This window comes from Thermobia domestica, chromosome 5 (genome assembly GCF_964235325.1).
Source record: "Thermobia domestica chromosome 5, izTheDome1.hap1.1, whole genome shotgun sequence".
In the NCBI taxonomy this organism is placed as follows: domain Eukaryota; kingdom Metazoa; phylum Arthropoda; class Insecta; order Zygentoma; family Lepismatidae; genus Thermobia; species Thermobia domestica.
The window spans coordinates 27,328,678-27,400,766 of record NC_137458.1 but is presented as its reverse complement, the minus strand read 5'-3'; the positions used below and the strand labels follow the sequence as shown (position 1 = coordinate 27,400,766).

Below are 72,089 nucleotides of genomic sequence, written 5' to 3'. Positions count from 1 at the left end.
CGGTATCATTGCACTCCTAGTTCACTCACTGAATGTATTGATTTGGAGCTGTCAAAATCTACGACAAAATGTTCCAGGTGCTTGCAATCAGTACACGTGATTTCCCTAAGGCTGTCCTCATCTTCCAAAAGCAGCAAATGGCACTACGAACTTAGCTGTTTCACAGTGTGTCGGTGACTGTTGGTCACTGACATACGTAGTTCATGCTCGAGTGTTTCATTCTGAAATATTCACTTACAAGGAAGAAACATTTGTTTCCGAAAAAAAGAATACATATATTGTAGTTACTCATCCGAAATGTAACGCGAAAAAAGTAACGCAAACTAGGTACGTTACTTAAAAATTTGTAGCGCGTTACCGTTACAGTTACTTTGGAAAAAATGTAACGCGTTACTAGGAAACGTTACTTGCGTTACGTTACTTCCTAAGACGGGGAAAAACTAATTTAAATCTTTTTGTACCACAATAATTATTTTAACTCCTTTGTTAAACACCTACTGGCAACATTGGCCCTGGAATTTCTAATCACGAGAAATATTGGAGTTTCGAGAAAGAAGATATTTCAAGATCTTTTGATTTCGCTTCGGTTGGATGAACACCTATGATAGACATACAGCAGATTACGAGTGATTCGAATTGTTAATCTTGTCGTGATATAGTTTCTAGATTTGTGTCGTGTTCTTCAACTTTTATTTCCTTCGTGTGTTGTGCACTATTGCAAGGGTTTTCTAAAAGTTTTTTTTTCCTCTCTTCGCTGCCTAACGTGGTAGCCTCATCTGACGGTCACGTACTTAGGCCAAATAATATCGATAATCTCCGGCTTCAAATTCTTCAATTTGCCATCCATCTAATGTGCCCTATGCACATACTTAGGCTAGTTTTAGACGGAAGTATTTATCGTATTAGATGTACTGTCAAAAATCTCGTATAACATTCTATGGCATCAAAAGTATATGGTGCTTTATACGGTAGCATTTTGATAAGCATCTTGCCGTCATGTAGCAAACAAATCAGTGGAGAAGAAAACAATTATGGCTGCGAAACTAAAGCATGAGGTAGCTAAAGCTATAGTGTTTGTAACAACATTTCTCAGCAGTTATATTAAAAAACGAAAACCACCGAAGACGGACGCGCTCCAGTGTACTCTTCAGTGCCACGTTGCAACATGGGGCAAGACATTGTACAGTATAGAGCGGCAATCGGACTTTTCAACATATCGAAAGCAAGGTCAAAAAACTACGTAAGAAAGGGAAGTGCTGTGTCACGTGCGAATAAAGATAACAAAAATGGGAAGTGTGCATTTATCAGTGCTACGCTTATATTGATACTCCTATTAGTCCAAGCAGTTGAACCGAATCCCGGACCTACTACCGCGAACATCGAAGAACTCCTGAAAGAATTAAAAGTTCGACAAAACAACCGTATATCGAAAACAAGAGCATTCCGAACAGAGGAGCATCAACGCGAGAGACCCTAGAGGAAAAGCCACCTACAAGCAAAGAAGAGGAGCGAATGGAGGAAGTGAAGTGTTAGTGAGCAACAGTGACAAGTGAGTTGGGGGGTGGAAGAACAGATGGAACGAATGCAGACCAGACAGGACAGGACATCGATCCTCATATCCAGGTGAGGAGAAACACGTAGAAACCCATTGTGACATTAATGCACCTGAATATCCAAGGGCTGGCATCAAAAATAACTGGCCGTGAAGCATTCTAGCATACTACAGACAAACAACCGCAAATCGTGTGTCTGAACGAACACTGGTTAACGAAAGAAAATATTGAACAAATAAAAATACAAAACTATGAAGTAGTTATTCACTTCTGTACGGAAATAAACAGCAGGGGAGGATCATTAATCCTAGTTGTAGAAAACTTGACACAAGATGTTATATAAAAGACATGCAAATTACCGGGTTTAGTTATCAATGTGTAGTCATTACTATAGAAAAATTAAATTTAATAATTGCTGTAGCATATCTTATCCAACAGGGATCTCTTGACACCTTCTTTAATTCACTCAAAATGTGTCTAGAGGGTATACGGAACATACATAACAAAAGAATTATAATATGCGGAGATTTCAACATAGATGTCCTTAAAATCCGCCTAGAAAAAGAACGCGCAGTTACACTAATAAACACGTATAACATAACATGCATAATAAATAAACCCACTAGAATAACCACGCACTCAAAAACGGCTATTGACAATGGATTTACTAATATAAAATATGACATCAAATATGATATAATTGATGGTCTATCTGATCACACATGCCAGATGATGTACATAGAAACACCACAAAAAATTGAAAATACACATGAAACACGCAAAATCAGAAACTACAGCCTAAGACATAAAGAGAAGTTTATGAGATTAGTAACAAACGAAGCATGGGTGGACGTGCATAACAAATCCACAACTCACCAAAAATATAACACCTTTTTTGATCGTATTGACTGTATTTTTGACGCATCCTTCCCGAAAATATTAATAAAAAATAATAAAAAAACACTAAAAATGTTGGGTGACACCAGAAGTTGGGGAACTCAGTAAAATAAAAAGACGCTTACTGAAAAACTCTCAACAAACAGGAAATAAAACACTACATAAAGCTTTTATAAATCAATGCAAAAAAATTACGTAATATTAGACAAGTTTACTATACAAAATAATGACAGCAAATAACAACAAAAACGCTGTGGAATGTAGTTAATCAAAATACACGAATCAGAAACTACAGCCTAAGACATAAAGAGAAGTTTATGAGATTAGTAACAAACGAAGCATGGGTGGACGTGCATAACAAATCCACAACTCACCAAAAATATAACACCTTTTTTGATCGTATTGACTGTATTTTTGACGCATCCTTCCCGAAAATATTAATAAAAAATAATAATAAAACACTAAAAATGTTGGGTGACACAAGAAGTTGGGGAACTCAGTAAAATAAAAAGACGCTTACTGAAAAACTCTCAACAAACAGGAAATAAAACACTACATAAAGCTTTTATAAATCAATGCAAAAAAATTACGTAATATTAGACAAGTTTACTATACAAAATAATGACAGCAAATAACAACAAAAACGCTGTGGAATGTAGTTAATCAAAATACACGAAGGAAAAATAAACGTACACAAAACAGTATTAATCTTTGTGTCAATCAGACACAGACCACGGATCCTCACCAAAATATCAGAAATATTTAACGACTACTTTATCGATATTGCAGATAAATTAAAGAATAAGATTCAAGATAGCGAAAACGCTATTGAACTATTAACAAATCTTAAACCTAGGACATGCAAAATTATGTTTTTCCTGCCGATAATAGAGCATGAGGTATTTTATAAAATAAATAGATAAACCCAAATAACTCTACAAGCGACGAAATTCCAATTGAAATATTCAAGCAGAACAGCCGGAATTTAGTACCTGTACTCACATAACTATTCAAGGAAAGTCTCAATACAAGAAAATATCCAACAAAATTAAAGGGAGCTAAAATAAAACCAATCTTAAAACATGGAGACAGAACATTGATAAAAATTACAGACCGATATCACTCTTACACCCAATGAATAAAATATTTAAGAAACTAACTAAAAAGAGACTAATAAATTTCTTGAACAAACAACAGATACTATGCCATCAGCACCATGGTTTTGTGACTGGGAAAACACAACTACGGCATCAAATGCGCTTATAAAAAACGTACTAAAAGGGCTAAATGATAAAATACTAATTTTAGGCATTTTCTATGATGTTTTAAACAAAGCTTTCGATCTCGTAAACCACAAAACAATCTTTCGAAACCTTGAACATTATGGCATAAAGGGGAAGTGTTACAGATGATGTTTACCTATTTACAGGGTAGGACGCAAACAGTTGATGTGTCTCATATACAAAATGGGAATGTAAAACATATTTATTAAACCCAAGAGAAGTCCGCAAAGGCGTGCCTCAGGGCTCAATATTAGGTCCAATTCTATTCCTATTGTATATAAATGATTTCCCTGGAATATTAAAGAATTTTGAACTGATTTCATTTGCAGATGACACAAGCGAAATTGTAGAAGGCGAAAAAATAAGTTAGCTAAGGAACAATACATATAGAGTGTTGCATCAAGCCAAAAAAATGGTTCGAAAGTAACTGCTTATGCATATACAACACAATAACAAAATACCTAATTTTTCACACAGCACAGAACACAAAATAAAAGAAACCCAAAATAAATTGGCTGGTCTAAAACTAGATTTCACACAAAATTAAATTTTTAGGACTAAATATAAATGAAAATCTAACTTGGGAAACTCATGTAAAATAAATAATTGTATAACAAAATTCCAGCCTTTATGCACTCAGGATACTAAACAAGCGTTAAACACCAAGCTTTGATCCAAGTATACTACGGACTTATACACCTTATACTAAATTACGACATCATTTTCTGGTGCAAATCTTCAAGCAACAAAGTTTTCATGAAACAGAAGCAAGTAATACGGATAATATTTGGTCTACACATGAGAACATTGTGCAAAGATAAATTTAAACAGCACCACATCCTTACCCTACCATCTATGTATGTATACGAAACAGCAATATATGCAGCAAAATTGAAAGACGAAACCCACATAAGTCACGTTCATAATCCCAGACAGCAAAATGAAAGAAGACAATATTTTTCAAAACTAACATTAGTACAGGAAGGCCCAAGCCATGTGGAAGTACAAATTTACAATAAGCTGCCCAGAGAAATAAAGAATGAATAAAATATAAATGCCTTTAAAAAGAAACTCGAGATTCCTGGTGGATAATGTATACTACAGCATAGCAGATTATCTTTGCAATAATGTGTATTAAATAGTGTAAAATGTTTCCTTTTTAAGTGCATTTGAAACAAGAAAGAGGACTGTAGAAACCCTCCAAATACCAAATGTATCTTGGTTTCAAATGGAGTAAATAAATACAATACAATACAATATGTGGGCAAAGAGCATGGATACTTGGCACAAAATCTTTTCTTCCTTTTAACATAACACGGCGCTGCAATCGGACCATAAATGATGGGTAAAATGCTACGAAATAAAGCAGGTTCTATTGACAAGAAATGACATAGGATATGCCATGGCATGGGAAATGCTATAGCATTTGCTACTTTACACGGTAGGATATCGATGATACGATTTTTGCTACGAGAAATCTTACGTTAAATGCTTCCATCTAAAACTTGCCTAACACATATGCATACAAAGACCACCACCTTGGACCTTTTGTCGTCCACGTTGCATCTACTTCTCTGGGCAAACAATATCCCATGAAACTTGGTAGGATTCTGTACAATAATTATCTAAGTGATGTCACTGACATTCGTATTCTTGGCCCTTGGGGTTTAAAGAATTTTTTCGTAACGGCAAAGCCGCCAACGATTTCCTTCACGCCCATTATTGATGGCACATAATTCGCGAGCTTACATTCCCAACTATGCCGTTTCTTGTCAGGGCATGTTACGTGCAGTCGAAGCGTCCTTGAGGAATGATGAACTCATTACTGAGTTGCGATGTGGTGCTCCTATTTTACATGTTCGCCGCATATTTCGTAAATGTTCTTCCTCTGATGATTTTCTGCTAACCATTGATCTGACTATTCTTTATCACCTAACTCCCACCTTAACCCTTCTGTTACGGATTCTACATCCTCTTTAATCCCCACAGGAGCAATCGTTGTTACTTTTGATCCCGACGCTCTTCCCTTCCATTGTATCTTCTTTTATTTTCACCTTCCCGTTGAAACGTATATCCTAGGCCTAAAACAATGTACTAAAAACGGCCATTTCAAGCAAGTCTGTCGTGGTAAGCAATCTTGTGTCACATGCAGCCAACCTGGCTACCCTTCTACCTCCTGCTCTGCACCTCCCCAGTGCAAGCACTGTGCTGGTGCCCAAGTGGCTACATTCACTCAATGTCCCGAACGCCTCATACAAATTCAAATTAACACCCTCATGGTTACTGAATATCTATCCTATACCGATGATAAACGACGATATTTGACTACGACCTCTGCTCAATGCTGCTTAAGGGGATTTCAACCCCCACTCTCATTCGTCCTCTCCTGCCACTTTTAGCTTTACTCCGTCCTCTATCCCTACCTCTGCTTTTTCATACTCAGCCGCTATCTCTCGGCCGTCCTCTTCTCATTCTCCTTCCTCTCCTTCAGGTGTTAGAAAAATCGCATTCTTAGTCCTCACTCTTCGCCTTCTGTTTCTCCGCGGTCACCATCTCTTCCAACAGAACGATCCCCACTAGCATTTTCTCCCTTTCCCAGCACCGTCTCAGCTTTTCAGAAACCGTCACATACGGTAGATCCTATGCCTTCTTTTTTCTCCGCTGTTTCTTCTATCCTTTCTATTTTGAAACAATCTCAACATAAATTTTCTCCTCCCGCCTATAAATCATGCATCACAATACTCAAGCTTTTACAATCACATTCGCTATAACATCATCTTTCACTCTTTTCCAATCTATTACAATGCAACATGAGCAGTTCTCGCAGTAACTGTAAGCCTTATATCTCCTAATATATCTTTGTTCCATCCGTCTTTTCTGCTACTCCAAGAAACCTGGCTAACAGATTCCTACCGCTTTAACATCCCTTCCTATCATTGGCTTCACGATGTTCGCCTATATGGTCGAGGGTAACAGTCTCTCTCGTGATTCATAACACTCTAGCTTACGTTCTACACCCTCCTCCCATCCAATACCCAGCCGTTCAATGTCAAATGGTCACTGTTCATTCTCTCACCCTGCCTAATCTTTATATTCCTCCTCACGTTCACCCCCTGATCGTCTCTGGCTCTATCTTTTTAATTTCCTTTCCCCTCCCTGGATTTTAGGTGGTGACGTAAATTATAACCACTCGTTCTGGGGAGCTCTCTTTCCCAAAACAGCTGGCTTTGCCCTTTATCGCCTACTTTGTACCTTACAATATACTCTTCTGAATAATGGCACTCCTACACGTCTTCTCCGTCCCGACGAACTCCCCACTGCTCCTGATCATACCTTTTGTTCTCTTGCTTACTCTAGCTACCTGGCATGGCCGTTTCTTCCGACCCACATGGCACTATTCACTTCCTCATTATTTTACATAATACTTCTCCCCTTTTTCCTTATCTCGTACAGGTCACCCATATTCTACTAACCTCGATTGGTCCATTTATTCTTCCTGTTTTGACCATTTATCACCCCTCCCTCGTTACGCGATCCTTTACATCTTCACACTGCTTTACTTTCTCGACTTTCCCAGGCTTTATTTTCTCGACTTTCCCACTCCCACTCTGATCCCTCCTACTCAATTCGTTCCTCTATTGTCCATTCCCATTAATCTAAATGGTGGACTAGGGAATGCCAGCAATAGATTTTCTGTAGGTGTCAAGTCATTACAACATACCTCGCCATTAACTCTTGTTCAAACTTCCTAGTATATCAACAAACGCAAGCAACCACGGCCCGTATTATTCAACAAACCCGTCGTAATGAATGGCGACAATTTTGTTCAAACCTTCGTTCTGGTTGTTCTCTGTCCTCCATTTAGAAATTTTACGGGTCCCTACGTAATAAGACTGTCATCCTGCCTCTGGTGAATCTATTTCTTCTCCCTAGCTCCATCAATTCCATTCACAATTACCCCCATCCACGTGTCTCTTCCCTCTTTTCTGGCTTTCTCCTCTTTATTCCCCAGAACCAACCAGCCCTTTCCATCTTCCTTTCAGCATGTCTGAACTCACTCTCATCTTATCCCGTCTACCCCACTCTTCACTTGTCAAAGACGGCATACATTACAGTTACCTACAACTTTCTCCAATGTACCTCCTTACCCACCTTATATAAAACTGTATGGTCTTCTGAACGAATTCCCCTCCGTCGAAAGACTATTTTATCAATCCTATACTCAAACCTACAAAACAACCTTGTATCGCTGACCATTATTGCCGTATCGCCCTTTTCTGATGTCTCTTAAAGGTATTCGAACATCTCCTGAAACCGCATCCAGTGGTTCTCGGAACACCACCTTTTATTTTACGAACAACAATAAGGTTGTAGATTTGGTTCCAGTATTTCCGACTGCCTTTCCGTTCTTATCTCCGATATTTGGCTTGCTTTTTCCCGTCTCCATTTTATTTTGCCGTATTCATGACCTCTCTCAGGCTTATGGCTCTATTCCCCTTTATGACCTCATAGATTGTAATCATATGGTTCAGCTCATTGAATATTAATGAAGAAAAATTTTAATTTTTAAGTGAACCTCGTATAAAAGCACTCATAGAAGCTTTTCTCTCAGCAAACAGTCGAATATGCATATATGTGTGTGTGCGTCGCGTCTGCGACGGAAATCTTGGTGATCTTCTCGTCTCCTCAAATAAGGTGCTAAAATTCAGCACAGAGAACGAACTTCGTCTCTAAAATTCCTGCCTATGGGTTGTTATAGCTAGTTTTAGCTTTGACATCACCAGGCTGCATCGACAGCTTGTCCACTGCGTAGAAACGCGAGGAGACGGGGAGAAAAACTAAGTTAGTCTGACAATTGTGCCTGGCGTGACAACAGCTAATAGTTACCATGGAGGCTGTTCTGGACGAGTAAAAACACATAACACTGCGTGTATTATTATATCTTAGTTACGTTATAAAATACAGTGTTGCAACACGTTAAAAGTACGTTGATATTTATAAAAATGTTGTCTTAAGAAGATAATTTGAAACGTTAAAACATTTGCACATGATTGTTAATTTTAACGTCATCTTGACGACGAGGAGCAGTAGAATTCACCCTGCAAACTTCAGGACGTCTCCCCTGGAACCACCAAAAATGATTTTCCTTCAGCATCTAAGTGAGTGAAAAGTGACAGCTTGAAATTGTGGAAAATAATAATGTAGCGAAATACAACCAGTAACCCGCGACTACCGCGTCTTCCGCGCTTACAGCAATAATTAATGGGCCGAGTGTGACATTCTATTATCATATTCAATCATTCAAATTAAAGTGCGTAAATGTAATGTAATATATGTTCGTGAAGTTTTAGTGTTGATAATTAAAGTGAAAAGTGAAATCTTGCATATCCCTTACCAAAATAATCATCATGGCATAAATTTACATTTGCTAGTTTTAATAAATAATCTATTCTACTTTTCTTTTCAGCACACGTAACCAATGCCCATGCAACGTAACAATTTTCATATTATTAAGTCGCATCAGCATTGAGAGCACAATTAGAGTCAACTTTTATGTCGATTTCCCAGAACGTTCTGACCCGAACTCTGATCGTGTTTTCCAGTGGCTATATGGTCGGCTTTGGCTAAAGATCCAAATTGTTATCAAAGTCTAAAGAAGACATATAAATCGTAGAGGATCGAATCCCGAACCATAGTAAATGCCAAACCCACCTAGGGATCTGTAGGACACGAACCACTTACTGTAATAAAATGGCGCCCGATAGCACAGAACCGTTTGTAAAATTGCATAAAGGCGACGCTAATTGTATTTTTATTAAGATAAATTGTAGTGTGTTTTTAGTGTTGTTTAATTTTGTTGTTTTGGTATTATTAAATTAATCATCATGACGGTAAACAGAGAAATAATACCTGTCTTACATGAAATGTAAAAAATTTGGAAAGAAACTGAATATTTAATAGTAGAGAGTCAATTCAGATATAGAAAAGAACCATTTACATTGTCAGAAGTCGTGAATGCTTTAAAGGTAAATCAGGAAGTATGTGGAGTTCGTAAAAGAACCAAGCAGGAGATTGCGAAACATTAGATTTAGAAAGGAACATAGAATACAGGGCTGAAATTGAAGATAAAATTGTTGCTAAAATGCGTGAATTACGTAAATCTGATTTCTATCGAAAAGTCAAAGATGAATGTGTTTTTGAATTAGAATGTGTTTCTTTGTCATACATTAAATATAAGTTGAAAGTCCATTACGAAAATTGAGACATAGTACGCACTGCGAAAAAGGGTTAGCTAAAAGGATATATAAAATCCATTTAAAATATCGCAATGTTAGTTTTAATAAGGATTCCAGTGATGACCGGAATTGTAAAACTGTACCACCAAAACGGGTTAGGTTTACTGGTTCTCCTGAAATTGTAACATTTGCGCATCCTTCTGTAAAAGTTAGTAATTTAGAAAATATTCAAAATCGCGAGAATTTCAAAAGCAAAACAGTACCACTGGAAATAAAATTTGCTAAAAATAATTTAGAATTTGTTAGACCTGAGTTTGAAGGAATTTTGTGGGACATTGCCCCCGTAGCCCAAAAATTATACGCACGAACAGTGAAAAATGAATGTGTTCAAAGTTGTACTATTTTACCATGTGTTAGTATTCAACTACCAGCCGTTATTTTATATCAAGCCAACATCGAATTTCTTGACAATAAATTTGAACAAGTTGAAGAGATAGCTGATTGTGAATTAAATGTAGGTAAAGAAATAATTCCTGTTTTTAGTCACGTTAGTGTTGAGTTAATCAAGGCCAAAGAATTTGTTGTCTCTCTTTCGAATAGTGTTGTAGAAAGGAGTATAGCATAAAATGAATTAAGTAACGAGCGAAACCCAGCTGTTAAAAAGGTTTCTCGATCGCAACCCTCAACCATCGAGTTGGTCTCGTCTACCGCAGCTGCTCGTGTAGTGTTGCCACGGGACGAGACATTTCTCGTGTCTCGTCTCGTCTCGTAAATGAGACGAGACACGAGACGAGCCAGAACCCTTTTAGACGACACACGAGACGAGGCAGACTACTTGTCTCGTGTCGAAAACGAGACGAGACGGGACGTCTCGTGAACTGTCTCGTCTCGTCTCGCGTCTCGAAAATGCGAAACGCTGGCGGGAAAAGCGAAGATTGAAGCTGCCAGCGGTCATATAGATTACAAAAGGAAAATCACCTTTGTGAGAAAACATGTTGAAAAGCCATCATAGAAAAGTGCGGCGGTATTCAGGCTGTAGGGTGGCGGTATTCTTTTTGCTAAATGAACCGAAAACGGCAATTGAAGTACGTCATCTTGGAACTAAAATTTTGTCTCCTCTTTCTCTCTCTCTCACACACACACACAAACACAAATAAAAACACACTTCTACCAATCGCTCGCTTACAACAGTCATGTTGTAAAATTCACCTCTTCGTTTAGAAGGCGGGCCAAGGACAAAGAAAACAAAGGTATTGTCGACTAACCCTTCAAATTGTTTGTTTTCAGCAAATATATGATACTAACAATAACACTGGAGGTGAAAAGGTTTTACAGGGGGGCCTTCGTTTTTTAACGCGGAAATGTTTGATCTGACCAGAGTGCGAAATTGCCCTCTGCTTCCATGTTGAAAGGAGGGGAATACTTCCCATTCCTAATGAATAATATTCATTAGGACCTGAATTATCTTCAGAAATGGTTTCTTACAGGCGCATAAAACCTCTCGAACTTGATAAGTTTAAAGAACATTTGGTATAATATTCATGGAACTCCGTTGAAAGCAGAAAATATCACGAGAATGATAAAAATTCGAACATTGAAGAACATAATTAACAGAAAAGGAATAGGTTACCCAAACCATATTTTTAACCCTGCTATAAAATGTATATCCTATATTTTTACTAATTCCATGAAAGTAAACTGGGGAAGATATTCTTTCCAAATTTTTCAGACTGAAATCCTTTTATCCCGTACGATTTCTCCCCCTGACACAATACGAAAAAACAAATGCTGTTAAAATCCATACACATGACCTTTTCGGGACACAACCCGGGGCTTTCAAGCCAATGGTCTATCGCCCCAGACCGCTCGGCTTGGTATGAAGATGTACGTTGTATGATTACGAATAAATCACGACAATATAAGAAACTTAAATCCAAAATGGCCACCCAAAAACCATTTTTTTAGGCCACTAGCTAATCTGAATGTACTGTCATGAGTTTGTTACACAAACGGGGCAACTACCATATAGAGGCACACATCCCGCGGGTATGGGAACAGATTTGTACCATGGAGGTGAATACTGGCCCCAAGCATTCTTTGGTCCGATGTGTCGTTCAGCTCCCATTACTATGGCATTTTAAGTAGAGCTTACTGTGCAGTAACGTATAGAATTTCAATCAAATACTTTCCATTAGTCAATACAATTATTTGGTTCCAAGCTTTAAAAAAATAATTGCAACAAATCTAAACATGCTAAAATGGAATGTTTTTGGATTGGTATGGGTTAACACTGTGAAACCTAAAGGCTGGAATATATGAAATTAAAGTGTACACACACATCTATCTATCTATCTATCTATCTATCTATCTATCTATCTATCTATCTATCTATCTATCTATCTATCTATCTATCTATCTATCTATCTATCTATCTATCTATCTATTTATCTCTCTCTCTCTCTCTCTCTCTCTCTCTATGTATATATATATATATATATATATATATATATATATATATATACCGACACTATAAAGCAAGTGGGCTGTTAGTATACGGTAGTGTCAGGGATGGTGACACCTTTACATCGAACTTTGCTTGTCATGTAAACATTATTTGACATTAGTGTCTTCATCTTCGACGTACCTATGAGCACTTTACTGTATATTCGTGTATTGAAACTGGTGAAACAAATTTCAATGTTTCAGAATGTAAAAAAAAAAAGCCAGGGTCGAGAAGCCTTAGACAACAAAGAGCAGACATATATCATCTTGTAAATTATTTGTCCTTGCATTGTGAGCTTATTGGAATTTATTTTTTAAGACCTTTAGGAAACTTTGGCCCACTCCGAATAGATGATGATGGGAAAATTAGTGGAATGAAGAAAGTGGTAGGAGACAATTCAACTTAGAGAAAACACACACACTCGATGTTTGTCTACCACAAAGCTCACATGGCACTGACCGAGATCGAACCGACTACCACACACCAGAGGTAAATGCTTCACGGTGTAACTACCGTGACATTTCTTGTCTTTGTGTTCTGGGTAATAACTTAGTTGTATCTTGATTAGCATGGTGCAGACTGCTACATTTTACTTTCGTTCCCATGATATGCTGCTATATTTTTACGAGACAAACGAGACGGGACAGAACCTCTCGAGACGAGACGAGCACATTTTTGCGAGACGAGACATGAGACGAGTCTCGTGGCAACACTATGCTCGTATGAGTCAGCAGACAGCTGTTTCCGCTATTGTTTGTTTGTTTTGTAAAGGAACGAAATCATTCTAGGCTGCATTGCGTGCTTCACTACGAAAAGGTTTACGAAAGTGGTAATAAATAGCGTTGAAAATGAAGGCAAGAGTACCCCATTCACGCATCCTTGTATGTTTGTTAAAGCAAAATTGCTTCCCTGGCACCTTGCTAACCAGTAAATTAGAATGGGTTCCATTTCAGAAAACTGGTTTATTTTTTGTGTCTGTTAAGGTTGTTGAGATGCGTCAAGGGAACTGTAATTTTTTAAGTTGTGAGTTGAAAGTTAAAGAAATACAGATAAGAAAAATGAGATGCGTTACTTTCTGCGTAGTTATTTGCACTCGAATTGTGTATTTAGAAGATAGTAAAAATGGCTTTATGTTTTGTAGGCCTTATGATAGTAACCATAACTCAGTAACGTGGGAAAAGGAATTAAAAACCTGTCAAGAAAACTTCAGTAGGTTACGAAATGTTGTTCGTCATATTGTAAAGAAACATAATTTGCAAGTTCGTTGTAGCAAAAGGCACCGGCAACATAAAAAGAAAGTACATAATGTCACACGGAAATTAAAGAGTTAAACGTATGTTGTATTTTTTTCTAAATTTTCCAAGTTTGTTCGTAAATGTTCTTTGAAAAATAAATGTCATACTCAATACAATGCACCAACAAGTAGTCGTAAACGTAAAGTTGTTTTGTCGCACCATGATAACCAATACTCTACACGTATTCTTGAAAGAGGTGACCAAAATCTTAAATCGAATCATACTAGCAACTTAGCAATTAATGGCAAAACTGGCAAATCTACTGATTCTGCAATTTTCGATTTTCTTAGTACTGTTATGCATGCAATAAATAATAAAAAATGGGCAATTGGACTCTTTGTTGATCTTACTAAAGCATTTGATACTGTAAATCATGATCTCTTACTCAAAAAATTAAGCTTTTATGGTATAAGAGGAACTGCCAATAAATGGATCGAGTCTTAGTTGAAGGATAGGTATCAGATAGTTCAAATTACGAACGAAAATAATGGCAAAATGCATAAGTTTAGTAGTTATAAAGGTACAATACTAACTGGCGTACCTCAAGGATCAGTGCTTGGTCCATTGCTCTTTCTTATTTACATCAATGATTTGACACATGAAATGTTGCCTAATAAATGTGTTTTGTTTGCTGATGACACCAATGTTATTATTACAGGTATACTATTGGAAATTTCATGACGGCCTTAGGGTGAGGTCCAGAAACTTGACCTATTACCCTTCTCCGCCCATTACATGGTAGTGAAACAGATATTTTTTCCGAAATCCGATGTTGCCAACAAATTCGAACTCCATGACAGCTCTCAGCTAAAATAGGAGGGGGTGAGTAAAAGCTGATCTCCGTTACTTGAGTAAGGAATGGAATGTTTTAAATGTTTTGGCGAAGAAAAAAGTAGCCTGGAAGCTGCGAGTCCTTCGTGTTGTTTTGTTATTTGACACTTCCAACAGAATATCTTTCTTCTTCCGTTAAGGAGCGAATCATATTTCCTGCCAGTTGGTCAATGTTTGTTCATCTCCCTGTTCTCTGTATAGAAAGAATGAAATAAACAAAGAAGGCAAGAAACACATTTTGGACTGTGCATTTTTTTAAAAGATAAACATGAATGCATCTATTGAAAAAAAAAACACGAGGAAGATTTTAATCTATATAAAAGTATCTTCAATTCTAGTCGAATAATAATATCTGAAATGCATGATGAATTAACTTTCTCATTTACATAATAGATAAGGCAACAAGATATCAAAAATTTACAAACAGTGTATTTCAATTATATTTTACATTTTATTAAATTACATTATTTTTAATTATTTTATTACATAATTACACTATATTTTACATCGATTATTTTTATAGAATTCTTCACTAGAGCATAGGCCGTCTAAATTAATTTTCTTTTACTGAGTTTTCCTCATGACACCGGAAGAACATAGGCATAATATTAAATTTTCTTCTTTCTCTTCGGTATTTGATAGTGTTATGTATAGGCCACGGGGTTTAGATCGAGTTACACAGGATGACCATGGTTAGTTATTAGCGGAACAACTATTCTCATCTATTATATTATTATTATTGCTGAGAGGTATTTACGTATTTAATAGTGATCTAGGTATAGTTTGAATGAATTTTAACATTATAATGAGAAATGGGGAAATATTTTGGAAAGGATGCTGACAAATAATAAGTAAAAGGTAGTATCTCACAATTCGTTTGAGAGGAAAACGAAAATCGTGGACAATTCTGTCAAGATTTCTCGTTGCATAATTCTGTAAACTTTCCAATTGTAGTGTGAAATTTAGCACCAGGAAATATTTATTATTTTACTATTATAGTTAATTTAATATGCTTTGTTTCGGATTGATTCCCGATCAAACAGAATTTTCAGTTTTTAATCTACATCTTTAGATAATTGAATTAAGAAAGAGGGAACCTTGGCCTAGAACAACAATAAAGAAAGCAATGTGATCACCACACATGACACAACTTGCCTTCGTTGTAACATTAAATTATTATTTTTATTACCACTAATCATAAAATTATTTATTAACTGGCTGAAGAACCGGCGTTCACGGGAAGAGTAGATTTATGGAGAATATTTGAAATGTTAATCATATTTGAACCCTTTTTTCGCATTTAGAACAGGTATTTAAATGGAAATTAAATTATAAAAGGTTAGGCCACCCAAGTGCTATTTTCAAAAATTGATTTTAAACTGTTTAACAGCTTTTGACATATTTTATATTTGAACCCTTTCCCCCTAGGATACGCCTTTAATGAAAGTGACATGAAAGAAATCCGACTCCAGTCAACTGTTACCTACATTGCAAAATCCATTTGAAACAATCTATCCGTTTTTCTCATGATGATGACAAATAACATCATTTTGAGTGTGGAGGACACATACCTCTTAGGAAACTCATTATAATGAAAGAGATCTGGAAAGCCCAGTTTGAGCCAAGTGCTAATGTTCCAAAATTCTTTCCAAACGGCTCAGCAGTTTTCTCGTGATGATGAGAAGATAGTCTCGATGTCTTCTTTACAAAATTTTCTTTTTACTTTCGAGTGACGATAGGAAATAAGAAAGTATAGCAATCATGAAAAAAAAAAAAAGATTTAAACGGATTTGTACGTTAGATGATCCCTACATGTCTCAAAACGGAGTTCTGTTCGTCCCAGTGAAAATATGTTCGGTTGCCTAGAGGGCATATCTACGGATCAGCGTATCGAGACATAATTTTAAACTTAAGGTTTTTTACAAGATTCTCTAGCGTCATTTTCCAATTTTCTTAACACCTCTAAAACTACGAGTAGTTTACTGAAAGATGAAAATCAAAATTTGTGATATTCTCAAAAACTACTCTAACGAATTTCTTTTCGTGTTTCATAAATCATTTGGTAGAGCGTTCACCTCCGGTGCTCGGGATCCCTGGTTCGATCCCAGCTCGCGCCGTATGGACTTTGTGGTGAACAAACGCCGTGCTCGTGGGTTTTCTCGGGGTTCTCCCGTTTCCTCCCACTTTCTTCATTCCACCATTTCATGCATTTCTCATCTTCACCGTCTCCTTTAGCCTAACCGGCTTATGCGTGGGACGTAAAACTTAAAACATCAGTAGCGTAGCCAGGATGTGTCTTTGGGGGGGACAAGTGCTGTTATAGGTACATATAGAGGAATTACAAACAAAAATATATAAACATAAAATATATAAAAAATTACAAACATCAAAGTACCAAAGTACATTGTCGGACCTCTTTGGGGGGGGGCTGCCCCCCTTCCCTACGCCACTGGGCAACATGAGATCAGAAATTTATGAATAATGTATTTTAATTATATTTTGCATTTTATTACATTATATTCAATTACTTTATTACATAATTACATTATACGCGTATTACATCGATTATTTTTATAAAATTCTACACCAAAGCATAGGTCGTCCTAATTAATTTTCTTGCATTATATGCGATGTGGCCGTGTACTTAAAAATCTTTTATTTCTTTTTTTTTTTTTTTTAACTAGCATTAACACAAAATAGAGCATGTACCTTTCGTTTGCGAGGGGGAGAAAAGAGCAAAATGGAATCCCAAATCCACGGCAAGGGGGAAAAAGAAAGAGAGGAAAGTGACCTCTTAAACCCACATGTGTAAGTCATAAATCAGAGTATAACAGAGACCCAAAACTATGGCAACGTTGGTGGATACACATTTACTTACAATGTCACTAGTAATGGGATACGAGTGTTCGGACATTGCCGAAACCACCCACGGAGAGTTTTCTTGTTCTTGCGACGAGATTAACTTGCGACATGATATTGAATATAATCTAAACACTGCGTTTTCACAATTAAGTAACTGATTAAGTAACAATAAATTAGTTCTAAACAATGATAAAACTTCATTGCTAAATTTTTATTATCCTCTTCAAAATAAATTTATTCCTTACGTAATGGTAAATAACAAAAAAGTTGACTTTTCTATTTCAACTAAATTTCTTGGTGTCACCATAAGTTCGAAACTAACTTGGAATGAGCATATTTCTCAACACAACAAAAAGTTAAGTAGTATTTGTTTCGGCCTCCGTAGACTAAGAGGTAATGTCACAACAGAGGCCTTAGTTTCGGTGTACTATGCAAAATTCCATTCTTTAATAACTTACGGTATTATTTCTTGGGGTTATTCTACTGAATGTATTAGCACGTTTCGCTTACAAAAGAAAGCACTGAGGGTTGTGTTTGGATTGTCACCAAAGTCTTCTTGCAAGTGCATCTTTCGAGGACAAAAAATATTACCATTACCTTGTGCGTATCTATATAAAATTATCTTGTTTACCGTAAGTAACAAACACTTATTTATTGAAAACAGTAACGTCCATATATACAATACTCGATTCGTTAATAATTTGCATGTTATCCCCCAAAATTTCTCGTTTTTTTCAAAAAAGCGTATATATTAACTGTACAAAAATTTTCAATAAGTTACCTGACTTTCTAAAGCAAAACAAATCATATTCTGTGTTTAAATCGGATCTTCACGAGTTCTTAGTAGATAAATGTTACTACTCGGTAAATGAGTTTTTTGAAGATAATGTATAAATGTTTTTTTCTTTGTTAATTATATTATGATTGTATAAGCTTATAAAAGTCATAGTTATGTAAGTACTACTTTATCTGTAAGTTTTTTTATACCATATATGTAATTATTTTGTAATTTTGACAACTGTATGCGTGCTCGAGAATACTATCACTTGTATGCAAAACAGGCAAATAAATAAATAAATAAATAAATAAATGATTTAGTAAAGGGGTCTGGTGCATCACCTGCAGTTATCAAAAATCACAAACCTTTTCAGGAAGAATGTGGTAATTGGGTGAATAAACCCCTTACGTCTAAGCGATTTGAAAATAAATGTAACAATAAAATGAAATGTCAATCACCAACTACTATCAGTAATGTGCTGTCAGCTGATCGTGATGTAGTAACAAAGGTAAAGCATACAGGTAAATGGAAAAACCTAGTGAAACGAGAAAGGCAATCTAATGTTCTATCTGAATACAGTGAAATTGATATGCGTAGAGAAACACAAAAGAAAAGTAATCGTAAGTCAAGCAGTAAAAAGTTAGTAAATTTCTTGTGTAATGCAGTTATCATAATCATTGAGGAACGAACTCTCTGTGTTCTTAAAGCAACCAGAATTGGTGAAAACCACATAGTAGTTTATACATTTACATTAGTTGTTTGTTGGCAAATTAAACCCTTCAAAATTGCTTTTGTGTTAAAAATGCCTCGAGTAGGTGTAGGGTAAACAAAAATCTCGTTTGAGCCGGACTGCTTGTATTTTATGAAATTGACACTTGCAATGATTTTTGGTATTTCAAAAAAAATTATGTAGCAATATAATTACTCTGCCATGATTTGTAGTACTTGCATGGTATGTATCGGCGTCAGTAGGCGTCCGTGACCCACTATGTGACCTCCGGACGTCCGAAGCCTTTTTATTGAAGGAGGAAAAATATGCCAAAAGTGGCTCACCAAGGCATGAGATGAGGTTCCCTCCCACTTTTGGGTAACATAATATTTATGTAACATCCGGCGTAGGCAATTTTTGTATTATTCCCTTCTTTATTCTTTTAAATTTCAACCTTTTTACTTTATTATTAACCCACATCTCATGGTTGGAAACGGATAACAATAATAATAATGTGGGGAGTATCTTCTAAATTTAGGAAGGCATACACTATAAAAAGTGTAACGGTCTGACAAACAATCCACTGCTCAGTCCATTCTTGGTCAATTCTTAACCAGAATGAAATAAATTATCATGGTTAATCACTGTTGTTGTAGATTTAAGTAAAATTTTTGATATTGCAACTAATATTTTAAATTTTTTTACGTTTACTTTTACTTGAATTTAACTTGTGTGTTATATATTTGTTTCATAGTAGTAATGATAATTAAAATAATACTGCTACTAATAAGAAAATGATGAAAACAAATATACATTTATTTTGTTAGTTTTCCAATCTATTGGAAGTTGTTTTTAATGAAAGTAAATATTGAATATGAACGCTTTCTTAAGATAGGAGGAATACAAATAATTAATGCGAAACTTAAAGAGTACAAGACACTACACTAGTAAATATTTTAGGTTACAATATTTAGTATACTTATAAACATAATATATGTTTAATGCTAAACAACGCCAGTAATTAGTTACTTAAATCCTCAAATATACTATTTTGAAAGAAAATGATAATAATTTTGTTTATATTTTGATGTGCTTCCAATTGTGGCACCTAACTATTTTAAAACGACAAATATTAATATAATAAGACATTAATAAACTTTATTAAAATTATGGCCCAACCGTAATCCGAAATTCATCTTGTATGGCCCACGTGTTCGTTACCGTATTTTCGAATGGACTTTAAAAAATTTTCACCGTTCCATGGCAAGAAGACTGAACTAATGTTAACCCTTTGAAGACCAGTAGAAGAAATTTGGTGACAATAGTGATCAGTGTTGCAGGGTTATGTTTGTCTTTCAGTCCCCTCAAAACAAAGACTTGTCGAGCTCCTATGTAACCATATGGTTCAGCACATTGAATATTAATGAAGAAAAATTTAATTTTTAAGTGAACCTTGTATAAAAGCACTCGTAGAAGTTTTTCTCTCAGCAAACAGACGAATATGCATATATGTATGTTTGCGTCGCGTCTGCGCTGGAAATCTTAGTGATTTTCTCATCTCTCCAAATAAGGTGCTAATATTCAGCACAGAGAACAAACTTCGTCTCTAAAAATTCCTGTCTATTGGTTGTCATAGCTATTTTTAGCTTTGACATCACCAGGCTGCATCGACAGCTTGTCCACTGCGTAGAAACGCGACGAGACGGGGAGAAAAACTAAGTTTTTAGTTTTTGTATAGCATTGGTGTCCCGTTGTACACATTTGTGTACATTAAATATTTCTACGTACTTGATTCGCTCCAATACGCTTTATTGTCCGATCATCTAAACTTTCTACAAGCGGTGAATCTTCCTTGGTTTCATCTTCAGATAAATCGAAATCAGAAATGTCACCAACATATCTAAAATTTTCTCCGTGGAGAGAGATCGGCTGCTACCAGATGGTTTATCCATGATTCTAATTCGTGTACTATTACACACTTACTCAATGTACCATATAATTTATAAGAAAATTTTGGTCTAATGTCGTTAATATAAGTCCGATCGCAGCTAAAACAAACCAATTCTTACTAATATTGTCACCCAAAAACACATACTCAATGAGCTTTCATTGATAATGCACTTGTTCATTACGATCCTCTTGGGCACAATTGTTACATTATATTTCAACAACAAATAAAGTTATAACGAATTGCTTGTCATATTTGTAATTTTACCACAAAAAATAACAGATATTCACAAACACACGCAAGCACTTCATAAAGATAGTTCAGCAACGAGAAACTTCTAATTATTGTAATAAAATCGACGAGGTAGTACCTGTTGATAAAACTGCAACACCACAGACTATTTACAATACTTTTAACACATACTACTCACTAGAACGCAGCAGCTACTTGTATAACAGTGAAGCAAAGCTACACAAATGTAAACAATCGGCCTATATGCCCACAACAATGCTTTAAGTAGAATTAATGCAATAAAAATTTAATGTACACAATTGTGACCGCCAGGTCTGAATGGGTTAAGAAGATAATTTGAAACCTTAAAACATTTGCACATGATTGTTAATTTTAACGTCATCTTGACGACGAGGAGCAGTACAGCAGCGTATAGTTTCCCATCTACCAAAGAAGGCGAAATGGGATAAAAAGGGAATACACCCCGCAACCTTCAGGACATCTCCCCTGGAACCACCAAAAATAATTTTCCTTCAGCATCAAAGTGAGTGAAAAGTGACAGCGTGAAATTGTGGAAAATAATAATGTAGCGAAATACAACCAGTAACCCGCGACTACCACGTCTTCCGCGCTTACAGCAATAATTAATGGGCCGAGTGTTAAATTCTATTATCATATTCAATCATTCAAATTAAAGTGCGTAAATGTAATGTAATATATGTTCGTGATGTTTCAGTGTTGTTAATTAAAGTTAAATCTTACATATCCCTTACCAAAATAATCATCATGGCATAAATTTACATTTGCTAGTTTTAATAAATAATCTATTCTACTTTTCTTTTCAGCACACGTAACCAATGCCCATGCAACGTAACAATTTTCATATTATTAAGTCGCATCAGCATTGAGAGTACAATTAGAGTCAACTTTTATGTCAATTTCCCAGAACGTTCTGACCCGAACTCTGATCGTGTTTTCCAGTGGCTATATGGTCGGCTTTGACTAAAGATCCAAATTGTTATCAAAGTCTAAAGGAGACGTCTAAATCGTAGAGGATCGAATCGCGAACCACAGTAAATGCCCAAGCCGACCTAGAGATCTGTAGGACACGAAACACTTACTGTAATAAGATGTGCTTTGGCAACAATGCATCCCTTGGAAATATCTGCGTATTATATTCAATTTTCTGGTCCAACGTACTTTGTATCTTCGCCTCGGTTCTGAACTCTCTGATGGTCGTACCACTTCTCAATGTTCTGTATTATCTCCTCTTATTTAATCTCTTTTTGGCTTTTATTCTTCGCCAAACCAGTAACACAGTGCGGGTTCTTTCTTATTGTAATGATTTAGCCTACGATATTCCTTCTTCCTCCCTTCACTTATTTCTGCGTTCACTACCTTTTCCACCTGGTGTTCTTATCACGGCTTAAAAATAAATTGGAACAAAACATCCTTTTTCGTTTATACCCACACACACACTCCCGCCCTACCCCCCTTACCTTTACTGGTATTACCCTTCCTCGTCTTCCCTCTGCCGAATATCTCGGATGGTCTTAGACTCTTCTTTACGTTTGATTTATTTTATTTATTTACTTCAATTTCCGCCGTAAGAACTTAGCGTTCATGGCTTCGTCGACAGATACAGTTACTATTACAATTAATAATAATCATAATTACAAGAGAAAACGCTACAATTAATAATACAATTATTTAAAAATATATATATATAATAATAATACAAAATATATACGTAACAATAAAACTAAAAGTGTATTTTTAGAGAAAATAGAAATTGTATGTTGTTTTATATATTTCAAAATTCAAATAAATCTTAATATTTACATTACAAAGAAAGATCACACTGAAGATATTCATCCAAACCATAGAAAAGATGTTTAAGTAACAGTAACTTGAGGTGCCTTTTAAACTGCAAGTTTGGCATTCGTTTGACACGATCTGGTAATTTATTATAAAGTTTTATTCCTATGTGGTGTAACGAATTTTGAGTTCTTGTTAGACGGAAATTTTGTATATGAATATGATTCGTTGTTCTTGTGTTGTATTGGTGTAGGTCCGAATTGAGTTGAAAGTCACTTTTATTCATATGTATGAATGATGTTTCGAGAATGCATATACACGGCAATGGTAATATTTTAAGTTTCTGAAACAGTGGTCTACTTGGTCTATGAAACGGAACTGATAACATTATTCGTAACATTTTCTTTTGCATTGTAAATACTTTCTTCGCATAACAGGTATTACCCCAGAAAATGATTCCATATGATAGAACTGACTGGATCAATCCGAAATAAATTGTTTTCAAGGTTTCTGTAGTTAGAATCTTACTAACTTTACGTATAAGATATATTTTCGCACTTAGTTTCTTCAACAAATCATTCACGTGATCATCTCATGTTAACTTAGAGTCTAATTTTAACCCTAAAAATTTACAAGTGTCAGATACCTGTATGAGTTCCCCGTCTATACGTATTTGATGTCTATTTAGAGAGTTCAGTTTTCCTTCATTGAAACTCATTATAGTTGTTTTCGCTGTATTTAAGTTAAGTTGGTTTGCTTTTATCCATTCTGTAATTTTAGCTGTCGTGTTCTTAAATATGAAATCCTCGGTGCAAATGTTATTTGGAATTTCAACTAAAATGTTTGTATCATCCGCAAAAAGTACGCTTTTGTTTGGAACTATATAATCGGGAAGATCGTTAATGTATATAAGGAAAAGTATAGGACCTAATATTGATCCTTGTGGAACTCCGTGCCTAATGTGTCTTACCTCTGACTTGGTTGCAGCTATTTCTACATATTGCATGCGGTTAGTCAAATAGGACTGGAACCATAAATTAGCATGACCTCTAATACCATAACTACGCAATTTATTCAATAAAATTTTGTGATTAACAAGGTCAAAGGCTTTTGTGAGATCCAGAAAAATTCCATATATTTTATTTCTTCTTTCTCTCGCTTTATGTATATCACTTAGAAAAGCAACTACAACATTGTTAATTGATTTGTACTTCCTAAACCCGAATTGGCTCTTCGTGAAGATATTATTCTTTTCCAAAAAGGGCACCAATCTGTTATACATAACTTTTTCTAAAATTTTGGAGAAAACAGATAGAATAGAGATAGGACGATAATTTCCTGGGTCAGCAGTTGATCTCCCATTATCAACATTTACATAAAAAAAACATCATCCTTCTTACGCTTATTTCACTCCATTTCCATTTCTACTTTGTTTAAAGGTATACATGAAGAAGAAGAAAAAGAAGAAGGATCGACTAAGTACATAGAAAGTACGGGTGGTGAGTGCAATTACAGAAACCGCTAGCGCGTGGAGAATATAGTTTTAATTTCAATATCTTTTTATGAAGCATATATAAAACAATTTTACGTCTGTGAGCTATATGATGTATGCCTGACCACTTATTTTTTTTTTAAACAGTTATTGTTTTTATAGAAGAAAATATAAAAACGTGAATTCCGCTTCAGCTGGTAAATTTACTCAGAAACAAACAAAAAGAACCTATTAAGTTTAAGAAAATCGGTCAAAACTTTCCTAACCTTAAGCTATCCCGTTCGTACCCCTACCCAATTATCTCTATGTTACACTTCTATATATACGTGGTCTTACTTATCGATGCGAGGGTGAAACGTGCATTGTCCTCCAGAATTTATCGCTCTCATCACAAAATCCGAACTTAGCCTAGATAGAGTTCACGAGTTCCACCAGAGCTAATTAGGTGCAACTTTACTGTAGGAATCTACAAATCCTAAAATGTACAGAAAATTTAGGCAAGTCTTAAATTTATCCATTTTATGTCGAGAAGAGAACCCAACCAATCTCTACGGAGCTTCTAGCATGTTCTTACACTACTACACCTATTATTACTTATACTATGGGTGCATATAATGAAATTGCACGAAGACTTGTTTACAGGATAAATTCTTTCATGCTTTGTATAGAGAAAAAAACATACAATTAAAAACAAACCAATTTCTGCTAGGTCACCACCAAACAGCAAGACTGCCGTGTATGTGATTCAGGCAGTGCGAAACTGGTGCTGGAATGTAAGTCCTGAGATCAGACTAGTAATTGCATAACGTGGAAAAGATTCCTTCTGCGGTCCCCTCCTTTTTACAATCACTTGCAAATTTCAAAAATCAAAAGAGAGTAATTTCTGTCTGGTAATGTTGTTGTACAGTATTCAAAATTTGACGAAAACAATTGATACGTGTGAACTACCTCTGCAGGAAAAAGATTGTCGGTACGTTCACTAAATTCGTTTTCCCAAATTTATACATATGACATTATCAGATATATTTTCTCGCCAGTTTTGTTCTAAGACAAGATACACATCGCTATCGGGTAAGAACACCAATATAAGAGTAAGTCTACTAATGAAATTACGATCTATGGAATCCAGGGTGTAATTTAAGATTACCAACTTCGTGCAAGTACGAAGGAGAACAAAAATTTTGATTCCAACCACGTCTTTATGTGAGAGCAGTCTCAGTATGTTTTGTATTTACTGATAGTTTCGAGAATTTGTTGTATTTTCTTTCGAGAATTAGTTGTAGTAGTGATGAGTTAGAAGATTTCTCACAGATTGAAAGAAATATTGCAGAAGCACTTGTAACCGTACTTCAGTTCGATCGTAAGAATCCTTCGGGGGAAATTTGTAGCTCCGGGAGGAGCTATTCACTGTCGTAGAAAAATAAACTTTAGAAGAAGATTACGTGGTGACTATCATATACAGTAGTCGAAGTTACGGCTTAAGTTTAGAGTTGCCCCTCCAGTTTCCACTCTACAAAAATTCAGTTAAAACATTAAAAATTGGGTAAATGTTTAGCAGACGGGGTCAGAAGTACTTAAAAATACAAAATTTACAGAAGAAATAGAAGATGCAAGTATTAGACCTAACATAATCTAACCTAAACTATACTAACTTATACTAACCTGAACTAACTAGAAATAAGCGAAATCTTATCATTTTTTTCGGAAATTGTGCTGAATCCTTAGTAATATAATCTAATATAAAGTAACCTAAACTAACCTAGTATGAACGGATAGTACCGAAATTGTAACATTTGTCAGAAAAAATAGCTGGACTACTTCTGCTAAATATTGTCCAAAAATTGTTAGGTTATATTAGGTTAGCTAGGTTATGTTAGACAAGGTTAGTTTAAGTCAGGTTTGGTTAATTTAGGTAACGTGATAAGAGTTTACTTAGACTAGAACAGTGATTGGAGCAGGTTCTTATATGCCTCAAGTAGAATTTAAATTCAATAATCCGTGCTTCTCATGAAAATCTAATAGATTTTCTTTATTATTCTTATATAATACTGTAAAACTCAATGCGGAAATATCATATTCAACGCACCGATTCCCCATCCTATACGAGTACCATGCTGTTCAGTCATCGAAACCTTCCGCGTCTTGCAAATAGTACCCACTTCTACATATCTTTTCTCGTATTAAACATAACTTTACTGGCAAACTTTGATACTTAAACATCACGTAAGAACTCCAGATCATCATTTGTTATCCCATTTCTCCTGAAAATTTCCCTAATTTTTATAAAAAAACTGAGGGGCAACTCTAAACTTAACCCGGAGTCACGTTTGACTCAAACCAATATTTGTAAAACGAGAAAGGTAATATAAGATTGTTTGTTTGTAACTAGAGAAAATCGTGCAGGTTTACTTTAGGCGCTCTACTCGAAATAGTTGTTGAAAACATAAAATTCTTTCATTAATTTCCTTCTTATTGTCTCCTGAAGGATTTGCTATTGCCAAGATGAAAATATGTCACTAGGCCTAGATTAAATTCAATGGGGCCACGAAAAGTGGTTGCTGAAAAATTAAAATTCTACGATTTGCGTACAACTGCTGCTTCTGGATGTATAACGTAACAACTACAGCGTAGAAAATCACCAACCTGTGCTAAGCGGCCACTAAAAACACAAATTGTATCTATTCGATTCAGGGCAGTTAGAGCTCAGGGCTGTGTCAAAAGGGAGCAGGCGTGTCAGCGTAGGTGGTTATAAGCGTAAGGAGAGTTAGTAAAAGAAGTGGGTTAATATATGTTTCAATAGTACTTCGAATGATTTGATACTATTAACGCTACACTTGTAAAGATAGAATATAGCTTCTGTACACTCTACAGAAATACACCGATGGTGGAAAGCAGCATTTAATTCAGCCATTTTCAATAACCATTTACTTATTTTATCCGTCGCAAGGCACTTGTAGTGATTACGGTAGTACCCCTACATTTGTAAACCTAATATACAGCTGTATTAAATTTTGGCGCATACAGAAATTTGTTCCTTAAAATTTATCTTTTCATGCCTTTCTATGCAAAGTATTCAATTTTACCTGTAAATCTTCAAGATGTGCTCGAAAACTATACCGCAGGGAGAAAATGACCTTTTTCTATATCCTAGAACAAGCAAATCTGTACAAAATATTACAGTACGTCTTGAAAATATTATCCATTTTCAAGTGGAAAATTTGCATATCATTGCTGTCGTGTTTCATTTAACAAATATAATTAAAATATCTTCTACCATATTGCTAAATATAGTTTTGGCGTTTTCTGTACTCATACAACACTGATCGTACGTTGAGTATTGGTAAATTTATTTGTAGGAAAAGAGAAAAAAATCAAGTACCTTCACGATAAAATGTGATAATGTATAAGAAAATTATAATGATATTGAGGAAAGAAAATATAGGCGTATAGCCCAGTAAATTTAGGCCAAAAATGGGATGGATATGTAACAAATTCATAATTAAGTGAAATTTGCAGAGTTAGCTCCTACATATATATTGAACAAATCGTGAGAAGTTTCCTAATTTTCAACGTCCACTTCCATCCAAAATGGCGGATCAAAGATGGCCGCCAAGCTCTACACGTCCCAGGAGATGTTTTCCTTCATATCTCAGTCAAAAAACATTTTTCGATTGTGTAAAACGTTGTGTACTCCTGAAGAGTGACTATTGTGATTTAAACCTAGATTTATTGAATAAAAGAATTGTAGCTAGTAGATGTAAGTCTAGTTTAGATTGATATTTAAGGTGAAAATGCGAATTTTTTTCTGGTTTACAACTTAATACTAATCTGTTTAGCCTTATAACTTTGAAACAACTTTCGATTCGTGAGAAGTGATCCGAAAGTTCTCTGTGTTTTTGTTTTCACACGAGATGTTGGAAAGTGAAGCTCGGGAGATAAATGGCTGACATATTTAAATCTTAGCGCAAAACGGTCATTGTGACCTCAAAGTTGAACCTTTAGTGTACAATTAAGTACTTGATAGATAACTGTGAATGTTTCTACGTTACATTTCCATGTGTCAATTCTGATTGAAGTGGCTTCCTAAACAACATAAATAAAATTCTATAAATATTGCAACCTCCTCCCGCCCACATTGCAGTTCCGTCAGTTTACATCGTGTTATCTATTCTAGTGAAACAGGCGCCATTATGTAGTCGTTCAAAAAGTGCTCCGCGACAATAAGAATTTTAGGTGCTTTCGAAGCATTCTGTGTGTCTGTAATGTGGGAATTACATTTATGAATGTTCCGTGTATATTCCAGTGAAAATTTCAAGTTTGATCAAACTGTGACTGAACAATAAGCAAAAATTTATTTTAATTCCTTATAATAATAACATTAGTTGTAAACAGTGTATAATTATTAGTTTATACTGAAGTGAAAATTGGGCGATAAATTGTAGTGTATTTTAATATTTATATTGCACGAGCCAGGGAAGATCTGTCAAAAATTGTTCAGTTTGCTGGGTTTCACTTGGTAATGACTTACCTAGGCACTATTGGGCACCTAATGTTAGGCAGTGGAATCGATGAGCTGTGTATGCGTGTTTGTTTGGTGGCCGGCGGAAGAGGGGATGTTGTATTCGAATAATACAGTTGGGAAAAATGTCGAATGGTCATTCTTACTCCAAAGCACTAAGAGTTCATTTTCTGATATTTATTATTCTGTATGTGACATCCTGTACATTCTCTAATAGAGTTTAATGGAGAAAGCAAAAATGCTATTTGAGAAACTATTCGTGAACTCATGGCTACAAATTCAATAAATATTGAATATTTTGAAGGGAACATCAGCATCAAACAAGTAATCGACATTATTGAAAAGTCTGTAGAAAATGGAAACTTCTCGAAAACTGCTAGATTGTGGTTACGGTATATGGAACAGGTCAAATTTATCCTTCGCTACATTTAAGCAGATCGAGTTAGGGATTGGAAACTACATTTGTATTGTATTAGATCCATGATGCCTTATTTTCACGCAGCAGGTTCACATTTTTAAATCAAATGTGCCCATTTATATGTACAGTAAGTGGAAGAGTTGAATGAATATATGGACAACGCTGAATTCAGAAAATTTTACAATTTGAAGAAAAGATAAAGTATGGAGTGGAGATTGCCTGATATAATAATAGAACAGTGTCTGATGAAATCCATGAAAGTAAGTGGGGGAGTAACACAAGGTCGAGGAGGGGGTGATTCTACTTTATCAAGATGGGTTTCCTCATGCTCTTAAACAGAAAGTATCAGAAGTTTTGGAAGGCTTGTGGAAAACGTTCTGCATCCTGAAAACGCTGAATATCGGCCATTTAGACAGTCACGAGATGACTGTGATCTGAGAAAGCTACCCTATTCGCTACGCTTCACAATCTTTTCAACAATTGTCCTAAGCATTTATTGATAATTATAGCTACCTGGTTGGTTGCTGACGATAAAACGAATTGTGACAGTGCAAATGAAGTTGCTGAAAAACTACTATCTTCTATTGCAGAAGATTCCTTTTAAAAAGTTAAATTTGAGAGGAAGGACAGAGTTATGAAAATATCTACCACGAGCAATGCATTGCTGACCAGAAATGAAAGTGTAGTATTCAATCAGCATGAGTTGTTTATCAGGATTACTGCTGTGCTAAAATCAAATGAAAATTTACGAGATTATCTCAAATATGAACTAGCTGCTCTATCACCCTCGCTCTTTGATGATGTTTTCCTGAGGAAGAATGTAAAATCAGCTTTAGCAGCTATTATTGAGTCAGTTCAGCCATGTGTAAAGGCTCCATCAACCTACTCGTCCATTGTAGGGGGAGGATTTATTCCCCACGCATTGGCTTAGAATGAGATATATGCCCGAAATATGTTAGATTTGTGCAGAGACGTTTCTCTTCATGTGAGGGAGTGGTTTATGATGGATATACCTGCGCTTTGTCAACTAAAATTGTGGAAAGGCAAAGAAGGGTGATGGCAAAAATGTTTGCGACTATTGCCTGTGACGAAAACATGGTGACAAAGACTAAACAAGCTATTCCTTTGCGAAATGCTTAGAACAAATCAAGGCTTATTCAATGATGATGGGTTATTTCCAGTCTGAAAGAATAATTGTGAAGCAATTGGATCGAGATGCAAAATCATTAATCTGCTCACCTCCGATAAATGGAAGTCTGATCAATGCCAGATCACTTGCAGTAATAGGTACTAATACAAATATGCTTACAATTGTAATTGTACGAGGTATCCTGGAATATTACCTTTTAAAATCCTACCCAACTATGGCATAACAAAATCACTTATAGCTTGGGGCCGATGAAGGACATTTTTCTCTTCCTGCACACAGCCACTGGATGTGACACTAGTCCGCAAATACAGAAACGGGAATCTACATCTTTCAAGTTGATGAAGCAAAAGGACGAATTGCGTTCTTTCATTTGACTTTTCAACGTTCCTCAACTTGATCACCAAAAGGTATTTGAAATTGGAGAAACATTTCTGAAACATTGGCTTGGGAGACCTAGGTTCGATTCGCTGTGGGAGCTTATGTGGTTCGGATTCCACGTTAATCAGTAGGTCCCGTCTCATGTAGCATCGCTGCTAAAATGGGTGTTAAACTCAAAACCAACTCATTTCTGATCCAGAAAGTGCATCAGCTTCACAACATTCACTTCGGATTTATCATCAAGTCCAGCAATGGCCAGGGAACAACGTGAACCCTTGTGAATGGGAACGTCTCATAATATTAGATTGATCTCAGTATCTTTAAACCTTTTCGCAGCTTCAGAAACAACTTTTAGAACTAATATCTTGAGACTGCAAAATAACATGAAGAACGGACTGTGACGAATCATACCGATGCAAAAGGCAGACATTCAGTGTTCCAATTCTGTACCTCGTGGTTATGAGAGATCTATAAAAATTCAGCTTTTCCCTCTTACGGTTTCGATGACAGTGATAATGGTATTAAATGATTGGCCAATATATTTCGTGTATAATCTAGAAAAGCCCTACAAGAAACATTTAATAACGTTTTTCTTGATTTATCAATGTATCCAAATTATAAGTTCAGGTAAAAATGAACAGCTCAAAAATGTTGCTTTTCGACATAAATGAAATAAATACGTACATACATGGAATTGTTTTATTGGTCATTTTATGGAATACATTGAAGTAGTAATTCGTGTAGAATATATAGCTTTTTCAAAATTGAAATGTGTTTAACTTAGATACGTGGAAAAATATCATACAAGGCAAAAGTGCTTGGCGGCCATCTTGAATCCGCCATTTTGGATGGAAGCGGACACGGAAAATTAGGTGACTTTTCAGGATTCGTTCTGCAGCTAAAGAGGAACTGTGCCTGAAATTTTAAGGTAATTATGAATTAATTTTACATAAAATCCTAAATTTACTGGTTTACTATATTATCTCGTATGTAAGTAGAAGAAAAATTATTTTTTTTCTTTGAGAAGAGAGAAGATTGTAGAAAATCGGATATTGGTCAGTAGTTATATATTTCTGTATTTTCGGTATTTAGGTATATCAATATCTTAGTATGAGATGTTGCAAAATTTCGAATTTTTAAAGTGCTGCTTTCATTACTTTTTACCTCCCTAGTATGATCCCAAACCATTCCATCCAGTATCTACATTTCACCTGTAGCTGCAATTATCATAGTCCTCTTCTTGCTCGCTCATAAATTTTGTTAAAACGAATAATATTTTTCTTATTGCTTTCAGATCTGTTGGTTTGTTTTGAACATCAACTGCTGAAGGTTTCAAATTTCGAACTTGAACAGTTTTGTGTGATCGAAATGCCTTTACATTATTTCAACTTTGCTTGTAATAAAGTTGAAATGAAAACAGAAAATGCTCCTATTAAAGTCGAAATGAAAACAGAACACGAGTCCTTTGAAGAATGTAATTACAAACTATGTACTTGTAACATTAATGATCGTAAAGATCCTCTTGCTATAGCTTTGGAATACAAGGAAAGAGAATTTGCAACGAAAGTAGTGAATATCGATTTAGAAAGGAATGAGGATGAATCAATATCAGATAGGAAACTAACTTCGAAAGCAGTATGTTTGGTGGAGCGTTTACCAATAGGTGTACTTGTGAAGACCGAACGTTTTCTTAGTAACATCAGGCCAAGATCATCCGATCTTAGAAACATCACCAAAGGGTCAAGGAGTGACATGTGTTCCACTATTGGAGACAAGAACGATGACGGAGAGGATGTTCAAGAAAATAATAATCGAGAAGTTGTTAGCAATGCGCAAGCCCTGAGGTACGTCTAAATACATTTGTATGTTTTGTATAAATATTTCTTTGCAACACTTGCAATACTTCGTTAAATATTCTTTTTTTCTTTCACCTTAAACTGTGCTATTGGAATCATCAACATTTGAACACATAAAAAATATAACCTAATGCGTAGCGTTGCAAGAGGTGAGACAGTTTGGCAGTTTAATAAGTATCGGATCGGAAAGGTGACGTAAATTGTTATAAACATCTTCGTTACAGCGGGCCTTGAGTGTTAGGATTGAATACTGACGCGCTTTTAAGTAATGTCAATATCTGGTAACATGTTTCTTAGTGTAGGAAACTGTGTCCGGTCAAATTATTTATATCTTTCCCCTCTCACTCAAAACATTTTCATAATATAAAAATGATATTTAGTATTCACTTATTTATCGGTTCTGAAACTGTAACATGATTTTGTATACAAAACACCTTAGTAATTAAAAATGGCAAATACGGATATGACAAACGAATTATCAAGTTGTTTTTTTTTTTTTAAAAAAAAAAGGTTGTTAACGTTATGGAACCCTTTCCCATATTGTGATTGCTCTAATATTGATGTGTGTCGCATCACGAACGAACTCTTAGTACACTAAAGAGAAATTAATCTTCTCCTCATTTGCAAGTAGCCTATTTTATTATATGGATTCATTAAATTTCTTCGGTAGAAGTTCACGTCTCAGAAAATTATATCTTAAGATAAAGTGTCTTATCATATCCACTTCTACCACGGGCAAAGCTTATTTATAATAGGTTTTTCTTTCTACTTTTGTATGACATTTCCAGGCAAAATAATGTGTTCTCTTGAAGAACGCTTTCATGTGTTCTTTGAACACTAACCATGTTATGGGGTCAAGGTTACTCACTGGAAGGGTGAATACCTGTGCCATTGGGGCTACTGGTTCTGTCCCAAATCACGATAGTTTCCTTGGGTTTCTTGGAAATCTCACATGCTTCCCACTGTTCTCATTCCACTATTCTCATGCGCTACTTCTCCCTTAGCCTGGATTCTTAAATATTGGACATTAAACTTAAGCATTCTACAAATAAATGTTGACAGCTAATTTGCTCAAGGTAAGAGAATCTAAGAGGATTAAAATTCATATATAATCTATATAATTTGTTAACATTACTAACAGAAGGAAATTATGAATAATTAACAATTCTCTTTCGATGTTTTCAAACGAATAGATTGTTTGATACTTCATTTTACTTAGGTATGGAGAGCAATACCTGTTAAATAACGAAATATTAAGTTATAACTTTAGATTTTTTCTTTGCTCTTATTGATAGGTAGCAGTGCTTTCCCAGATAATTCTGGAAATAAGCAATGCAATTTTAAGTATTTTTGCAATGCAGTTTTATGTGTTTTTGAATGAATAGTTTTTCGTGTTTCTTTTTTTTTCCATAGAGGGAAGTATGAATTCTTAGATAAGAGTATAGTTGATAGGCTAAGGATATTCTAAGATTCTAACTCCCCATCTTACAAGGAACGAACATGCACGTGACATCCGGGCACCCAAATCAAACCTAGTCCATTCGATAACCATAACAAAGATATATTCATGCACAAAAAATTGGGTGTCACGGAGAAAGGAATAATGCCCTGGGGCTGATTAACGCTATAACTATAAAGTAAATCGTAGACTCGTAGTGAAATACCTATTGCATCAACACTATTTGTTTGCACACGTTAGTTAGTAAGGCAATGATTATGTAAGGGAAATATATACTGAATATACTAAGAGGTGATATTATAGTAACAAGCATTAAAGTATAGTAAATTATAGTAAATTTCCTTTATGATGAAGGTAGAAAAAAGTCCAGAGATCGTATTATAAAATGTACATTGTAAAAAATATCCCGATCGACAGGATTTAGCTGGATTATATATAATCAGGATATATATATATATATATTTTTGCCGTTGTTTCTAAAGTTTTAGACTGTAGCTAACTCTTATGGGTTTAACTTCAGTATATGTCTAATTGCCTCGAAATGCTAGGTTAACGAAAAAAATTCTGTAACTCATACTGAGAATCTAAGTTACAGTTACGCTTACGTAAGACAGACTACAGAAGACAATAATGTAATAGGCTATGCGTAAAACCAAGTAACAGCGTCAAGTGTATATCTCGTGAACAAGTTTGTTTATATTGAGTTATGTATTTTCTCAATTAATATTCAAACCGGAAATGGTGCTAGATTTTTAAATTTTCCGGTTTTAGTAGAGAGGTTAGTGATCTTAAGTTATGAGTAGCTACTGTAGTTACAAAAGCATATTTCATTTATGTTTATACTCGCCATCACTTCTCGCTTGCTTCCTACGGGACCAGGCCCGCAAGTTTCGTCCAGCTTTAAGGGTGTAGACTACTAAATATTTTTGAAAAGCTATCAATTATTCTTTTGTCCGTTTTTCATAAATGAAAAGACATAATGAAATGTAACTTACCACAATAATAGATAATGTTATTCTACACCGGAAATATGACTCGGTAGAATTATCAGTTTTGACATCCATAGATTTTATAGTGCGTCCAAGATTTGAATTAATGAAAAATATACGTTAAGGCAGCGACTAGAAAAACGAACTCAACGGTAGTTGATTACTTATTGTGTTGTTTTGGTTTATAGTTAACTACTTTTCAAATAATGTTTGTATTTGTTTTGTAATAACTTATTTTCTTTGTAATAACTTATTTGAGTTATTACAAAAAAATACAATTATTATTTAAAAAGTAGTTAACAAAGAATCAAGACAAGACGCTAAGTTATCAACTGCCTTTGAGTTCACTTTTTTAGTCGCTGCCTTAAGATAGATTTTTGAGTAGTTCAAATTTTGGACACACTGTAACTTCAATGGATGGAAACACTTATAATTATTCTGATTCGTATTTTCAGGTGTAGAATAACATTATCTATTATTGTGTTAAGTTACATTTCATTATCTTTTTTCACTTAGGAGATTTGGACAAAAGAAAAATTGTACACTTTTCAAAAATATTTAGTAATCTGCCCCCTTAAAGAGAATATATATACACAAATATTGTACAGTTTGTGCATGTTTTGCGCATCAATATTGTTTCCAAAGTGTATCAGTTGGCAAGCATACTGGTTTGTATATTTATTTAGACATAAACCAAGATACTAACACTAGACTTGATTAAGGTATTATTTTAGGAAAGGAATATGAAATGCAACAATATCCTAAAGTAGATAGCAGCTCGTAAAACTGTACACCATGGAACTTAAACAGTGATCAAGAACGAATAAATAGATACAAGTTGAAATTTAGTGTTAGTTTCCTACACTTAACAATAAAAATTGCGTGTTATTCTTTCACAAAACGTACCCCACAATAAATGTTACCTATTGTCAATGCATTAGGTCATAAATTATGGGGATTATAGTTTCGAAACAAGGTAGTGTTATCTAAAAAAAAAAAAAAAAAAAAAAAAAAAAAAAAAAAACTCATTTACTTTTATAAATTTTAAAGTATGTTTCAACTGCGCCAAAAAGATTACACTACTTCATAGTTTGGAATGTCAAATTTTTTGTTATTACATAAAATGTTTAAATTTTTTTCGAAATATTATTTTATTTTTGGTGACAGAGAACAAAATAATACTTTGGTTACGAAATTCAGTCTGAAGATAGTGGTATAGTTTATGTAGAATATTTGTAACAACATCAGATTTTGCAGTTGGCTCGGTAGGCGAGCTTGCTAAGGCATATCTCTTTGACAATTATTTTGTAAATTTGAGAGATTTATTTTTACCTGGTTCAAATCCCACTGTGCTGCACTTTTTGTTTTTCCTCCTAGGATCTAATTGTATAATTAATGTATTAATTTCAATTATCTATACCATTTAATTGTGCTTTTTTTTAGAAAGAATATTAAAAGCTTATTTATAAAACTAGAGTTTGAGATCTCATGAGATTACGGTGATGCATTATAAAAACATCTAAACAATGAAGCAGAACTTATTTGAATTTACCAAGTATTTAGATCTTAGTCATTCTCTTTTTAAACAATTGATTATTATCGATTCATTTCAAACAATAAAATTAAAGCGATTTAGCACGAATATAGGTATTTTTGTAGAAACAATTTGGCTTAACTTGGTATTTGCTCTTTTGTTTGCAAGTGAATTGTGCTTATTTGTGTACCGACGCTAATAGATTGTGCTGATACCAACGTCTATCGGCTTTAGCTGCTATCTGGAAAGAATCGATGTAGTTATTAGATGGAATGGTAGATTAACTGTGTGTTCCTTTATGTGCAATGCGATGTAGCCACATAGTGGAAATCGCGTCATCAGAGACCAACATATTTTTTTTATTTGTCCTGGAAAATGTTGCTGTTGTCCGTTGGCGACATTTTTAGAGTACCCGATCTATCTATCTATCTATCCATATATATATATATACCTAGTTATCCTGAAGTTAGAATATGATAGTCACGTATATATCTGCGGATTCTGAATTTACTAATATTGCTCTACAGTCTTGAGTATGTACTCAGTTTTTCAGACATCTATGTGATATTACAATGAACAAGTGCAGAAATGTAAATAAAACAAATATTTCAACACTTGTATGAAAATTCGGTAGTTATAACAGCCAGTAAAGAACATAAAGATAAGGTCATTACATATTTTTGTATTGTTCATATTAAATGCATAAGAAGTAGTCATTCATAGACATAATCTTTACTTCAGTCATATGAGATTAGTAACAAACGCGTCATTACCTACTGCTTATCAAGGCGTGACATTATTCACGTTTAAGGTTCACCATAAGATAAGTGATTACTCATAATAGAGTACATACACTGTATTATAAACGGTTGGTCACATGCTGCATAATAGTTCATCAGTAATTGGCATACTGTCAAGAATAAAGTGTGGATGTATGTTGGAATATTGGCAAAAATTCAATTTGTGATGCATTTATCTTCCATTGCTGTTTCATTTGTGATTCTCTACGTGAATTCCAGGCTTTTACATGTAGTAATCTCAGAACATCCTTCACATAAAACGGAAATCTACATAATTTTAAATTATTACTAAAGGACGCATTTTCACTTTTAAAGAATTCCTAATCTGTTTTCGAGGAGGTCAGAAGTGCTTTGCAGATATTCGTGCTTAATATACGGACAAACAATGCGATAATTTTAATGAAACGTGTTTGATCATCTGTTGGGTGTACTTGTCTGCATATAAATGTAAAGTATTCGAGAACAAAAGCAGCTGAAGTACTGTTATTTCTATAATATGAAGAGGCTATAAGAGACGTTGATCTATAGTCTAACCTGGTATCCGAACCACATAACCTTCCGCTGGAAATTGAAGCACGGTCTTCCAAGCCAATGCCGCGTACGTAGTGTAAGTGGGGGCTCGAAAGGCAAATGATAATTAACGTGTTCAATATAACTCTTATTCAAATGAATCAGTAATATAATAAAGTGATATGCTTTAGAGATCTGAAACCAATGGCTTGTGGTTTACGTCTTTCGTTCAGTTTTACGATCAGCATTCAGGTGTAATTTTCGTCTATGCTAAGCAGTGCTTGTGTGCGTTATTGTAGTCGTAAGTATGTGTATCTTTTCGACAAGTCAATTCATTCAGTGGTAATACTTTTTCACACCATCTGAATTCGTTCCGTAGTGACTTGAATCACATTTTCAAATATACCTTTTCCGACATTAGCCAAAAATACAAACATCACACCTCCCTGAGAGAAATAACAGTCAGTTAATCTATAGTACTATATAACCTCTTGGTTTCCTTTGGATAAGATTCGTACAAAAAAGAAATGATTGTGTGAAAAGAATGTTACAAGTTGTAATTTTCTGTTTGCTTCTATTTCGATACCACGATCATTTTCTTAAGGAGTAGTGTATATATCTGGTAAGAATTTCTATATTTTAGTTTTCGTTTCACTTCGTTGTAACAGCTCTATTAATACACTAGTAAAGTTTGTTTAGTATCACAAGTTCCAATACCTATAATTATCTACTAATGTCCATGCGTGAGTAGTGAACATGTTTGGCGTGATTTGTTATGGATGAATTTAATAGTTATATGTGTTTAAGAATAACTTTAGTTCAGCATCTGGCGTACACCAAAAAGTAATTTAAACATCATACATACCAATTGTGGTACTGTTCATTTTATGCCAACTGTACACTGAAACGAAACATATTCGTACAAATTTTACTGGAGTAAATTTCTCTCATATTCTTATATGTTAATGCTTATATTTGGAATAATTAATTTTCAAAGACGCACATTTGAGAGTCTACCGTTCTTTCCTCTGTTCTTGAATAGCACTGTTCGTTACACTTAGTTCTTAACGAAAAACAAATCCTATATGGTACGTACAGACGAATTCTCATAGGTTATCTTTATTCCTTGTGTATTTTCACACATCTTCCTATTTCTCTCTTATTACTGGTATTGTATCATTACAGACAATAGAACATTTCATCTGCAGGCTGGTCTATATATTGCAGATAAATTTTAGTCAAATTTAGTGAGATGTTCGCCTCTTACTCAGATATGCCTCCGATTATCTTATATTATTCGTTACTGCAGCAATTAGTAACAATTCTTGGCTCTAATTACATAAATCTAGTCATATATCTTATGATATAACTTTTTGCAGTTGGAATCCAAGTCACCACTTAATTGATTAAAGCTTCCTGTTTAATCAATAAGACAATGTTTATTCTTTCTTAATCTCGGTTATCCGCGTACTGCTGGATACCCGAATTTTTATTATACTTAGTTGTTAGAAATTTCGTACTAATTTCTGCTTTATATATATATATCCTCCATTAGAGCACTAAGCCATTTGTGTTTTATCATGTAATTGACTACTTTTGCTTATACATCAACAAGGTACTGAACTCTACTATTGTTGTGGGCTTCGAACCACACTGTAATTGAGTAGTACTGAAGGATTTTTGTGAAACTACTATTCGGCTTACATACCATGTGACGGATGGTTTCTAATAATTTATGTCAGTGATATTTCTTGCTGTAATCATGGCAATAAATGTGTATATTGAAATAGGCCTCTCACGCACCTACAGTTGTATTTTCTCACGTAAGATCTTTCAATAATCGTTGCCATCGGGTATGAAAGAGAAACTCTTCGTTAAGATCACAAGATATCTTCTCAAATGCAAACAATTCACATTGAACACTACCATTGTGAAAATGATGATTTTTCTATCTATCTCGCCTTGAATTATGTTAAATTACAAAATATTGTAATAAATCCAGACTATCGTATTATATAATTAGTTATTAACTTGGAGAAAATAATACTCACGAATTTTGAGAACAAAACTTTGGGCGAGTGAAGTGAATCACAGTAGTGTGAGCTGAATTGAAAGGAAATTTACGTCGCTCCAAGTATAGTTGATAGAAAGAATTCATATATTATTACACGAACAATGAAATCAAAATGCCTAAGATAGGTAGGTCATGTCGCTTGAATCAGTAATGTACAGCGGTTACGTAGGATTCCTGTTAAAGAAAATGCTATACAGCCGGTTATGTAAGTCGAAAAACGATATGACAGTATACAACGAGATGGAAGTGAGTGATATGAATCGAGGTTGTGTTGGTTTAATCCAAGATGACATCCAGTGAAAAAGTTTTATTTCTGGCTCTATAAGCGTTCCGTTTAGGTGAATCACAAAGCGAATTGTTTTCGTATATTACCGAACGTGTACTGAAGTTTAATGATGAAGGGTATATTCTATTATCTTCTGGGTTTAACATTTGTTGCTAAAGTTTAATAGAATACTATTAATTATTATCAAAACTTCAAATGAAGGTCAGGTCTGTTGCAAATATTAAACTCTTTTCGGTCTTCATTCATACTTTCCAAAACGTGATCACAATAAATACTAGTGTGATCACAGAGTGTCTAGAAAACCAAAGCATTACTTCAACTTTTCAATTTTACAAATTGTTCAGTAAAAACAACCAGGGTAAGCTATGCACGTTATCCCCGGTTCCGGACTTGTACAGGTTCTCGGTCTTTAAACTCGAGTGAAAATTGACCACTTTCAGGAAGCATTTTTGCGAAGAAATGGAGCTTTAGGTGAGATGATATGAATGAAATGTGTACTGTTTTTTTTAGAATGCATTGATTATGACCCGACGGGGTTCGATTCTCATCTATTTCTGTTCGGGATGCCATTTTTCCGATGGGATGGTGAGGTTCAAAGTTTATCTATTCCAGTTCACGAGACCACCTATGACATTATCGGGATCCCAACCTTGGATCTATTTAGAAATCTTCTTTATAGCATCATTCAATTGCAAAAAAAATTAATGGGATCCAGTAAGGAACTGGTAACAAAACAAATAACTCCACTATCACGGTCTTAGGATTCGGGTGTTATGAATACCAGAGGCATATGTCGTGTACCCATCGCCACTGTTGCGTCAACCTAAATGTAAACTACTTATTACCAGTAAGAGAATACAAGGTGGAACAGACATGCATAATTAACACCGGACGAGTAGCTGGAGACGAATGTAAACATTTGCACTTCACTGCCCCAAAAATACCTTACCTCGTGACGTCTTACTTTAAGCTGCACACATATTTAGAATTTACTATCCTTCATTCACTAAGAAAGAAAAAATGTAAAATCACACACTTCGATGCTATTAAATATTACTTTCAACGAATATTAGAAAAGAAAAGGAAATATTTAGCATAACACTTATATTTTGAATTTAGCTTTCATGAAAATAAAACATTTACAAATAAGCATCAACACAAGAACATCTTTAAATTATTATGTAAATTTTCACTTTTAATTACACTGGCCCATTTATCTTATGAAACGATATCGTTGACGCGCACGATATTCGCCATCGGCGGATGCGGTAATTCGCACGAAGATAAAAGTACACTCTAGATATTTCACTTCCATTAGGAAGCGTAGAACGATAAGAAATATCGTATTTTTCCCTCACATTTCCTTGCTGTTTAACATCATTTACTGATAGATAAAATTTGTTTTATATTTTAAACACTAAAATCCTATGCACTTCGATTGTTTTGTTGAGAGGGTATGCTTTATACGCCGAACTCACAAGAAGGATATAAACACACTCTGACGCCCTCTTAATGCGTCACACAGTTGCCAGTTGAGCAGCGTAAGAATACACTACCAAACTGAAATATAGTTCACATAGAACATTAAGGTTTGCTTCATTGTTTTACTCATATTACATAATGGATGATCCATAAGTTAACTAAAATCATATTGAAGACACTGATAATCCCAATAAAATATGAAATCAATGATTATAGGTAAATTTTGCATTATCACGTAAAATCTGTTGTCACTGCATGAGTCTATACTGCGTGGGCGTTCAGCATGAGAGTTGCGGAATTCCTCACCTAATTTGGTCTGACGGGAGGACGGAGTACTGTCTGGAAAGTGAAGCACCTTTTTGGTGATTAAATTCCTGCGCTTCTTTCTTCTCCAAATGTTAGCTGGTTGCGTTTTACTTCTAAAAATTGACGTTGGGAAATAGGAGGGTTGATTTAAATTTTTATGTCTATCCATATTGTTATATGATAAAGACGAGAAAAGAATATATTTTCTAAAACATTATTTTAAATATCAATTCCTTTTCTATATTCGTCGTTATAACTCTTTGTATTCATCACAACATTAGGTATATAGTGTCATATATGCTTCAGTGCCTCAAGCAATTATTTAAATGTCATAAAATGTACGAACCCCTTAAAATTACGTAAATATAATTGGTGAAGAGAGTTGACAATGTGTTGTCCCGTCAAGATTTTTGTCTAACTCCTGAATGGAATACGTAATATGTCTGTGAGTAATGCAGAAAGAAAGTGTGATTATTAAACATGGTTTTCTCAAATATAAGTAAAGCGATACGTTAGGAACTGGAAAATTGCGTAATTTAGAAGATAAATTTTGATAATACTTCGTTTGCTTGAAGAAATTTCTGAAGTGTTATGCCACAAGAACCTCTGCAGTGTAAGGCGTTGCAAATATTAAAATTTCAAAAGAAGAATATACATTGTTTTTAAGATGTATGGGTTCGCATCTTAATAATATTTGATGACATCCACTTGGAAACCTAGTTTTCCTAAAATTTCCTCTGTGCTGACAAAACTGTGGCCAGTGAACTGTATTAGATGATGTGCGATAGATGTATGTACGTAATATAATAATTTTATATCATACTCCAAATTGGCAATGTCGTATATATAATTGAAAATCACACAAATAGTCCTGTCAGCGCTTAAAACGTAGAATACTAGCTCATTCGTTTCTATTAAAGATTTAATACAGCAAATTTCATCATCCTGACATAAGCCACTTGTAAAAATCCCTAGTTTAGACTATATTTACATACGTTCATTTACATATAGAATCTTATTTGAGACGGAGACAGTTGCAACTTCTGTACAAAATTTAATTTCAAACGGTTTTCTCCTTTCCTGAGCTAATAAGAGAAAGTAGATTTGAAATATTCGAACTAAGAAGTAACACAGAAATATTTTTCTCTTTTTTTTGGGGGGGGGGGGGTGCAATATTTTCCTTAACACTTGTGCGCGACTCATTTATTTTGATTGATAATCATGTGTACCAAGTTCTGTGTATGTAAGAAGAGATACTTACTCTTTATAATGTAATGTATAACACGTTTCTTTCATTTTTTTTTAAATGTAGAGTGACTATTTATCTGGTCCTGCTCTTTTAGCTTTTAAAGTAACAACAATAAACACTGAAGTTTTTCGCAATTCAAATAATACCCAGGAGACGTTATTTGACATACCTTGCAATATGAGTGTTGCAAATCAAATATAGTTTTGTTTCGTCATTACATGAGGCTATTAGAAATTGTAAATCTACGTGTTACTTGGAATTTAGAAGAATAGCACACTTGTCTTTCTGGGTTGCAAGATAAGGACGTTGCAGTTTTATAACCTACGAGCTAAAAGCTTCTAATACAGTAACCCCATTGACAGGACCGGGGCACAGTTTATACTTTACCCTAGCTTCAAATTCTACAATTACAATCACATTTCTTATGAATAGGTTAAAAGGTACCAGAAATTGAAAGGTCGATGTTTCATGAAAGGTTTTATGCGAAAAAAGCATCTAGATATGTATCAAATTTATCACGTAGATATATATTAATGGCCATGAAGATTGTAATTTTGATTAAAATTTAATATATCAAAGCAATCCGAGGATATTAAAAAGAGCACCAGTTATTGTTATAGTGCTTCAATCCACATTCTGTGCAAAATCTTTAAAATTTGGTTTATCATTCCTCTTTTTCCTAATCGTTATTGTAACAGTATCTGGTATTTGTAATTGTAGCAAGTTTCGCATTTACTAAATTTTCTGATATATATTAACAATATATATCGTAAACATATTGATTTGACTTCCTGCCTCCATATTCACCAATAATATCGTGTTCGTTCATTACTACAACAAATGTTCCTTGACATATAGTTGTAATAGTCATGCAATAGTTCAATACTATGAAACTTCATTTTCTCACGAAATATAACGTCCGATTGCCTGGGAACCCCTCATATTTTAAATAGTACAAATAAGTATCGATTTATTAGTGTATGTTTTATACAAGCGGTCGCATTTTCCTAGAGTTTCATTATATGTACTTCCAATTCTTGTTCGTTTTTTTTTTTTTTAATTATTAAACGTTCTTTCCAGAAGAGAAAATGGATTTATTAAAAGAAAGCAAAAAAATTCCTATTCAGCTACGAAACCTCATACGTGCAGAGAATATGGAAACGGATTTACTTGCAGTTCATATTTAGCAACTCACATTTTAAAACAATCAAGTGAAAAAAATTATATGTGCCAAGTGTGTGGCAAGCAATTTACTCGGAGTTCATATTTGACAAGACACACATTAATACATACTGATGAAAAACCACATATCTGTCGAGTGTGTGGAAAAGGATATATTGATAAACCAATGTTGGCAAGACACATGATTACGCACTTACGTGAAAAAACTCACAAGTGCCATGACTGTGGTAAGGGATTCACTAATAAAAGAAGTTTGGCAAGACACATGTTCACACATACAGGTGAAAAACCACACCAGTGCCATGTGTGTGGAAAAGCATTTATTAGCAAGCCAGATTTGGCAAGACACATGTTCACACATACAGGTGAAAAACCTTATAGGTGCTCTGAGTGTGAAAAAGGATTTGTTAATAAATCAGATTTGGTAAGTCACATGTTCACACATTCAGGTGTAAAACCTCACAAATGCCAAGAATGCGGAAAAGCTATCAGCAACAAATCAGGATTGGCAAAGCACATGCTCACACATACAGGTGAGAAACCTCACAAGTGCTATTTGTGCGGAAAAGGTTTTTCACGCAGTTCATCTTTGACAAGACACATTTTAATACATACAGATAAAAAATCTCACACGTGCCACGAGTGTGGTAAGGGATTTACTGTAAAACCAGGTTTGGCAAGACACATGTTCACACATACAGGTGAAAAACATCACAGATGCCTAGAGTGTGGTAAGGGATTCAGTGGGAAATCAGATTTGGCATGTCACATTTTCACACATACAGGTGAAAAACCTCACAAATGCGTAGAGTGTGGTACAGGATTCATTAGAAAATCAGGTTTGGCAAACCACATGCTCAAACACACAGGTAATAAATCTCACCAGTGCCATGTGTGTGGAAAAGCTATCAGTAACAAATCAGGATTGGCAAAACACATGTTCACACATACAGGAGATAAACCTCACAAATGCTCGGAGTGTGGAAACGGATTTGTTAATAAATTGTATTTAGCAAGTCATATGTTCTCACATTCAGGTGTCAAACCTTACAAATGCCAAGAGTGCGGAAAAGCTATTAGTAAGAAATCAGGATTGCAAAAACACATGCTCACACACACAGGTGAAGAACCTCACAAATGCCATGAGTGTGGAAAGGGATTTATTCGCAAGCCAGATTTTGCAAGACACATGTTCACACACACAGGTGAAAAACCTCACAAATGTTCTGAGTGTGGAAAAGGATTCATTGGAAAATCAGATTTAGCACGTCACATATTCAAACATGCAGATGTAAAACCTCACAAATTCCAGCAGTGCGGCGCATCTGTTATTAGCAAATCAGGATTGGAAAAAACACATGCACACACATACAGGTGAAAAATCTAACAAGTGCCATGTGTCTTCAAAGGGATTCCTTCGCAAATCAGATTTGGCAAGACACATGTTCACGCATACGGATGTAAAGCCTCACAGGTAATATGAAGGTGGAAAGGGATTTATCAGAAATTCATATTTGACAAGACACATGTTCTCACATACAGATGAGAAACTTGAGAATGCCAAGAGTGTGGAAAGGAATTTATTGGGAAAACAGGATTAGCAAAACTCATGTTCCATATAAGTGAAAAATATCATAGGTGTCAAGAGTGTGGAAAGGAATTTATTAAAATTAGGATTTGAGACCACATATGGGTTCACATACAGGTGAAAAATCCCACAACTGCGAAGAGTATTGGAAGGGACAAATTAGGAAATCAAGATTATCAAAACATGTTCACACATACTGGTAAAAATTTCACAGCTACCAAGAGTGTGGAAATGAATTTATTAAAAGTCTGATTTGGAACGAGAAATGTTTTCACAAAGGTGAAAAGCCTTTCAAGTGTCAAGAGTGTGAAAGTGGATTTAATTAATAGATTTACAGTCATATATTGTCTCATACAGGTGAAAGTATTCAATAGTGCTAAGAGTGGAAGGGAATTTATTGGGAAGTCAGGATTGGCAAGACATGCTCACACATAGAGGTGAGAAAGCTCAGAAGTGTTATTACTGTGGTGAGACACTTATTGAAGAATCAGATTTGGCAAAACATGTTCACACATATCGGAAAAATGCTACATATGCCAAGAGTGTGAAAAAGAATTAAGTAGAAAATCTAGTTTGGCAAGGCATGTTCACACATACTGGTGTAAAACCTTACAATTTCCAATATTGCCAGATGATTCATTGAAAAACTCATTTATCAGGACACGTCGTACAGGGAAAATTTAAAACCTTGTACTAAAAGAATACAAAGAATTTTATTCGAAGGCCAACGTTGGTAGCATGCATATTGACATGCACATGCTATCTCACAATAGACAAAATCGAACCTACCGTTGGATAATGTAATTTTAAATAAGCACTTTATATGTATATAATATGTGCAAGGTATATATTTTGTACGGATAAATCTTTAATTCAATTACTAGAAAAATGTGTTAAAATTTATTGACCGAAATGCTGGTTGCTCGTTAGTAGTTCGTAACCCCGTCAACTATTTATTTCTTGATTTATAACATACGATTTTACGCAAGTTCATACTCAGTCCTGTAAATTTTGGACGGAAACATAGAAATGGAAAAATCTCTTCTCATACTTGAAGGGAAGAGATATTACTCGAAAATATGCATTTATAGTAAAAGGTAAGAAATTTATTCAACGTATTTAGCGTGGTGCGCTCATAGTAATGCAAGCTTAAGTAGAAACAAGGCTTTTAATCTTCGATGCTTTTATAGTCCCATATCTATATAATAACATTATCATTTTTTAAATATAGTAGTTTATAACTGGTTAGAACAAGCAATGTAACAAGTAAAAAGTGAGAGAAGTTTGAAAATGCATAACAGTTTCGTACCTACTGAATCCCTACATGATTCACGTCCCCTTTTCAATGCAGTAGAAATAAAAGTATTCTGCTTACATTGCAATCCTAATTCTATGCCAGTTCTTTAGCTTCCGGCATAAGTACACGTGAGGCGTGTGACTCGAGTGTGTGTGTGTGTGTGTGTGTGTATTATCTGAGTTATTTGTGTGGACGGCTAACCCTACCGGCGTCTGCTATGTGCATTGTGTATGTGTGTTTCCTTGTAAACGTGAGTGTGTTGATGTGTTTGTGTGACGTCCTGTCTCACTTCAACGTGTGATAGAAACCAGTCAGTATGAAGCCGTGTTATGAGTGACCGTACTGTTCCGCTTAGAACAGGATATTGTAGTAAACTCTCCTATAGGGTAACTCCCAATAATTGACAGTATAAGACAAGTATTTGACAAATTACATGTTTTTTCACCCTTTAAATAAGCTTGATCTACTGTTCTCTCGTATGGTTACGAAGGCATTCTTCCTTCATACACACCATCATAAAAATATACACTGATAATTATGGTATTATTTTTAAATATGTGTACATAAGATTGATCATTGTCCCAGAAATTGACACTATGATATGAGATAATCACCAGTAATAGACACATCGTGACTCAGTAATTGACGTATCTTAATATCATTCCAATGAACAATATAATTTTCTACTAACTTTACAAGCTGATTTATAAGTATTTACTTACATTAACATATGTTTATTTCTTTCTCAAATGGAGCTTTTACAGTATTTTTGTATACAAAGGATGCTAATACTGATATTACACAAATATTCACAGTAAAGTAAAAGAATGTTCAGTGGTAAATTCACTTTATGACTAAGAAGCCATGGGTAAAATACAGGGTGAGCCAAAGTCTAGATACACTCTATAAAAGTCAAACGGTGTGGGGAATCACAATGTCGTTTGGTATAGGGTGTCTTTAGATGGGGCCAATACATATAGGGGCTGTGCCGACAGCGGCGGCCATCTTGGACATAGATTAGTGTTTCGAAATAGAAAGGGGGTTATGTCGCATATCATTTTACACTCATTTTCTGGGGAATACAACTGTCCCATCCATTTCAAGATGTTTTTGTTTGTGTAGGAGTTATGACTTAAAATTTGGGACACTCGTCAAAGTCGACATTACAGCTTATGCTCAATATGACCTCTATTGCGCTGGATATACAATTGGCGTCTATTTTGCAAGTCCAGCTACACACGTCGCAGGGTTTGTGGGTCAATAGAGGAACATTGGTTATATATTCATAAAAGGGTTCTCCAGTCATTCATCCCTACGAAGCTTTTTTTATTCACCAGTCAGTCACATTTTGCACAACCTCACCTGGAATGCGAGCATACGGGAACACAATAAATGGCAGAGTACCATGGCACACACAGTCAAAGATACGGTGATGGATTCTTTATCTGAACCTTAAATTATGTTATAAATGTTTCTTTCTCTCATCGTGGTCCAATCACTTTATTATTAATTTTTGGATTCAACTGGAATGCGGTCTCGTCGCAGTTAAAAACACAACAGGAACCCTGAAGAACTTCAATAAGCATTTTGTGTTCTGTTTATGATTGTATTTCATTAAACCAGTTACGAATTCGCCGTTAGGTAACATTCGCAAGCTGGCTTGTGAGCTGCTCAGGTTTTTAATCAGCTAATTCGGGGTGACGCCCATGAATGATTCATGCCAATGACAGCCAGGTATCGGTGAATGGATTTTGACGGTTAGAGTTCAAGAAAATTATCTGAGCTGTAACTAGAACATCATCTGTCATTAATAGGAAACCACGCTTTGCAACCGAGAGTACTCAATCAACAATACGGTATTCTTCGGTCTCAGTAAATACTGTTTGTTGCCTCATCTTCCTCCCCTTTGGAGTCCTTCCTAAACACTTGTATTATTAAGGTTTTTCTGGAAATTCAGAACTATTAGCTTGCACTTGAACATGACATTCTACTCTCACTGTTTCGATTGCCTTCGACATTGCATCTTGAGTACTCGAAGAAAGGTTTCGATTTACCTGGGAATTACATTTGATGGATTTACAAAGTAGAAACATTCCTTAGGTTAATCAGTGTAAAGAACTCACAGTATGCATAAAGATATCTTTTTTTAGTTACTGTAGACTACTCTACCCGTGGCAACGTGCCAAGTAAGAGTACTGCAGATTAAGTGAAGGCACTTGCTTAAAATTCACACTTAACACTCAAAGAAAAAGGCGTAGGAGTACTTAATCCTGTACCAAGAGGTATTTACCACTATAAGAAAAAAACAATAAAAAGCAAGGTTGGTTCCACGTTAATCACAAAGGTGTCAACCGAGGACCTTTCGAATTATAACAAAATAACACTAACAATTCACATGTGCCTTGGTAAATTGTTTGTACAATTCTTCTATAGTAGTAGCCTAGTAATTGACACCCCCTGTCAACTACTGGGATTTTATAAGAAATTTTGGTTTTAACTTTATCAGTCAACTTAACTCCAAGGAAATACACTGTATACAAACTTCTACTGACGTTACTTGAGCTCAGGCAAATCACTAATAATTCACAAGGGATGTCAATCACTGGTTTTTGCAGATAACCTGTGACCAATAATTGGCACCCACTGTAAACTTGGTTTTACTTTCAAAAACCTATATTTATTTGTTTAGTCTTATCTATTAGTCCTTAGATTACCTAAAAACATCTTTAACTTGTCAGTTTTTATTATAATCTACTTGATATGCACCGAATACAAAAAAAACCTACCTTAAGAAAACCGTTACTAGAAGTCTGAAAAAACAATTCACTTCTCACTGTCCATCGATGTTCTGCTACCTTTGAAGTACTATTACCGAGCGGCAAATATTAGCAGTAGTGTAGGATTGACAACACTACAAAGGATTAAAAGATGACAGCATTTGCTCGTACCTAGCGCCGCAATCTTGCTATGGCGAGAAAAATACGACAGTGTCAATTATTGGTACACTGTCAATTTCTGGGACAGTTACCCTACGGATCTTACGTTTTAGCTTCTTCATCTCTTCCACCTAGGAACCAAGTTCGGAGATACGAAAGTTCATTTTAACCTAAGACATCAGACGCCATCTGCACACTAGTTCGGAAATATAAGAGGGCAAGTCTCTTTAAGGGACCTTGATCTCAGCTGAGAGAATACACCAAGATTTGAATCAGGTATTTACGGAACCAAGTTCTTATAACTTGAGTTAAACTGGTGAGTAGCTTGAGGTTCTATATTGGTTGAAGCAAAGAAACAACTTCTAGCAATTAATTTTATAACAATGAAGAAAAATGGAAAATTAAATGGAAATTTCAAGAGGCTTACATGGTGTGAGATACAAGCGATAGGTTCTAACTTTCTGTGAAATCAACTCCAACTTAACTGACTATACGTATGAGCTACTAGAATACAAGATCTCTATCGGGAAGCAAAAACGTAGGTTACTTGAAAAGTCTCTATCGTCAGACTAAGTTTATAAAAGTAAAACGTAGACGGGAAAGAAGTTCATACTACCGTAGGGCATGACAATTGTTTACGGGTTACTGCTTGCTTCTTTCTAATCATCGGTACGCTCAACAGTTTATCATTCAACCCTCCAACTGCTAAGTTCTAACTTACAAATTCATTTTTGCAAAATGTGCTCAGCTGACAGTGACTGCCCATTACTTCTGATCTCTTCGACATCAGGTCTCGAAGTGACTGGCGACAAAATTCAAAGTCATGCACGTTATTGTTTAGCACGTGGCGACCTATGCATGGCCTTCAGCTTCTGTGTTTTTCAACAGAGGCCACTTTGGCACGCGCTTAGAGAGAGCAGAGGAGATTTCTGTGCAGGCACCGTAGTGTTCAACAGTCTTCAAGCTCAGTCACGCCGAAAGAGAAATATTAACATATCCGTTCTTTTTCGGTGTTTTAAAAATACAGTTTTTAAATTCTGGCTTATGTTGCAATGACTAACGACAGTTAGGTTTTCCGACATAGTGTTAACCCGGCTGTGATTTGAGCAAATCATAGCCAGGTCTAAAACCAACAACACTTTCCGGTTATTTAACGTCCCATGGTAGCGAATTGTAGGTTAAACTAGCAACATTTGAGATTCATTCTCTCTCTCTGTGTCTCTCCCTCCTCGCACATTCAAGAAAGCGTGAGACAGATATATTCAAGCAGTCCGGCATTAGGACGCCAGGAACCAATTTTGTGTAACATGTTATTTGTCTAGCATGTTAAAAAGAAAAAGGAAGACAAGTCGTCTTTCCGAAAGATGTACTTGATCCTACACTACCTTCCAGTCGGTAATGGTACTATAATAGTTAAAGTTCGAAGAGACTTTACTTATGATAAAAAGGTTAATGTGGACTGTAGTTTTTGTATACGGTGAGTTACATAACGGGATCATAGGGTTCCATTTTCCGATTATATTTTATGTGGAAATCAACTTGAATAATTAATTGGTTAATCTTAAAATGTTACAACACCTTTTGATAAGCACTACAGTATTATTATTATTATTATTAAGTATTCTGCTTTTTTGCAGGTCCTGGGATTAGTGAGGTTTTTCTTTAATTTCTTTCCTTCTTAATTTTCAGTTTGGACCACGAAATGTTTTTTCCATGTTACTCGATTTCAGCTTCCTCTTTTAACTCCCATACTTTCTTCTTTTTTTCAAATCATCGATCACTTGTGTTCTTCTTCCTGTTCCTCGCTTTCCTTCTCTGGCGGTATGAAGAAGACAAGTTCTTCGTAAGATGTGTCCAATCCAATTGGCTTTTCTACGAAGGATAGTGGCTACAAGCGTCCTCTTCTCTCCTATCCGTTTTGGCCAGTTTCTTTAGTTCAATAATAACGCTGGTAGTTAAGGGTGATCTTTTCTTGTTGAATGCTCCTTTGGCTATGGCAATTCTCGAACTCATCTCTTTGATGCAGTATGCATCTTTCATCAAAATACTTCCCAGGTATTTGAAATGGTCAATCTCTTCAAGTACTCTTTGTTCTACTCTGACCTTTAACGGCGTACTTCCACGGGATATTCTCATGATTTTCGATTTTTCGATGTTGATTTTAATTCCATATAGTTTCCCTGTGTCAGCTATTTTATCAATGATCTACAAAATACAGTATTACATACAAGCATTACAGTAGTTATATATATTGAGCCATCTTTTCACCTTTATGAAAATTTTCTTGCCAAGTAATAGGAGATAAATTCAGAGTGTTTGCTGGCTTTCTAGCAGGTTAACTTCTGAATACGCTGTTTGGAGAGTTTACATGCCATTATGTGTTACTTTCACTCAATTTGCACAATATGGTAAGTGTTTTTCCAAATGACCAAAGGCACTTACACTAAGATTTGACATAAACAAATTAAGGACACTAGGAGAATACCAATTAATAATTTATGATTTAAGATGTTTTTCTAACAAATAACTACTTCCTTGTGTTATAGTGTTATAGCCTCTTGTATTACATATGAAAGAAGATAAGCTATGAGACAAATTATAGGGAACGAATTAACGAATAGACGTTAATTAATATTTGAAAAGACCAACATTATTGGCTCTGTAATAACCATGACCTGAACTAGAAGTTGCGGTGGCCTAATAGGTGGCGTTAAGGGCCGTAAGACCTGTCTCTAAAAAAACAGTTGTAATATGATATAAAAACACTGAAAATATACAAGGTTGGCAATGCGTCTATAAACCATACCTTAACTAACCAAATAAAGTTCACATGCTTACCCAAAAATACTATTTAAAAAATGGTTACGTTCCGCATTATTCAGTCATACTCAAAAAGGAAGAAAATACAGAATACTGAAATGTATTAAGATTCTGCTACTTTATTAGGACACCATTAGTTAAAATTGGGGTCATACTCTCTTATTTTGCTAAATATAACAATTATGGACCTATATTGTAGGTCTACTTAATAGCAGTGTATCATTGGTTGTATCAATATCTTAAACGGTTTAAGTCATAAATCTTTAAAAGGAAATAATTTTACAATTAAATACCTATATGCGCTATAAAGTACTAATACAAAAAATAATCAAAAATATTATTAAATTTCGAGAAAATTACAATCTTAGGGTGTATGAATGAACATGTTTTATCGTACATATTCAATGTGTAAGCAGTTTCAGTCCTGTCGTACATTCAACATGTATTATCGTTTTGATTAATACACATTGATTTATTTCAATGGCGTACTTACTAACAAACGCGGGTACATTTATCTCCTATATGGATACATATTTAATCATTTAAGGGCATAACTCTGTGAAACTCATTCTGTTAATATGGGACTCAATAAGAATCAGCTACAATATGACAGAATATTAAACGCACTAAACAGTGCTCAACTAGTTCTATTAGAAATAATAAGTTGAGTGCTGAAACTGACTCTTGGATTATTTTATCCTGTCTGATATACAATATGCAATACGCACTAAGCAACGAGTGATATAAACTATATAGCGGCAACCTTACGTTAACTCACCTTGGCGTACCGGATGTATACTTCCCCAATACATAAGTGAACGTCTGAATTGTTCTAAGTCCAATAAAATTGTCAGCTTGGCAACAACGGGCTTGGAATTGTAGCAGGGGAAGACATAAGAAAGAAATGGTAGTGAAACCTTCCCAACACACCTTGTTCGCTGTTTGAAGTATTCAGATCCTTTTTTATTACTTAATGTAATGTTAGTTTCAGCGCAAAACATTACCTTGGCTAATACAGAAAACTTTGTTTAGTTAAAGAAAATACTCAAGGGTTGTAATCCAAAGAAAATTGTGAAAAAAACAAAGAGGATTTTAAGGAATTCCATCCCCATCAATACAATTGAAAGGTAGTTCTACAATACATTGGCGCAACTCTCAGGGGGATGAGGGGACATGTGCTCTTCATTTATGTAATTGGGAGTCCTCGCCCGAACAATCCAATTTTAAATTTGTTTTCTGGGGAGAAATGTGATGATTTGTGTTCGATTGCCACAAAGGAAAGTGAGATAAAATTGTTATGCCCCCAGAATAAGCCTCAATTCTGCCCGCTTCCCAATGTTGAAGATATCTGATCTTCCATAGCATTGTGTTTCAAATTCAATATTTTGAACATCGCTTAAAAAACATTATGCAAACGGTCTTACCCGCCTCCATAATGTTGAAGACAGATATGCGCCGCTGCTACAATGTGTTTCGACATTCATGTGCGTTTCCTCTTTCTATTGGAATTCATATCTTTGAACCTGGTTCGAGTCCCACGGGGGGCTTTCATTTATTTGCTTTAACAAACTTTTCTGCTCTTCTTAGTTTACAGTTTTTGGCTCTGGATTAACTTCCTTCTTTTTTCATTCAGCAGATGTCATACATTAGAAAGCCGCTAACGAATTACCGCTTGTATCCAAGGATTTCAGAAACAAAGAAACGAATAATCTGAGCAACTTTTCTTTTTTTTAAGTTACATAGATGCTACTAAAATAAGTTAAAGCATTTATTCTTCCCAGTGTTCGCACTGACGGGGGAAATGGATTTCACACTCACAAAAATGTTTGTTCCAAGACGAAACTTTTCATCCCTGGCACAGTAACGTTTCCCCTACTACAATGTTTTAGAATCTTGAGGAGGAAAGAAACAAGGAACAATTTTAATTTGTAGGCTAAAGTGTTACAATGAGGAACAAATCTATTTGAGATTTGGTTGTTAAAATTCCGTTATATATCTACACAGTTCGTAATTCCGCAAAATATAAACATCTTAAGGATTACTTGAAAATCACCACAAAGTTTATTCAGTAAATAGTGAGTTAAAGGTTGGGAATCGAAAAAAATGAAACTGAAAATGTAATGAAATCTTTAAGTTTTATATCCCACGTTTATGCCGGTTATTCTAAAGGAGACGGTGATGATGACAGATGGATGAAATTGTGGAATGAAGAAAGTGGGAGGAAACGGGAGAACACAAGGAAAACTCACGATCACGGTGTTTGTCTACCACAAGGTCCCCAAGGTGCGAGCTGGGATCGAACCAAGGACTCTAAGCACCGGAGGTGAACGATCTACCACTGAGCCACCGCGCCCCCAGTTTGAAATCTAGTTCGATTACCTAGGCAATAATCAAACCGGCTATAAAAATGAAGAATTACTGCGTTTTACGTTGATCGCTATAGAGAGAACACGGTGACATGCATATGGAGAGGTGGCTTTCTATATCGGTTAAACATCCCAAGAGTACATATCATCTATCTTCTTTATTTTGTACTAAAGCAGTAAAAGTCAATTACAACTTTCGGTTTCAGTATTGCTCTGCATAGACCAAACCTGGTAAGAGACAGCTATAAGCTTTTTATTTAACCTATGAACTACGGGATATTTAGTTTTTGAAATACCCTGTTGCTAGTCTTAACTACGGATATTTCGATTCCGAAATGGTACTACAATAACGTTTGTAACATTTTTTGTTTCATGTGTCTTCGATAAATAGGAGTGAAGAAATGGACTTCTTTGTAAACTCTTACGAAAACGCTTTAAACATAGTTTGAAGGTCAAAGAAATTACCTCTGAAGTCTAAAGGTTAAAGAATTTACCTCCATAGTTATAGGTTAAAAATCGACGTAGCGTTCTAAGAATGGAAAATATATTCCATCTTAACCCTATTCAAACCTGCGGTTTCAGATATAAACAGTCTTGTTTTTCATCCAGTTCTCTAGAACCGATTGCAAAATATTTTCATGTCGCAGAATCGTTTGCTATACCCAAACATTAACGCACACACATGAGATATCAAGAATGATGCTCCCATATCAAGAATGAGAACTGGAATCATATGAGTGAAATAGTGACGGTTATTTATATTTGAAACATTATCAACAACTGTTGATCCATTGCTGGATGAAGGCCTTTCCAATACTTTTTGAAACAATTTATCTTTGGCAACTTGTTTAGAAGATATTCACATTGCTACTTAATTTCGACACACCACCTTGTATTACGATACTCTGTAGTCGTTACTAGTCATTTGTGGTATCTAGTAAAAATCTATCCACCTTTGTCTCTCTTGTGTAGCTTGATTCATAAGATCATTATATTTGTCTAACTCTCCGTCAACTATCTCTCTCTCATACATATATATATTCAGAGAGAGAGAGAGAGAGAATTGGTTGTTAGAAATCAGAATAGCACCACTGGATATAAACCATTTTCGGAATTAACGTTGTTTGCTATAGAATTAAAACCAGTAGTAGAGTGCAAAAAGCGGTTTCGTGTAGGAGAAAATTATCCATTTCCGGTTTTAACAGTCATCACTATAGAGTAAAACCAGTCAGATAACAAGAAGTTATTTTCTGTAAGCAGTGAAACGTCCCAAGAGTATATACCTGTATTCCGTCCTCAATCTAATCACACTACTACAACCGAAGTGGTAGAAATCTATTACCGTTTAAGCTCTTTCGTGGCTAAGCGGTTAGCGTACACGCCTTTGGCGTGGAAGACCCGAGTTCGATTTCCGGAAGATCATGTGGTTCGGATTCCATATTAATCCGTAGGCCTCGTCTCATATAACCTCGCTACTGACAAGGACGTGTGACAAGACACGTTGCCCCATCAGCATTTGTATAGTGCTGTTTTCGCGAGTTTTGCGTTTTGCTCACTTTGAGCAATGTAACTGAGCGATTCGCTCAGTAACCTTCTGAACTCAACCAATGTTGTCTGAACTTCACTGGCAACATTGTCAACAAATGACAACAGCAGCAGTGTGAGGAGCAGGTTGCAGGCAGCTGGAAAAGAATAAACGAGAAATGCAGATGAAAAATAATTTTAAGTGATGTATTAGTAAAGCAAGAAGCATAAGAGAAACGACGAAATGTAAATACGTACTTTCACCTGCCGGTCAAGGTAAGAAAGCGGAATTTGCTTCAAACTAAGGCGTATTCGTGAAGAAGCAGCACGGATTCACGTACTAATGTCAACGAAAAGAATTAAAACAGGGGTTGTGTGTATACGGTATACGACACACTAAAGCATGCTTTGCATTCGTAAACTTATAGAATTCTTTTGACATAACCGCAGAAGCACCTGCGCATATAGAAAGTAAATCTCAAATATTGATACATTATTTATGTAAGCCGATATAATAATATTCATTTGAAATACTTCACTCATAACCTAGCCTATTTTATTAAATACTGCATATCAGTGCTACAAAAAGTAAATATAGTTAACTTGCAGCAGTCTATATTAATGAAAGTTAATAACTTGCATGTACACTAAGGAGGATCAATAAATATAAAACGTCGTGCGCACAAAATGAACGCATTCCTTTGTATTAAATTCTTTTAGTCGTAAGCTCAAGTTTGAAACATAAAAAGCTCTTAAAACAAAATCAATCTATATTTAATATAGGCCTATATAATAGCATAACTTCAAATTATAGCTATAAAAATATCTAACAACCACAGTAGTAATATAACATCGTTACGTAACTATTATTTCTGAATACTATGCTAGCTAACATTTATCTGTAAAGAATGTTTGAAATATCAGTAATAAGTGGAATTCAATCTAAATAAAAGTTCGCCAGTAGCGACTATCAAGTGTCAATTAGTTAGTCACTTTGCATTCAAATTAGTATTTCACTAGTAAATCATCTGTACGGGCAAAGACAGAACTAAAGATAGAAACAATTATACCACGTGGCAAATATAATAGTTTAGTGCATCAGTAAAAGGGAAATAATTAAGAATAATAAATAAATAATAAATTTAAAAATAAATAAAAAATTAAGCTTGTCTAAAACAATTCTTTCTAGACATTTAAAGTAACACAATTTGCTACTGTCGTCTGAACTTTCATTTATTCTAAAAAGACTTTTAGAAATATAGTAGAGAAACCTTATTGCATGTATTATTATTATTTTTGTTGTATATACTATTTTGTAAGTTTCGTTGTTCTATATATCTTGTTTCTTTTAAATACTTGTCAATCTGAGTTTTATGTTGAACACTATCAATAATTAAAATCAGTGACGTTATCAAATCATTATTAACGCGACTGTTTACGTCAAAATATTATTCGTTTGTGGTGAGCATTATTTATTGTGTATATGAATACTGTTTTGTGTTAAAATGTGGTATTATAAAAACAAATATAATAAATAAATACACATGGTTTTCAATTATAAGTTTAAGCAAGTGTATTCTAAAATTCTAGGTCTAAATTGCATCATCTCTCTGCGTCCATGCTACGTCTAACAGCTTCGTAAATCACAACAGTGTGAAGATTTATCTTAAAGGCTTAAATGGTAAATTGTCAATTACAACCCAAAAGTGTTGTAATATTAATATTAGTATTCTTATTTAAGTTCATTATTTCTTAATGCACTTTGCTTTCGAAGCATGCGCTCCTGCTACCGAGATTCCGAATAACGAAAGGTTATGAACCACTAATACCCTCCATCGTTACCGTCACCGTCACATTTTAGATTATGAGACTTAGACGCTTGTGAAGAATAGTTGCAATCAAGAGTGTGAATTTCGTGGACTGTTAGTTGTGTAGTTTACTTCGTCGTAAAAAAAAGTGAATATGGGTCGAAATCGGCGTAATCGACAAAGAGACAGTGCAAGTGCAAGTGAATCTGATGGTGCAGCCATGTCAGACTCAAATAAAGTAGAGTGTTGTGAGGACTCAACTAGAGATGAGTATCATGTACAATGTTGTCTGTGTGATCGCTGGTATCACCGCGTGTGTAGTCAAATGACGGAGGAAGAATGGAATGCTCAAAATGAACTCGAGGATGACGCACCCATTGAAGCATTATGGAAGTGCGGACAGTGCAAAACACGTAAGGCGATGGAGAAGGGAGATCGAAGTCTGTGTTTGGATGCAATGGAGCAGATGCTTATCCGTATGTTTGAGAAGTATAATGAAAAGGGACAGTGTGAGTTGAGGTCGATAATCAAGGAAGATTTTCAGATGGAGATGAAGATTATTTAAGAGGATTTACGGGATAGTAGGGAGCAATTGGAGAACAAAATTAAAGAAGTTAGCAAGAAATGTGACAGGACGAGCGCCTCGTTAACTCAACAGGTAAATGAATTGTCACAAAAGATGGACGGAACTCAGCAGGAGATTCAAGATTTGAAGAATACCGTTTTTAAACTCGAGGAAGTGGCAATACTAACAGAGAAAAAGGTGATTCAGCAATTTGGAGAAGTAAATAAAAGAATTGATCAGGTATCGAAAAGCTGTGTAGCAGGTATCGTACAATGTCAGGACAGGATGCAGGATGAGATCGCAGATGTGAAGCAGGAGGTGTTACAGATGACTACCGCGCAGATAGAAGATCGGTTGGCCAAAGAAGAGTTAAAAGTCCTGCAGAAGACTGAGGAATGTAGAAAGGTGATAGAAGAGGTTTCTGAAAGAATGATTAGAGCCAACGCGGTGATGAATAATCAACTGCAAGAGTGTCGCGCGGAAGTGAGTCAGTCGAAGGCTGTCATGTGGAAAACACTTCGGAACTGTGGAAAGTACAAGAAAAGTTGGCTTGTCAGGAGGTAGCAATCGCGTCACTTCAACAAAGGATCCAGGAGGAATGGCGAAGACATAGTTCAGGCGTAGAAGAGGAAACAGAAGTGAAGAGGCCATACAATTCTGCTTAATCTCCAAGCTTAGATGGTAGACGCAATAGAAGTGATTCCAGTGGTACCTGCTGTGGAAGAAATGCCCTCAATAGTACGGCGGCTTCTCGGAGCAAGGAACCTGATGTGCACCCAAGTTATCGGAGAAGACGAAGGAGACGGATCAAGACGAGTTCGTCTGATGAAAGCGGGTATTCAGAAGATGGATGGTCCCCGAAGACGGAAAGAAAAAGGAACCGACAAAGAAGACAGCTTCCTTCTAATGGCAACGAGAATGGAAACGCCAGAAGATTAACGAACCGCCGCGGAGCCTATTCGGAGGCAGCTCAGGACTAAAGGGAGGAAATGGAAAAAAAGAAGACGAAGAGGAATTGAAATTGCGATTAACGGATATAAAATCGTTCACGCACTATCCACCAGAGAGAGGTGATTTGTCAGCTCAAGCATTTATCATACAATTTAAGCGGGAGTGTGCTCTAATGGGTGTGCGACTTAATCAGGCGCTTAAGGTAATACCGTTCATACTAAGACACGCAGTGCTATCATGGTATTATTCAAATGTGAATAAGTTCCTCACGTATGCCGACTTCAAGCAAATGTTCTTAAGGCATTATCATTCAGAAGATGTGACATGTGCTAAGCTAACGCGCCTTAAGACTGTGCCATTCAACCCTAAGGTTGACGGGAGTGTTGAACGTTTGTTACGAATCGCTTTTGTCAGATTAGAGACTTGGATTCACAGAGCAGTGAAGTCCAGATTTGCAACACTATCATAACTTTGCTACCAGTTCAGTATCAGAGATAGTTGGTTTCAACACGAGGCCAGGAGCTAGCGGAAATTCTTGAAACAGTCCGACGACTTGAATTGATTCACGACACATGGGAAGCAAGACGGAAGACAGGAAGAGATGGTGCTAGAAAATGGGCGAACGGTGAAGAGGTAATTACTCGTAAAGCTAAAGTAGAAGCTATATCAAGGGACCAGGAGGATAACAAGACAGAGCCTGCGAGCACAAGAGAAGAATCACCGTATGAAGGACGAGATGGTGTACGAGGACGCGGGAACTATCGACGCGGCAGACGAGGTGGTCGTGCACGTTCTTGGAGGGGAAATAGACGGCCAGGAAGGAAATTTTACACACACGAAGAATATGAAAGAGATGACCCGAGATCCTCCCAAGAGGACATTCAACACCGTTGGGATCCTCGGGGAAGTCCAGATTCAAAAAACTAAATAAGGTATCCACCTCGCGGGTCGGAGGTAAGACGACTTGTGTTGTTAGAAGACCCATGAGAAAAGTGTAAGTGCGGATATACCTAAGGAAGTGTATAGTGGTGTATATAATCCTTTATGTGTACGTGAGTTTGAGTGTAGGAATGGGGTAAATATTTTTCGAGTTAAATTTCAATGTATAGCTGGACAAGAGTGGGAGTATAACACAGATTGTGATAATATTGACGATATAAAGACGAATTCACGAATTCACGTACTAATGTCAACGAAAAGAATTAAAACAGGGGATGTGTGTATACGGTATACGACACACTAAAGCATGCTTTGCATTCGTAACCTTATAGAATTCTTTTGACATAACCGCAGAAGCACATGCGCATATAAAAAGTAAATCTCAAATATTGATACATTATTTATGTAAGCCGATATAATAATATTCATTTGAAATACTTCACTCATAACCTAGCCTATTTTATTAAATACTGCATATCAGTGCTACAAAAAGTAAATATAGTTTCTTGCAGCAGTCTATATTAATGAAAGTTAATAACTTGCATACACTAAGGAGGATCAATAAATATAAAACGTCGTGCGCACAATATGAACGCATTCCTTTGTATTAAATTCTTTTAGTCGTAAGCTCAAGTTTGAAACATAAAAAGCTCTTAAAACAAAATCAATCTATATTTAATATAGGCCTATATAATAGCATAACTTCAAATTATAGCTATAAAAATATCTAACAACCACAGTAGTAATATAACATCGTTACGTAACTATTATTTCTGAATACTATGCTAGCTAACATTTATCTGTAAAGAATGTTTGAAATATCAGTAATAAGTGGAATTCAATCTAAATAAAAGTTCGCCAGTCGCGACTATCAAGTGTCAATTAGTTAGTCACTTTGCATTCAAATTAGTATTTCACTAGTAAATCATCTGTACGGGCAAAGACAGAACTAAAGATAGAAACAATTATACCACGTGGCAAATATAATAGTTTAGTGCATCAGTAAAAGGGAAATAATTAAGAATAATAAATAAATAATAAATTTAAAAATAAATAAAAAATTAAGCTTGTCTAAAACAATTCTTTCTAGACATTTAAAGTTACACAATTTGCTACTGTCGTCTGGACTTTCATTTATTCTTAAAAGACTTTTAGAAACATAGTAGAGAAACCTTATTGCATGTATTATTATTAGTTTTGTTGTATATACTATTTTGTAAGTTTCGTTGTTCTATATATCTTGTTTCTTTTAAATACTTGTCAATCTGAGTTTTATGTTGAACACTACCAATAATTAAAATCAGTGACTTTATCAAATCATTATTAAAGCGACTGTTTACGTCAAAATATTATTCGTTTGTGGTGAGCCTAATCTATTGTGTATATGAATACTGTTTTGTGTTAAAATGTGGTATTATAAAAACAAATATAATAAATAAATACACATGGTTTTCAATTATAAGTTTAAGCAAGTGTATTCTAAAAATTCTAGGTCTAAATTGCATCATCTCTCTGCGTCCATGCTACGTCTAACAGCTTCGTAAATCACAACAGTGTGAAGATTTATCTTAAAGGCTTAAATGGTAAATTGTCAATTACAACCCAAAAGTGTTGTAGTATTAATATTAGTATTCTTATTTAAGTTCATTATTTCTTAATGCACTTTGCTTTCGAAGCATGCGCTCCTGCTACCGAGATTCCGAATAACGAAAGGTTATGAAAGTTTTGTTTTATATTTTAACCACTAGTACCCTCCATCGTTACCGTCACCGTCACAGACGTTCAACTAAACTCTAGTGGCCGCGGTGGCTCAGTGGTAGAGCGTTCACCTCTGGCGCTTGGGTTCTATCCCTGTTCCTGCCAAGTTAACTTTGTGGTGGACAAACGCTGTGTTTGTGGGTTTTCTCGGGGTTCTCCCGTTTCCTCCCCTTTCCTTCATTCCACCATTTCATTCATCTCTCATCATCTTCTCCTTTAGCCTAACCGGCATAACCATGGGATGTAAAACTCAAAAATTTCATTTCATTTCATATTCAAGTCAACTCTAATACCACTTCCGGTTTCATTATTAATTGAAAAAGAATCGCGGCACATAAACCATTTATTCACGCGATGTACACGTGTCGTAATAAACAGGTGTATGTTTAGCCGTCAAACTCTGTAGAACTATACGTTATGAGCAGTAGGATCACGTGTACATCACGCGAAGAGGTGGTTTGTGTGGGCATAAATAGATGTGATGACTGCGCGTATATATGTAAATTTATCCTATTGTAATTTGTGTTCTGTAATGCTATTCTTTTACCTTGCATTTTGGCAGCGTATTCAAATGTTATAACCAGAATATCCGTATTTAATATTTTGCATTTTTTATAGTTATTCTATGTATAAGTGATATTTGTGTATATTTATATTTTATATTTATATTTATATTTATATTTTATTTACTATAAAACCAGTATCGCTTAAGTCAATAGTCTTTTCAATATGTGCCCATTGTATTTCTAATGCCCAGTGTCCCCTACAGGGGACACCCCTATTTCTCCGCATTGGGTACACATATGAAATTATTTTCCTGTTAATCTCAATTTAGTGTCTCTAAAGGACGCAAAAAACAAGAAAATTATTCAATACACACTTTGTAGTAATTATGGGCTTTCCCGGGTTAATTTATTCTCCATACTCCGTTTTTCAGGTGTTTCTATTATCTCTTTAACTTTTTCTTCTAATTCCCTTCGGCTCTTTCCTAATGTTATTACGTAATCGGCGAATGGCACTATTTTATCGACAATGTTTTTTTCTTTATTTTTCCAAGCATGGTTGTTAATCTATGTTTCATAGTAGGGGTCCTAATATTGATCTTTACAGACATCATCTGTTTTAATAACTATGTCGCCCTCTTAATTGGGTATTATTATTTTTCTGTTTTCTAGGAATTTCTTAACAGATTCAGTAAGTATTCTGGAATTTCCAGTTCTTTTAATATTTTCAGTCAAGGATGGAAACCATAAATTATCAAATGCTGCTTGTGTGTCAATGAAGAGCGCTAATACATATTTCTTTTCGAATATGCTTTCTTTGATATCATCTAGAAGAGTATTTATGGCATTTTCTGATGATTTTCCTACTCTGAATCCAAATTGTAGTTTGTGTTCAGTTACGTTTCTGTATTTTTGGATTCTGTTGAACATAACTCTCAAAACTTTTTGATATATTTTTAATAAGCATATGGGTTTGTATGAGTTTACTTCGGATGGATCCCTGTTAGCTCAAGCCGATATATCAGCAATCTTTATTTGGAGTGCGTCAACTTATTCACACAATAAACTACACAAACACATTACATTCTTATATTGGGTATAGTTCATTTATTCTTAATCTGTACTGGAACCAAATATTCACAATATTCTCATTAATAAGATTTGTGACACACATATTCATACTTCATATAATATTATTTGTAATTGTATTTGCAACAACCTCAAAATATCGTCATACCAACCATCAATTATTTATATGTGATATTTTTCTATGTTTGCACATATTCATTACCATTTTCAGCTTCAAAACAGCTAGTGTCACATTTATAAAACACATTGTGCCAATCTGTACCATTCCAACAATCCCTTTCTGGTCGGCTCTGAAATTTCTTGTTTCTTTATTAGTAGATTGAAAAGCTTAGTTAGGTAGGGGACCCACAAATCTTTAGTCTTCTTGTATATTTCGATTTGATGCCATCTATACCCGGAGATTTCTTGTTGTTAGATTTTCTAAAGATCTTTTCTATTTCTTCTTTAGTGACTTTGTCCGATTCTGGTGCAGTTCCTGTATGTTGTTCACCCATTTTGTTTGTTAGTACTGTTTCCTTCTGCGTCGTTATTGCTTCCATCTCTGGGGAAAAAAATGTTCGCTAAAACTTTTAGAGCTTCTTCTCTGTTTGAGGTGTATGATCCATCTATCTTCTTGACTGTATTTAATACTAATGGGTTTAGTTTTTGTGTTATGAGTTTGTGTGGTACACCCCATTCATCTATTTCAATATTTTTCTTGAAGTATAAATCCCAATTTCTTTTCTTAGCCTCTAATATTGCTTCTTTATATTTATTCTTTGCGTTTCTGTATTTTTCTAATCTTCTTTGCTTTAGTATTGGGCTATAAGTTGCTCGACAAATTTTCCAGGATAATTTTCAAGTCTTTTTAGTCTTTGTAGTTAGGTGTCCAAACGTCTTCATATACTTTCTTGACTTTCCGGAGTAGCCTCTTTTAAATCTTTTTTTCTTTTTGTTGCTTGTTCAATTTCGTTGATTATTTCCGTCAACTTTTCATCTTCATTTATTTGGATAGATTTAATTTGGTCTTGAAAGTAATCCAATTTGTCTTAGCTATATTACATTTTTTTGTTCTTTTCCATTTTTTCAATTCTCATATAAAATAGTATTATTTCTCGGTCGCTAAGAGTGAATTTATCTCCAATCTGCCAATTTTCAATCCTACTTTTATTTCAAATGTTCCGCATGTTACATCAATATGAGAGCTGCCTGTATTCTCTACAAAAGTTGGTCTGTTTCCGATGTTTGAGATTACAAGTCCGTTTTGCATTACAAAATCTTCAACTATTTCTCATCTATCATCTCTTTCCGGGGCACCCCATAAGATTGATTTTGCATTTGTATCGGCAAGGATCAATATTTCCGTATTATCTCTTGAATTCTGTCTATGAAGTCACGTGTTTCTAAGCTGTATTGGAAATATGCATTAGCCAGAACTTCACTTAACTTCAGCTGTTGTTAGCCAATTGTTACTATACTGGGTTAGTTTTAGTACTTCAATTTCTCTATTCATGTAACAGTTTTAGATTCCTGTCCTCCGTACATTATTTTTGAGCTTGCTGGAATGATTACTAATTTCACTTTTAGTGAATATGCTTCTTGATTGCTGCGATATTAATCTTTTTGATTTCCGTTAGTCTTCTAAGTTTCATTGTGACTATTTTACTTCCTTGTGCGTTATACTGCATAAGTTTCAAATATTTCTGATTTTTATCCATACCTCGTACATATGTAGACATCCGTTCCTGATTCCGTTGGGTCAAAGTATACTCTACCATGTGCGCGCACCAGTTGTTTGTAAACATTTTCTAGCGTCCAGTATATCCCTCGTCCCTCAATTACCTCATCTACCAGATGAAGTAACTCCCATCCGTTTGCTGGCAAAACATAAATTCGCAGTTCAATTCTGTCGGCTTCCTCCAAGGTTGGAAATGTTATAGTTCTTCCATTTATATGAATATCTCTTACTACCTGTCTTAGTTCGGTCATTAAGAATTGTTTTTCTTCTAATTTTGCTAGCCTGTCATCTGGCCTATGCTATACTGATTATCGCAATTTTTTAGTTACGCTAACAAATCACATTATGAAATTACTTGTAAATATTTTGTGAATACTATTACGGCATGTCCCCAGCATAAACGTAACAAAATCTTTAAGAGCGAAAATTAGTTCTAAAATCTTTAAATGGAAGGAAATAATGATTGAAGTTAATTTCGTTAGATAGGAAAAGAAAAGTTTTGGATACTTCACAGCCCAATGCAAATCATTGAGGTTTTACAAAAAATATAATATTAGAGTAGCTATTTGGCCTTGACATAGAACTTAGGTAATTTCGTCACCGGAAATTTCGCCTCCGTATATTTTGCCACGGGAATTTCGTCACCGGTAATTTTGTCACCAAAATACAAGATGTACGTAATTTCGTCATCGGAAATTTTGACATAGTAACACCGACACCTGTAATTTTGTCACCAAAATATTAGCATGTAGGAAATTTTGTCATGGCTATTTTTTCACCTTGAATTAAGGAGAAACAAAATACACGACCAAAACACCTTATCTTAATCAAACTTGGAAAACAATTCAGTTTGTGTTGGACTCTGCAAAATTGAAGTTTCGGATGTTCGACGCAAAAACAAAGACTAGTAGAAGAACATACTGCCAGCTTCAACAAATGTTAAAGGCGAAGGCAAAATGAGCCCCTAATGTAATCATACATCGCTATTTAGAAATAGTAGCTATGTTTTGCCAATATCAAAATTTCAGAACAGATAATATCAAATAAGTTATAACTTGTTACATTACAATAAGTGTTTTACGTGTTCATTTTCTACTATACATAACATTATAGGATAAAACAAGCAAAAACTCTTACAAGCTTTTAGTTCCAGTATTATACTTTAAGCACAAGGACTGGAGCCGCTTCTGCAAATTCTGAAACACTCTTTTAGTTTTCTTTTTTGGTGGTTGACTGAGGCGTACATCTAATAATGAATGTCTCACCTGTGGGAACTCAAATAACATAAAGTTGAGGAATTTTTACTGGAGCCATTGAAAAGCTGCCATCCAACATCTATGTTTCGCATCTCGATAGCTCCGTACGGATATATTTAAAGGTAACTTCCAGAAATATTTGTTTTTTCTTCCTTTGTATAATTTTTCTTAACATATATCCAATAACTATTTGCCAATGTTTACTCAGAGTTGAAATATAAGATTCTTTTTTCAATGATTCCTAGAAAAGATCACTCTTTTCACTTGATTCAGTCAAGGTAAAGTAAGTCCAAAAGCTTGGGCTCAGAAAACGGTACACTCCGCATCTAAAAAATTGCGACACTAACGCCGTGCAGCTAGGCCACCCAATATACACCATCTTACACCATAAATGTATCTGGTAAAGAGACCCCTTCTCTCTTCTCCTTTTTTCTCTCCCATACCAAAATCAGCTAACAACATGAGCGCAGTTCTAATTTCAAACTAATATATTAGTATAAAGAGAATGAAATAATAAAACCGAGACGAAACAAGATTTATAAATTGATATAGAGAGAAACTGAAGCACACACAATGAAGAATTGAATCCAATGTATGTGTATTACACAGAGGTTCAGAAATAAGGCATAGACGGAGACAGAGAGAGAGAGAGAGAGAAAGGAAGAGAAGAAAAATGAAAAGCCAGAACAGATAAACACTGTGGAATTTAAACGTAATAAGAAAATAACCTAACATTATACAGTCCCGTTTCCAGAAATCCAATAGTAATATAGAAATGTTTGTTTTTATATATTTTTCAGTACTATTTGAATATATAGAGGACGCTTGAAACATTTATTAAGTCACTTTCAAAAAGGATAGCATACTGACTTTTCAGTGGAACTTTAGATCTCCGAGACACATCCAGGATAATGCCAAAAGTTTAACACACATGCTTAGTTTCCGCGTGGTTCGGTTGCAAATTCGCTAGTGTTCATTGGACGTTCTGAGCTAAAATACATTCTATAAACCCAGTATGCAGCGTGGTTCATGCCCTAAGTTCCAGACTACTAATGCAAACTGACAAAAAAAGAAAAAAACCTAAGAAGGAAAGAAAATAAAAAACAAAGAAAGGAAGAAAGCATTGAATGAGTGCTATTTTACTGCTACATTTCTATCAAAATACCCAATATTAAACATCCAAACTGTAAATAAAGGAAAGTTACAAATGGTGAAAAGGAAAACTTGGTGTTTCTTATAGATATAGCAGACCCTCTACGTTTCAAATTTCAACGTGGTTAAAACACATTGAACTATAGGATGGAAACACATTTTTGTGTCGAACCAGTATAAATAAATTTTGTTTTCAAATAAGTAAATAGGGCCCCACTTTTTTAGTTTTTTTCCGAAGATTTATCCAGTATCGACTTCATCCATTGCGGATATAACGCTATAATACGCACAGATAGAATAATGAAGCTCAAACTGATCATCGCGTCAGTCGGATGATGTGGGTTAGCTTATGGACCAACGCTGGGTCGAGAAGGCAAACTCGTAATGACCTGATAATTCGACTAAAACTCGTAACCCAGATCATAAAAAAGATTTTTACTTATTCCCTTGCGTTTAAACAGTATTTCTTTCAGAGATGAGAAGGACTGGAGATTTTATCAGTAGAGCACGAAAAACACGTCGCCGAAGTTTCCGGACAATTAGATTCTCCAAACCAGGTCCATCAGGCTCTTGCTTAGTTTTAACTATGGCCATTATTTTATGCGGAGAAATGATACTACCTGACGGGGAATTGAACTGAGATTTTACAATTGGAATTAGCACTTTACCACTACACCACTGTTTGCTGTATTCAAACTTTGTATTAATTTTGTTTATTGTAATGTTTCTTTCTGAGAACGATAAGACGAAATGTGCATACTGCAGATCAAGGAAGCTTTCCGAATGTCTTGGTAATGCCCTTGCCCTTTCCCAACCAACATTCGTAAATAGTCTGTATCATGATACAGGTGTTTGCTTCCACATTCCTAAGTATTGCTCATCTAGTATGACAATTCGATTCTTCACAATCAGTTCGCAAAAAAAAAAAACAGCGTGAAGAGGATTTGAACCTGTGTTGGATAGGTGTATTATTCGTTAGTCCATTACGTTACTCCGACACTATCATGCCACACAAAACTACTAGCCATATATTACCTATCGTATTTACAAGCCAGATATTAGTTACAAGCCAACCCTGTTCTTTGGAACGAACCGGGTTCTTCCTGCCAAATTACTTACAATAACGTGTATAAGGAAATTCATTTATTTGACGGCATAGAGAAATTAGTGCCCCCTAATAAAAGAACTAACATAGAATCCAGGAAAAATTACAGAAATAGAAATATATTATGCAGTATTTTCAGCATGCAAGTTCAAAGGTAAGCGAATAATAATAATAATAATAATAATAATAATAATAATAATAATAATAATAATAATAATAATAATAATAATAATAATAATAATAATAATAGGTAACTATCCAGTGAATGGGAACATTTATGTTTATTATTATCATTGTAATTATTCGCGTACTTTTGAACTTACACGGCAAAATTACTGCATAATATGATTTTATTTCTGTATTTTTCTACATTGTATGTCATTTCTTTTAGCAGTGGGCACTAATATGTGTCTAGGTTGTGAAATAAACGAATTTCGTTGTGCACTTTGGAGTAAATAATCTTACAGGAAGAAGCTGATTAGTTTCAGAGTTTAGGGATAGCTTGCAAGTAATATCTGGCTTGTAAGGAGGGTAAGTAATATCTGACCTGTAGTTTTCACTGGCATGAAACCGTATGGGTAACGTAATGAATTTATGAATAGTACAGCTATCTATCATAGGTTCAAATCCTCTTCATGTTAAAGTTGTGACAGGACACGTAGCCCCATCAGCTTTTCTAAACTAGTTGTTTTCGCGAATTTCGTGCTTCGCTAATTTTGAGCGCTGTGACTGAGCGCTCTGATCTGTAACCTCCTGAACTCCACCTTAACTGTATAAACTTGACTGACAACATTGATAGCGCATGAGCAGCAGGAATGTACGAAGAAGAGATAAAAAGTACAGAGAAGAAGATCATCTCAAATTTTCAAAGAATACTACATTTTGTGTATTAGTGCAGCAACGGAAACGTGATGTTGTTTTGACCAATGTGTGCTATTTAATCACAGACTAAAGTATTGTGGGTAAACATCAAGGTAAGAAGATTTTATAATAAAAGTAACAGCATGCAACAAGCAGCCTGTTCTTAGCATGTGGCTGCATATCAAGAATTTTATGAAAGGAACTGAATATTAATACCACGTTCAACATATCTAAATTAATTGCCTGCATATAATCAATAATAGTTGGACACAACGTTTATTAGATATTCTTCGTGTTTAAGATACAGGCAAAGAAAATTAGCCTTTAATGTTCAGGAAGCATTGCGCTCACATAGGTATATTTAATTAGAAATTGTTCAAGTCACGTGGTTACTGTTAACAATAAGAAAAACCTCAATTACAATAAAGAGCTCTTGAATATAAAATCTTACTACCGGTAGTCAACGAAATATAAAAGACGTTAAGCATCTCACAAAAGTTGTCTATATAAAATAAATCATTCATTTAATCACGTAAAATTACACCTAGGAAATAAGTATAGTGCTAATTATGTCTTTCATATTGACCAATTAATTAAGTGAAAAGTATCCAAACATCATAGAAAATGCCAGCTATTTCTCCATTGGATGTTTGCATTTTATTCGCTTACTTTGAAATCACGCTAATAAAATACAGTGATATCAGTCAGTTTTAAATATAAAGTTTTTTTTACAGCATTTACGTATTACAATACTCACTAGTTCCATATTGTTACGTAATATAAGTGGATTGTGTTAGGTTAGGTTTCGTCAAGCACAATATTAATTCAAAGAAAAATTAAGAACCGAAACGAAAATAGATGTGACGCAAAGTTGAATTACATTTGTGGAAAACTAAAACAGTATTGTTCGCAGTAACATAATTGCACTTTACTTAAATTTGATAGGCTACGAATATACATTTCGAATATAACAATCGGAATCACGATCTGTGTCCAAGAAATAAAATAAATAAAATAAGAATAAAACAATTCTCTCTATATAAATTGATTCTTTCCAGGTATATGAAATAACAATATAATTCGGTATTGCCGTGTAGACTTTTATTGGTTCAACAAAAACTTACAGTACATAAGTACAATAGTGGAACCTCATTCCATGTATTATTATTTTTTGTATATACATTTTTTTGTATGTTTCGTTGTTCTATATAATTTGTCTCTTTTGA

At 35.0% G+C, this 72,089-nt stretch overlaps 1 protein-coding gene across 1 annotated transcript; it reads left to right on the top strand.

Moving 5' to 3' along the window:
- The first annotated feature begins 24,307 nt into the window (after positions 1–24,307).
- On the top strand, positions 24,308–47,422 carry LOC145685809 (uncharacterized). Its single transcript, XM_081758370.1, has 3 exons — positions 24,308–24,443; positions 32,196–32,745; positions 44,527–47,422. The coding sequence occupies exons 2-3, from the start codon at positions 32,270–32,272 to the stop codon at positions 46,004–46,006; spliced, it is 1,956 nt and encodes a 651-aa protein (XP_081614496.1). The 5' UTR covers positions 24,308–24,443; positions 32,196–32,269; the 3' UTR covers positions 46,007–47,422.
- The last annotated feature ends 24,667 nt before the right edge of the window (positions 47,423–72,089 follow it).

What these genes read in the sequence shown, in the direction of transcription:
- LOC145685809 (XM_081758370.1), top strand. Translation starts at nt 32,270, where the DNA reads ATGCCTTTACATTATTTCAACTTTGCTTGTAATAAAGTTGAAATGAAA. An exon ending in AGCAATGCGCAAGCCCTGAG is followed by an intron (nt 32,746 to 44,526) that starts GTACGTCTAAAT and finishes CGTTCTTTCCAG; the next exon opens with AAGAGAAAATGGATTTATTA.